Source organism: Molossus molossus, unplaced genomic scaffold, assembly GCF_014108415.1.
Source record: "Molossus molossus isolate mMolMol1 unplaced genomic scaffold, mMolMol1.p scaffold_m16_p_42, whole genome shotgun sequence".
NCBI classification, from domain to species: domain Eukaryota; kingdom Metazoa; phylum Chordata; class Mammalia; order Chiroptera; family Molossidae; genus Molossus; species Molossus molossus.
The window spans coordinates 369,856-437,452 of NW_023425380.1; the positions used below are offsets into that span (position 1 = coordinate 369,856).

Below are 67,597 nucleotides of genomic sequence, written 5' to 3' on the forward strand. Positions count from 1 at the left end.
CACACACATCCCCTCACATGGCCAGTCAGACACACACACACACACACACACACACACACCTCTGTCTACAAGTACTTTACTCCTAAGTCAGGGTGCAGACAGCCCGGAGAGGTGAGCAGTGAGACTGTGGGGGGACATTTTCCCAATGAGGCCATCGGAATGTTGGGCACCTGACGGCCCCCCTCCCTCCCCACCAGGAGGGCAGTGCTCAGTTCTGGCAGCCCCGCCTCTCAGCAGAATGGTCCAGGACTCGGACTTCTCCGTGGAATCGGAACACCTTTCATCCCCATGGGTGCGGAGGTGGTGACACAATACCACGTGCTCACTTACACACGAACACCCTTTCCCAACTATCCCGAGTCAATGTGGGTAAAACGCACAGCAAGGGGTGGGGGTGGACCCTTGGCTTCAGCACAGATTTGGTGGGTGCTGGTCACCCCTGCTGTTCTGAGACCGGGCGGGGTTCATTTATTCCTTGATGACGACGACTCATGCTTCCCTGAACTGCCAACCTCTGTGATGGCCGGGGTGGGGGGTGGGGGGGACTGATTCAAGGTCGAAGGGAGGAGGAGTGAAGGCCCCTACTCTCAGCAGTTCTATGAATTCCCATTTTGCAGGAAAAAAGAGCGTGCTCCCAACAGCCTGTGTGCACGAGGGACACAGGTACCATGTTCCTGCTTGAACAGTTTTCCGGGCTCTGAGGTCACAGCTCCTTCGTGTCTGAGGTTCCGGTGGGACCTCAGGGGTGCTGCAAGGGGGCCACCGTGAGAACCGTGGCGCAGATGTGGCGATCTCTACGGAATGGTTGGCCTTCACCAGCCGCTCTGAGTTGTTAACCTGGCCGACGGGCCTGGGTCAGGACGCCCTGCAGAGCCAAAGGCCCAGCTACGGGGACACGTCACTATGAACATTGTGTCGGGTGGCCCAGAACGGATCCAATATTGGAGGCTCCCCCCATGGGAGCTGGCACACCAGCAAAAGTGTGGGGCCCAGCCCCCTCAAGGCACAGCAGGAAGACACGACTAGCCCTTTGCAATGAAGAGGAAAAATCTGATCTTCTTCCAACTAGAAAAAGCATCACCTTTGCAGAAAGCCAGTCTGGCTGAGATTCCCCGCTGACTCTCAAACCCTGAAATCAGAGGCTCCCTACGCTGAGCACAGGGAGTCTGACAGATGAAACTGTGGACAGTCGGAATCTGCCAGCATCTCCACCCAAAGAGCCAAACCGCCCAGTTCCTCCTTCCGCCAGCTGCCGGCCCAGAATAGAGCATCTCGAGAGAGATTACGTGGCGGCCAGAGGTGTGTCCGACAAATGCCGGGGGCGCGCTCTGTGGGGAGTATTTAGGGTGTTGAAATCTGGTCCGTTGGTGCTGTGACCACAAATAACTCTCCTGCTCAGATCCCAGGCCTCCAGGAGGCGGGGCCTTGGCAGCTCCGGCAGAGCTCGGAGTCACCTTGTGCCGTGAGGGCCTGACCGAGCTCATCCTGAGGACCACGTCAAAGATCTGTAAAAATATAAAACCAAACCCCCAAACCACTCTCCTCTCCATCACTCCCCATGGGGTAATTCATCTCTGTCTGCTCCACAACCTTTCTAAAAACTTAAATATAACCTGGCCAGTATGGATCAGTGGTTGAGCGTCACCCCTGCACCAAGAAGTCGCCGGTTCGATTCCCGGCCAGGGCACATGCCCAGGTTGTGGGCCCAACCCCCAGTGGGGGGGCGTGCAGGAGGTGGCCAGTCGATGTTCTCTCATTGATGCTTATATCTCTCTCTCTCCTTCTCCCTTCCTCTCTCTCTAAATTCAATAAATAAAAAAAATTTTAATAAAAATAAATTTATTGCAGTAACTGGTTAGTGACATTATAGAAATGTCAGGCGAGCATCCCTATAATTTGATGTCTGTGTGCTCACCCCACAAATTTAGTTTCCATATACTTGACCCTCTTTACCTAGTTTGCCCCTTTTGTGCCCCCACCCCATGCTTTGCTTGGGTCTGCGAGTCTGTTTTCATTGATACTTCTGGCTTTTTACTTTCTTGTTTTATGCTGTCCGGTCATTGCAGCGTCATTTGCAAGAAGCAGGACGTAGAAACCATGTTTTCTCCGGGAGTTAAAGCTGCAGCCCAGGAGTCCTGTTGGCCTGGGGCACCCGTGGTGGCCAGTCCTTGAGCTGCAAGGTGGAAGTGAGTTCTTCTTGGTGCCATGACTGCGTTTGCAGGCCCATCGTCCGCTGAACGGGCATCAGACTGCAGCTGCAGCTGGGGCGTGCTCTAGTTCCGGCACCATAACCACCCAGCAGACACGCCTGCACCCCACCGGGTGAAGGGACTGTCCTGTGCATTCAGAACATAGGACACGGTCGTCCTCAAATGCTTGTGGGCCCAGCCGGCTGAATGCATGAGACAAACGTCTCTGCTCAAAAAAGGATTTCAACTTTCCGTGAAAAAGCCTAAATCTAGTAACAGATGAACATGTTTCCCAGGAGTCTGGTGAGGCCCTGGGGACACCCCATGGGCACACGGCCTCTCCAGACCAGTGAGCCCTGGCCCCTCCCAGCAGCCTCCTGTGAACTGAGGTCCCCCCTGCTAAAGGTAGTGACGTGGCCTGGCTGGCACCTTAACCCTGCGATTGCAGGGGTCAGGAGAGACGGGAAGCCTGTCCCAGGCATGGGTTCTGAGGAAAGCAAACCGCTCGCCACTTAAGGACTCACCCACATGGAGCTCTCAGCATCACAGGCGGCTCTGCCACACTGGGCCATCGACGTGTGACCCACACACAGCTGGGGACCCTCGGCCTCCGGGCCCAGGCCCCTCACGCAAGGCCAGGGAAATCTCTGACAGGCCCACGCCCAATGGGAGGCACAGTCCTGCCTACCCCCCCACCCCGGAGCTGCTGGGAAGGGTCAGGGCAGGAAGGCAGCCTTGAAATTCACACACGACACTGCAAAGCCACCTTCTTAATTTGTGGGACCATAAAAATGGCCAAAATAGCCCGGCCGCTGTGGCTCAGGGGTTGAGCATCGACCCTGCACGAAGAGGTCACCAGTTCGATTCCCGGTCAGGGCACATGCCCAGGTTGTGGGCCTGATCCCCAGTGGGGGGACACGCAGGAGGCGGCCCTTCAACGCTCTCTCTCATCGATGTTTCTCTCTCTCCCTCTTTCTTCCTCTCTCTCTGAAATCAGTAAAAAAAAAAAAAGTTTTTTTAATAGTAAAAATAAATGGAAATACAATGTAGCACACTATTGTATTATAATATATGCACATCCATGGGAAATACATTATATTTATTATATTGTGCTAAATGTACAGTATATACATATGTGCACTATATAGAGAGTACGCAAGAATATACACTGGCAGACCATACTGTTACATTAAGCAAATAATGTTATAGTTACTTGATAGGTATACACATGTAATACGCAATTTTGTTACATAAGATATATGCATATACAATGTATGGATGTGGTAATATGGTATATAATCACGATTCCACTTATCGATCATTCATCTGTGTCATCTACCATCCACGTATCATCTATCATCTGTGATCTATAATCTGTCCATGTATCTACCTATTATGTATTTATGCTCTGTCCATGGACCTATGTATTATTTGTCATCTTGATTATCAATCAAGCCTTCCTCCCTCTATGTATCACGTATCTGCCTGTCTACCATCCATCGATCTATTGGTTAATCTGTCTGTCTGTCAACCTGTCTGTCTAGCACCTGTATCTCTTTCATCCCCGTGTCTGGAAGGAAACCCATCCTCGGTGTCTGAGTCACTTCTCAAGGACTTGGGTGGCACCCACCCCAGTGGCTTTGCAGACCCAACTTAAATTGATTGGGCATCGTGATCAGGTTTGGGTTTAAAGTGGGTCAGAAAGGAACCTGATGTTAACAACATCCTCTTCCCGTGACCCAGTGCTGGTTCTGCCACACTCCCCGTCCTCAGAAAAATAGCGACTCACAGAAACGCTCAGCACCTGTGGAGGGACAAGTGTGTGTCCGAAGCGTGTGCATCACTGAAGGGGTTAGGAGTTTGCGTGTACGTGAACGCGTACACAGGCCACCGACGCCTGGAGCGGAGGCATCCTGTCACCAGAGGAGAATGTGCACAGAAGGGCCGCTCACTGGCTCGCAGCACCCAAGCCCGTCTGGTCCCACACGGGAGCCTCTGCCTGGTGCAGTGTGGACGATGCCACACACCTCGTCTGCAGGACCCAGAAGAGGTCTGTGTTCTGCCAACAAGACAGCATGTCTCTGCCCCAGGAGTGCCTGGCGGGGCTCCACGCTGGGGACTCAGGCTTAACGACATCCTTGGGATTCTGGAGCCAGACGGCAAGGCGCCCTTCATGCCTTGCGTGGCCGTCACTTCCTGAGACCTGCTGCTGCAGCTCGGGGGCACCCACTGGAGCCTTGGAAATTTCCCGGGGGCGGCTGTCACAGCCAGACCTCCATCCAGCTGCCCCTGCACGGCGACCCGTCCACCAGCTCCCCCAGAGACGCAGCACACAGGATCGGGTGTCCTCGAGCCTTGGGGACTGTGGTGACGAGAGCACCAGTGTCCAGGGCAGCCTTGTCTGACCACCTTGTCAGCAGACACTTCACTGTGCAGTTGAAGAGCGTCACCCTGGAGTTCTGCTCACACACAGCAGCCGGGAGGACACATCCCCACGTTCCCACTGCCACTGCCCCAAATCCCGTGACAAAGGAGCCTACAGCGGGGGCTTGGACAACAGAAATTCACCCTCCCCGTCCTGGAGACCAGACGTCGGAGACGGGGTGTCCAGGACCGCGCTCCCTCCGAGGCTTCAGAGAGGGCCCTTCCGGCCTCTTCCGGCTCCTGGGCTCCAGGCGTCCCTGGGCGGGGGGCCCGTCCCTCCCGTCTCTCCTCTGTCCCCACGGGGCTTCTCCCCTGTGTCTGTGTCTCCTCTTCTGTCTCTTCCAAGGACCTGTCATGGGACGGAGGCCCCCCTGACCCAGGACAGCCTCCGCTCAGGCCCTTCACTCACCCTGTCTGCAAAGCCCTGTATGTGCCTTTCTGTCCTCTGCCTGCTCACCTAACAGTAACAGGCTTTCCAAGTGAGAGGCCACAGATATGTATTTGAGATCAGTGAGAGCAGGCACTGGGGAAGCACGACTTCAGGCAGAAGCAGTCGCGATGAGTGAAGGGCGCAGGGAAAGCACCATGGGAGGCCACGCCAGGCTTCCCCAGGGACCTCAGGAAGCTCCTGCAGACCCAGGACCCATGTTCGCAACCCGAGGGTTTGAGCTCCTAACGCTAACCCGCCCCCACTGGCCCTGCGTGGTGTCTGCGGGACAGATGGACTCCATCACCTCAGCAGGGCTCATCTGCACCTCTCCCTAAATCCTTCCTAGGAAACGCAGGGCTGTCTCCCAGGACCCCAGCCTCTCCTCACGTCTAACCAGGAGCTCAGCTCCCCTGCAACCACATTCGTCCGCGTGCACCGTGGCATCAGCCCCCACCTCTGCTCTGTGTTGCTGTTGCATTTTACATGCTCACCTACATTAATCTGTAATTTGTGACACCCCCCCCCCCTTTTTGTGGCGATGGAGCTGTTATGGGGAAGGTAATAAGAACATGGGTCTCCTGCTGTAATGTGCATTTCTGCACTTTATGGGAATATTGAATAGACTTCATTATTCCTTCCAATACCTGAGTGCATCCTGCCATTTGATTGCGTGGACTAGAAGCATTTCCATACGCCATCCATCACCCTGACCAGTGCAGAGTGCTGAATATTCAGATTCAATTGGAGCTTTTTCCCTATGAATAAGGAATCTGATTCTATCCTATAATATACACTGTCTCCGGGGACAGGAAATTGAGTTGAAGGTGGCTGAAGGCACGTGAGGGAGTTTTATTATCCAAATACGGAATTCTTTTCCTCATCATCAAAGCCCGAGACACCGCTGTGGGGAACCGAGAGGTCAGGACAAAATTCAATTAGAGATGAAAATGGAAAACGGGCATTTTCAACTTACCTTTTATTTCCCCAAACAAGTGGCAGCAAGGAGCAGGGGGGACAAAGAGGTTATTTGTCAAGGTGTCTGACTCGCTCCCTACGGCTCAGGGAGCAGTCTCGACGAGTCAGGCACAGAGAAAGCACCCAGGGGAGGCCACAGAGCCTTCCTCCAGGGACCTCGCCCTCTGGGGACCAACCCTAACCCTAACCCTAACCCTAACCCTCCACCTGCCCTGTGCTGTCTGCAGGAGGCAGGTGGGCTCCCCATTCCTCCGGCAGCCAGTGCCCTCAGGGTCCCAGCATCTCGGCAGGGTGGGGGTGACGGCCCTTTTTCCATTCCCTCCAACCCAAATATTCACTCCCGACGCCAGTAGAAGCTCGAAAACACGAGGCACCCAGTTTGCGCCGGAGCCTGCAGAAGCCTCCAGCCTCAAGTCCCAGACTCCAACCCAGAGGGTCGGACTTGGGGCTCCCGGCACCCAGAACTGCGACAGAACATCGCTGTGTTAAGCCACTGCGCTTGTGGCAATCTGCTACAGCACCCCAGGGCCACTAATACACCTCTAAAATGGCCCCTCACAGGTAGGTATCTAGAATCTCATGCCTGTAACAAACCCTGTCCCCGCCGCCAGGTGTGAATGACCCTCTCCCGTCCCAGTCTCAGCGCCCAGAGAAGCCTCACTGCCTGTTTCGTGTGCCAGCAGCCAGCAGGGGTGACCGCCACCCCAACCTCGGTAGTGAGAACAACAGTCATTCTCACTAGAGCGTCTCTGCCACGGCTGGGACTTGGCTGCACCGGCCAGTGTTGCTCTGATATCACTGACGGGGATCTGGGCTCCTCGGGCTTCTTACCTTGCTGGGAGCCCAGATACCCACCTTCCTTCTCTCCAACGTCTTCACAAAGGGTGTTAACCGTCATTGGGTCTTATCCCCAAGGCTGTCGTAATGGACACACTTAAAAAAAACAACAAAAAACAAAAAAACACCTCACCTGAGGATATGTTTACTGATTTTGAGAGAAAGAGAAACATCCACGTGAAAGACAAATGTAGACCGGCTCCCTCCTGGATGCATCCTGACTGGGGATCCAACCTGCAACCCTTTGGTGTACAGGACCCTCCAAACAAGCCACCAGCCATGCTGAACACTCAGAGCCCACGAAACCGGCGGCACTTTCAGCCTCTCTGCATGATCTGACCTCTGCTTGCAGACAAACCCACTCGTTATGAACCTGTCTCACGTGCTCACCCCTCCCAGGTGGCTCGTGAAACCAGCCCAAGTTGTGGTTCCGAACGCTTTTCAGGCCACAGGTGTACTAGGCACACTGTCCGCCTCCCTGATTATCACAAGCAACAGGTTTCCTAACGTTTCAGCACATGACACGGGTAACTGTCTCCAGCTTCCTTATTTAATTGATTGTATGTAAGAATCCAAACGTTTCTGCCAGGCACACATGTCTCTCACAAGAGCACCTCAAATACTATTTCTAGGTTTGTCTCAGTGCATTCTGTGTTCCAGTATTAACCACCCTAAAAACTCCTCGGAAGGAGCACACCCTCTGCCAGGCTTCTCTCCCCACCCATAGCCAGTCATTACATCCTGTTTGTTTTCTATCTTAATCCATGCTGCACTGTACAACTGCACACTGAATTACCTAATTATCTAATTCTCCTCTCCCTGTCCGTTAGGCTACGAAATCCGTGAGACCATGAACTGTTTTATTCATCTCTGTCCTCAGGCTTCAGCCCACGCTCACAAGGCCCAATTCTAACCCATTTAATTAGGCTGTGTTCTAGTATAATAAATACATTGTGAGTAAATTAAAAGAGAAAAGACTGGTAGAGGCCGGCCAGCTGATGGGAAGAACTACAAGCATTCAGACGGTAGCTGGATAGAAACAAAAATAAAAAGGTGTGGTTGTCGATGGTTCCTTAGAGTCCACAGAGCCCGTGACCTCTGACCGTCTCAGCCCCCGCCAGGCCGTTTAAAGCTGGAGACCTGAATACAGAGTGTTAGTGAACCTCTAAAAAGATTCATCACAAATAGTAAAAAGACACATGCAAACATGATCTCTGTGAAAGTCTTTCCCGTGGATAAAGGGACACATTTGAGCAGCACTCCTCAACCTTTTTTTTTTTTTTTTTTTTTTGGTGGGGGTGGGGATTCTTTTTTAGTTCTTTTTAGTTTGGCTAAAAGTGCTATAAATGAAATCACTAATTTCTTTTTTGTCATTTTTCCTGATTTGTTCCAAACTCTAGTTCTAAAGCGTGTCAAAGCAGACTGTTTTTCAAATGACCAGGTCCACCTGGCATTTACCTGAAATGCTACTGCTTAGGGAGAACATTTTAATGGGCTCCCCCACCTATTTTTTTTGTTGTTGCTCTGGCTGCAGCTAAACGAGAGCCCATAAGGAAGGGCCATAAAACCGTCTCAGCTAAAAGAACCTTAAAAGGCCATGTGATTCATGGTTCTGTCTCTCAAAGCCTATCGTGAAAAACCACTCTGTTTTCAATCAGGAAAGCAGGGCACTGGGTCCCGGGCTGAGTGCCGCCAGGAAGGGGTGCGGGGGTCCTGGGTTCACTGGAAGGAAACGTTCAGGCAACAATAAAGGAATAAGCAATATTCAAATAATGGACTGGGTCTGCCGGTCAGCTGCAACGAGCCATCAGGAACGGCCCAGGAAAGGGCAAATTCCTCAGCTTTAAGACTGCAGGAAAGGCAAGCTGATTGAGCCTCAAACGAAACCAAATGTTGAAAAAGGAATCAGTGAGCAATAAAGCAAGCAGAAACCGGGAAGGGGGAAGACCAAGACGGAATTCGTCAATGGTACCAAGACTCGCCCATCAGAGAAGGACCTGGACACAGACTTGACTGAACGCCTCGCTAGCTACTGGGGAGGAAATAACTGGAGTCAGACGTGCACCTTGGTGGTGACTCGACAAAGATTTAAACAAAAGAAAGGCGTTTAAGTTCACACACATGGCAGATGTAAACTTGATCCCTTTGATATCTGGGTGTACGGCCATGACCACTGAGCTCCACCTCCTAGACAGTCTCTGGGCGTCCTCATCGCCCCCGCCGGAGTGTGAAACCACCCACCCGGGGCCCTGGCAGAAACAGACTTCATATGACTCAGAGGGAAGGGATGCACTGACACCCAGGTGGGACTGAAGTTGCGGGTGTGTCAGCAGCTTTGAGGGGCCACAGGAGGACCCTCGGCTCAGGCCAGCCAAGGAAAAAGCAGCCCACCCTCCCACCTCCCGGAGACCACACACAAGGGAAGCGCACTCAGCGGTGGCTCAGCCCTCCTCCCACACAGTCCTCCAGAATTCAGTCCTCCACTTGCACCCTCCCCACCTCCACTGTTCGGTCCCCAGGACACCGGCCACCCTGACAGGAGGAGCTACGCTTCCATCTGTGCAATGGGCACGCTCCTGCTCCTGCGGGGTGGGCCCTGCACATCCCAGGCCCACAGCACCCCTTTGCCGTCCTGCAGGGGCACCCGAGCCAGCACAGACTGAAGGTGCATTCTGTTTCCATCCTCGTTTATTTCTGTCCGGCTGGCAGCCACACAGCCTCTCCCTCGGCCTCCCCACTGCGCTGGGCGGATAAAGCCGTCTTGTGCAGGAGCCCAAAAAACCCTCTTCCCCTCCAAACCACTGATGAATGGAACACTGACAGGCAGCTCATTAAAGCCCCAGAGTGAAAGGGACATTTGTTCTTTGACAAGAGGTCTGTATGCGATAAAGTCAGACAGACATCTGCACGGTGTTTACCTCTCGCCAGAGTGACAACGTCGCGCACACAGGCATCTGCTTCCCGATGCAGGGACGTAACTTCACAGAATTCCTGCCCACGCTGCTGTCATCACCCAGGACACACGGATTTCCACCTCCCGCGGTGAAAGACAGCCTGAGCTTGGAACCGTTCTACACGCAAAATAAAACCACATTCAAGTTATGCTGTGAGTCTGGCTGTGTTTCTCTGCTGAGTAGCAGAACCCAGATCATTGCACCTCGAAATTACCTCCTAAAACGGACCCAACCAAGCAAAAACGTTAGCAAGATTTTGTTTTTTTAAAAAATCTTACAAAACAGAGAGACTGGGAATAAAGAAAAGAGGTGCCTATGTGCAATGTGGCTGGATCACCGACCCTGTTGCAGGTATCATCGGAAATAAGCTAGTCGTAGGGCAAAAAGGTCATATAATTAACTTCACCTCCATCGAACAGATTATGTTGCAATTATAAGAGCGGTTTATTTTCATCCTAAAAAGCCGCCGTTTGAAGCCGCTGCACGCCCCCAAGCCATCATTATTGCTGATAAACAAAATAAACGTAACCGGGCTCCCGCGGCCCTAAGTTGCCACCGGATCTAAAAACTCCAGCCCCCGGCTCGTGCTCGCTCCCGGCCCCCGCAGCGCGCACGCTCGACCCCCGTTCTCAGCGGGCGCGCAGTGCGCATGCCCGCTCGCTCCCGGTGGGCGCGCACGGCGCATGCCCATCCTCCCCGCCCTTCCTCGCCCACCGCCGGGTCCGCCGCTCACGCTCGGTGGCACGCACGGCGCATGCTCGATCCCCCGACCTCCTCCTCTCCCACCCCAGGCCCCGGCGAGCAAACAGCGCGCATGCTCGCAGCTCCTAGGCCCTAGGGCTGCCTCCTCTACGTGGGCCGCACCCCTAAAAAGCCAAAGAACAGGAAAATCTGGAGCGGGGCGGCCGCCGTTCCCCACCCGCCCCTACCCCAGCTCTCAAACGCCCCTGGCCCCACCGAAGCGCCCGACAAAACGCCGACAGCAGGCAGGCTCTGCAGTCAGGGAGCCGGCGGGTGGCGACGTGATGACGACACCACGCGCCGCGGTGACGCAGGACGCAGGCGACCTTGTTTGGGAGCGCGGCCGGCGCGGCCGTTTTGAAGCTGCCCTGAGCCGCGGCCCGCCTCTTCCGCCTGCGCCCGGCCCCCGAGAGAGCGCGGGCCCCGCCTCCTGCCCGGCCCGGACCCCCGCCCGGCGGCCGCCGCGCGTCCCCCGACCCCGGGCCCAGACCCCCGCCCGGCGCTGCCTTCGCCGCGGACCCTGGCCCCGGGCCTGCGACCCCGGCCCGGCCGGGCGCCGCCCGCACCTCGGAGCCCGGTGCCCGCCCCGCTGGGCTCGCCGCCTCGGCCGCTGCGGCCCGCGCCCCCGGGCCCCTGAGGCCGCACTGCGCCCCTGCACGAGGAAGGGGGCCCCGGGAGGCCGGGCCGAGCCCGGAGATGCCGCCCGGCAAAGTGCTGCAGCCCGTGCTGAAGATGAAGGTGGACGAGCTGTTCCTGTGCTGGCTCAGCGAGGCCAGCACGCAGGCGATGCTGCGGGACTGTCTGCACAGGGTGCGGGCGCCGGGCCGCGCCGACGCGGGCGCTGGGGACGCGGCGCCCCCGGCCCCCGCCTGCAAGCCCGGCGTGCCCGACGGCCTGGGGGCGCCCGGCCCGGGCCCCGCGTCCACCGCGCTGCCGCTGGGAGCCGCCTCCAGCCCCCGGAATGGGCCGCACGTCCGAGGGACTCGTCGATCCGCAGGGACGCGAGTAGTAAGTTCCTCTTCCTTCTGCTACCGCGGCTAGGGAACTCTGGCCGCCGAGCGAGGTGCTGCAGGTGCTGCCGGAGGGCTTGGAAGAGGGGCTGGAGCAGGTGCTGCAGGAGGGGTGCTGGAGGGCCTGCAGGAGGACCTGGGGCAGAAGGAGGGGCTGCAGGAGCTGGAGGAGTGGCTGCAGGAGGACCTGGAGGTGCAGGAGGGCCTGGAGCAGGGGCTGCAGCAGGGGCTACAGAAGCTGGAGAAGAGGCTGGAGCAGATAGTGCTGAAGGGCTGCTGCAGGAGCTGGAGGAGGAGCTGGAGGAGGGCCTAGAGGCGGTAGAGGAGGGGCCAGGAGAGGCTCTGGAGGAGGACCTGGAGGGGTGCTGCAGGTGCTGGAGGAGGGCCTAGAGGCGGTAGAGGAGGGGCCAGGAGAGGCTCTGGAGGAGGACCTGGAGGGGTGCTGCAGGAGGAGCTGGAGGAGGGCCCAGGAGAGGCCCTGGAGGAGGAGCTGCAACAGGGGCCCGAGGCAGGTTGACACTCTGTTTGTTGGGTGGTATCAGAGTCCTGAGTTGAGGGACATGTGCTCCATTCTCATTTTCCCGCTGGCTGCAGGAGTGGCTGCTGGGACGTCTGCGGGGTGGGTTATGCAAGGGTGTGGTGTTTCGTGGAGATTCATACTGCCCACAGTGGGCAGCCCAAACAGACCCACTTGTCCCTAGGGTGCTGAGACGAGCTGGCTGAGCTGAGAAGGTGGAACGGTCTGTGACAGGAGCCATGACAGGGCCAGCAGGGTGACATTGAAAACTCCTCTAGGCTGGCAGTTTGCACAATGACAGCCAGGTTGGAGGGAGACAAGAGCGGTTTTCTCCTAACCATTCCAGGAGTTTTCATTAAGGGATGATTCACTGATCTTGTCTGGGACCTGAAGTTGACTTTAAGCATGCCTTAATGTATCTGGAATCTGGGCCATTCCAGTTGAATTTCGAAGCGTGCTGTCATGAGGAGGGAGGGAGAGCTGGTTCCCGCTCTCCCAGTCAAGGCAGTGTGGGGGCGGTGTGACAGGCCGATTGCCGGCTGCACACTGGCAGGGGAGGAGGCTCGGGCTGGGGCAGGGATTTTCATAAATAAAACCACTTTCTCAAGCACATACACTTTGCAAGACTGACAGCCTCCCGGCAGTTTCTTGTCATCCGTGGCCCATTTAGTTCCCCAGGTAATAGTAAGAGGAGACAGATGCCCCATGAAAACAGTACATGGCATATCAAAATACAGGTTGTGATTAGTACCGGGACTGCTAGGTTGTGTTAGTCTGAGGACGTCATGAGAAATATTGTGAACGTGTGTGGCAGACTTGGGACCTGAAGGGCCCTTGCAGTGTGTGTCCCCTTCCGTCTTTGGAGGGAAAGAACATGTGGGGGCAGAGAGTGAGCACCGAGTCCTCTGAGCGTTCATGTGTGTCTGTCTGTCGGTCCCATGGTAGCGGCCTGGATGGTACTGCCAGGTAGAACCTGGCAGTGTTCTTACATTAAGTTCTCGGAAGGGGAAACGGGACCTTCATGTAAGTGAGCTGGGGCTTCTCTTGTTGACCCTGTGCTGACCCCGGGAGAAAGGCCCAGTCTGACCCAGTGTGCCTGAGCTGACCAGCCACTTCTTTCCTTGTCGTGACCTCAGCTCAGGACTCAGACCCTGGTTTCACAGGGGCCTGATGGATCAACTCTCACAGGCAACGAACCAAAGAGAGGCTTCATGACAATCAGGTTCCTAACAAGCTGAGAGCAGATTCCACACTGCGTACCCCCACCATGTGTCCCAGCGATTCCCTGTCTCCTGTCCCTCCGTACTTCCCAGCAATTCCCTGCCCCCTGCACCTCCATATGCCCCAGCGATTCCCGGTCCCCCATCCCTCTGTGCGTCCAGTGATTCCCTGTCCCCCGTCCCTCCGTACGTCCCAGCGATTCCCTGCCCCCTGCACCTCCATATGCCCCAGCGATTCCTGGTCCCCCATCCCTCTGTGCGTCCAGTGATTCCCTGTCCCCCGTCCCTCCGTACGTCCCAGCGATTCCCTGTCCCCTGCACCTCCATATGCCCCAGTGATTCCCTGCCCCCTGCACCTCTGTACGTCCCAGCAGCCAATGCCACGCTCACTGGGACCTCAGAAACACGAGTGCCACACAATTCAATAGTCGCTTCTGTGTCCCTGGGGCCCTGCGATTTCTTGGTAGGATGATGCGATATCCCTGGGGTACTGCAGCTTCCGGGGGCTGAAGAAGGGCCCATGGGTCCTGTGATTTGGATATGGGGGGATGCAGCGCTCCAGCGTCTGGGAGGGAAATTCCCACCTGCCCACTGGGAACCTCTTTCAGGAAGGGTGAGTGAGGAGTGCGGGGCCTGAGTCTGCTTTGCACTGCTCAGGGTCCTGCGTGTGCCTGGGACACCTGTGTTCTTGGCTTTTTAAACAAGCCCTAACCACAGGCTGTGCGTGGGCGGAACTCGCAGGACATGGGGCTGGCCTTCCCTCTACCTGTGGCTGGGTGCCCCTGAACACAGGAGGACAGCGGGAGGGAGCAGAGGGGCGGACACAAGGAAGGGCTCCTCCTCTTAGGGGCGTTACTAAGGCCAGGGCCTGTGGTCCAGATGGGAAGACAGTTCTTGGTGGCGGGAGGCAGTTAGTGCCGAGGACCATGGGGTGAGCAGACCCCCTGGTGCTGTCTCATAGTGTCAGGGTGTGGGGCGCAGGTGTAGTCTTGAGACTGCAGTTATCAGGACCACCCAGAGAGGTGCTGCCTGGGGGGCACCGGCCGTACTTCCTTCCAGAAATGGGGCCAGCGCAGGGCCTCCTCTCCCTGGGGGGCAGCACGTCCTGGGAGAGCCCTCTGTTCGGCCCGATGCCCCAGACGTCATCTCCACTAATACCCGGTGTCACTGTGCCAACACAGGGCGGTCCTGGTGTCCCCTGCCCACAGCGGAGCCCACACTCAGAGTACACAGCCACCCGCAAGCTCTGGGCAGGCGTGGAGACTCCTTCCCTGCGCTCCCATTTCTGTTCCAGCTCCTTCGGGTGCAGGCTGGTGCCCAAGGCTGTGCCCCGGGGCCGTGTCGGCATGAACCCCGTCACTATTGAGAGGTGTCTGCATCCATGCACGAGGCGGGACCTCTCTGGGCTGCGTGCCAGTGTGTGGGTGCCCATTTCCTTCCTGGTGGGGACGGGTGGGGTCACCTGGGCTGTGAGCTCAGGCATCTCCGGTCCTGAGCCCGTGTTTCACCCCTGCCCTCACCCCCCAGTCTGCATGACAGGCGGGTCACATTCCACACTGTCCTCCCCTCTCCACAGCACCTGTGCCCCAGTGCTACCAAATCCGGAGGACTGCCCCCCCCCCCCCCGTGCTGGGCAGGAGAGTGTCAGGGTGTCAGGGTGCCCTTGGTGGTGCACATATATCTTCCCAAGGCTGCAGGGCAGGGAGGGCACTGCACTTGCACCCCACGTTCTGGGCTCTGGGGAAGGGACCCTGGTGCGGGGCCAGCACAAAACCGCAGGCTGCGTGCCCTGTGACAGGCTCGCTGTGCGGGACACCTTCACTTCTCTGGAGCTCTTGTCCCTCCCTCCTCAGAGCCAGCAGGCCTGTCCCCAGCCCCTCTCCCACCAACCTGCTCACTTCCTCTGACCATCCGCCAGCCCCCACAGTCCCTGTGCCCAGAGCGCCTCCGCGGCCTCCTGCAGCCAGCGCAGCACAGCACAGCGCAGGGAGACCCCTCAGGGAGCCGTGTCCTGGTGCTCCCTCCTGCCCGCCGGCCTGCCCGCCTGCCGAGTTCCCTGCCCAGCTGCTCCCTCAGCCGCCGCGCCTTCCCCCACCCTCAGCATGTGCCCTCCTCAGCCTGTGGAATGCGTGCGGCCCAGGGCCGGCCCCCAGAGCGCCTGCCTGACCGTGCATGGAGCACGCTGAGCTCGGCCAGCCTCACAGTCCCAGCCAGCGCAGCTGCCGCCCCGACCCCGCCGGCCCCGGCCAGGCCCAGCTTCGTGAGCACGGCACCCGGCCCGGGCCCTGGCGGCCCATGCGCGCCGACATGAGGCTCAGGGAGCTGTCTCTGCGCCAGGACCCCGACCTGAGGCAGGAGCTGGCCTCCCTGGCCCGCGGCTGCGACTTCGTGCTGCCCTCCCGGTTTAAGAAGAGGCTCAAGGCCTTCCAGCAGGTGCAGGGCGGGCGGGCGTGGCGGGTCTGCTTGTGTGGCTGCTCACCTTGTCCCTCACGTCCTTGGGAGGTCGGGCCTCTGGGGAGGGGGCTGCTCCTCGTCCAGGAGCCTTGCCTGCCGGTGTTTCTCCCGGAACAGCTGTCTGTGTAGAGCTGAGCCCTGTGAGTGTCTGGGGACAGTTGTTTGGAAAGAGCTCCGCCGTCTCCTCTCCTGTAGTCTAGCAGCTAACACCCACCGTGGGCTGAGAGCTGACTTCGGCGGGGGGGCTCGGCGGTCTGCAGGTGGGGCGGCCAGCAGCTTGAGCTGCCCGCCCGGAGCCCCGCTGTGCAGTGCAGAGGGCAGCCCTCCCTTGGAGACTAGAGTGGACAGATGTCTGCGACTCCGTGGCGTGGTTGGGTGGACTCGTTTCTCTGGCCGCACCGCTGTGTGGTGGCGACAGCACGTCCCGTGCACCAGCTTTGTCGGAGTGGACGCTGTCTGTGGGGTAGCGAAGCTTGTCGCAGGTACGTCCCTTCACACCAGAGCCTCATGGCAGCGTCTGGCACCCTGCTGGGCCCAGCGTGAGCTCTCACAGGCGGTCACCGAGGTGCCCACACGCTGCACAGGTCAGGGTTTCTCGTCACCAGCTGGCTTTTCTTTTCATCGATCTGTTTGTTTGTTTTTTTAGACGTATCTTTATTGTTAAGTGCATTGCGGATGTCCCCCTTTACCCCCTCCTCCCCGCTCCCGCCCCCTCCTGCCTTCCCCCCATGGTCTGTGTCCATTGGCCATGCACATGTCACAGCTGTGAGCTCCTCCGAGTGTCGTAGGTGCTCCGAGCAGTAATGCGCAGGTCCTGTCTGTACGTGGCCCGTGCTCCTGTGTTCTTGCACAGAACCACACACTGTGAAGCCCTCTGGGGAATCACTGTGACGGGAGGTTTCTGTGGTGGAGCCCCGCCCCCGTCCCCCTGCGGTGCTGGGGCAAGGGTGCTGGGCAGCTCAGCCTCTCCCCAGACTGCACTTGAATGCGTGTCGCGGCCTAAAAACATCACACCAGTGAAGCATCCTGCTCGGGTGAACAGGCCTCCTTCCTGCTGACAGGTCACTGGCGTCTCTGGGACCACATTTCAGCAAGGCTGCTCCTCCGTCCTGTGCCCTCCTTCGCGGTCTGTGAGCCGGCCAGAGCTGTCATTTCTCCTTGCGTTTAGTCAGTCTATTTAAACTCGTCTTAATTTGGAAGTGGAGTCAGCGCAGTGTGATCGAGTTGAGGACAGGAGGGCAGCCGGTGTGGCTGCAAGGGTGTCTGGGGCCCTGGCCGTCCTCTGCCTGTCTCTCCATCACGCGGCTGTTGTGGAAAGTCTGGGCTGTTCTTGGATGGCTGTTTATCCAGAAAATTCCCTCTTTGGGAAGTAAATTCCATGAAGTCCCCTAACAGGGCGCAGCTTCATGTCCCGGAAAATGGGCTCCCACAGTGTCTTCAGAGGCCTTTCTCATGGGGCAGCGGGGGGAGCAGGACCTTCCTGGTGTCTCTTCCCAGTGTGGATGCGGACACAGCGTTGGCTGGGCAGTGCCTGTGGGAGGCAGCGGGAGATGACGGGGGTGACAGGGTCGGTGTTTCAGATGTGGCAGTGATGCTGGGCCCAGCCAGGTGTGTCCTCGCTGTGTCCGAGGCCAGAGGGCCGTGGGGAGCGTGGCCATGTGGTCTGTGGGCTGTGTCCATCCACCCGCCCGCCAGGCCGGCCGGCCCAGGGATTCTCATGTCAGAATGTCATCGGCTCAGCCAGGCTCCCGCGCTGGGCAGGGAAGGTTCTGAGCACCTCCCTGGACTCAGCTTCTGGAACAGGACATCACTGTCCGCGAGGCACAGGCACCGGTGCCCTCACAGGCCCCTCCTGCCAACTGCCGGGGCAGCGCAGCCTCTCAGGCCCCAGCCTGCCGTCTCTGTGGGGAAGCCTCAGAGCCCGTCCGTGCTCTCGACATGTGCGCACCGCCGGCCGGTGGGCCCGTACTCAGGTCGTGGGCCCAGAGCAGAGCTGACCCCTCCATGGCTGGGCCACCGGGCAGCCTGGCTCCCGTCCCAGTGCTTCTTCTGCAGCCCGTTGGCGGCCGAAACCTGGGACAGTCCTCGATGCCTCCCGTGGTGGGTCTTCTGTCGCCTCCCCGAGCCAGGCCTGCACGTGTGGTAGACAGTGGGCCCTTCCAACAGACCTTGGCACGGGCCGGTTTCCTTGTCCCCGTGTCTGGCTCCTCTGTTTCGCATGTCGATGCTTTGACTCTGACGTTCGGTGTGTTGTTTGTTGCCAGTGTGGAAGGTCCGTGGGAGCCCAGAGGAAAGTCCAGGGCCTGCAGGGGCCTCCCGCTGGGGGTCAGGGAGGGAGGGTGTCCCCGTGGGTGCCACCCTTGCCTCAAATCCACGTGCTGCTGTGCCAAGCTACGTAGGTCTGGTCCTGGCGGGCATCTGCCCTGGGACACCAGGAGCTGGTCGGCCTGCGCCCTGGCACCGCTGACCAGCCTGCTGGGTCCCCTCCCGTGTGCTGCAGGGCCGTGTGGTTGGCGTGGGGCCAGGTCACGTGCTCGGTCCCAGCCCCTGCCTCAGCGCTGACGTCGGGCCCTCTGTGTGTGGCGTCTAGAAACGTGCTTGTGGGCACCACCCAGAGGGATTTCCCGGGCCCTTGCCTCCTCCTGGCACTGCCTGCCACGGACGCCGCATGTCTGCACAGACGCTTGTGTCTAGGCGGTCTGCACACGTCTGCAGCACCGGGTGTGGGTCCTGGAATGGTGAGCGGTCAGAGAGAGCTCTGTGCCCGGGTGTCGTCTTTGTCGTTGCCCTGGTGACAGCGTTGGGCCGCGTCGAGGGCACGCGGAGGAGGGCTGGAGAGCAGCGCTCGGAAACCAGCCGCTCAGCCCTGCTAGTGTTCCTCTCCGAGGCGCGAGGACTGCTGTGAACCCTGCCACATGCACAGCGCACGCGCACAGAGCACGTGTACACACACACACAGAGCACGTACACGCACACAGCGCACATACATGCACACACAGAGCGCACACACACACACAGAGCACGTACACGCACACAGCGCACATACATGCACACACATACACGTACACAGAGCATGTACACGTACACAGCACACACACACGCGCAAGGGCAGCACGCTGTCCGCCGTCCCTCGCGGTCTGCGGCCCGGGGCACCGCGGGTGGTGCCGACTCCCGGGCCCGCGCCTGGGCAGGAATGTCCACAGCTGTGCTGGGACGCGGTCTATTTCTGTCCTGGAGATTAAGCCTGTGAACCTTCTGTGTCCACGCCGGCCTGTTGTGATTCTCGTCGTCCAGTCAGCTCTGCGGTCAGTGCGGGGAGCTGGGCTCGGCCTCCTTCTCTGCTGGACTCGCCTTTCCCAGCGGCGCGTGCCCGCTGTGCGGGCGCAGGGCAGCGGGGGCGTCCCTGTCCCACATGCAGCCCTCGCGCGGGGCCAGTCGTGTGCAAAGGCACCTGCTGGGGGTGTGTGCGCACGGACGTCCTCGGCTCCCGGGGTCCCTGCTGACAGACCGTCACGCGTCGGCCATGCCGTGCGCTGGAAACGCACTTACCGTACGTGACTGCCCAGCCCCAGGCTGGCCCTGTCCACCGGAGGCGCGGCCGTCCGTGGTGAGCCCCCAGCAGGCTCCGCTCGGGGAGCTCGGACTCCGTGGTCCTGCGCTGCTCCTCCCTGCCGGCACCCGCTCCTCTCCCGGGACACTCTGTGTCCCTGGGCCAGCCACAAAGTGGCACCTTCTCCAGCGTGACCGCTGTGTTTTACACCGAATGTTGACTCCCTCTCCGTTTACCGTCACGTTGGGTCCATCCTACGTACCTTCCTCCCGGTCTTGTTTCTTTGTGTCCTGTCCCCTCGTCTCCCGCTGTCGTTGCCTCGTCCCGTTCACACTGTCCCCTTCCTCCCGGCGTACTGGTGGTCAGCCCTGGGGACGCCACCCCTGCGCGTGTGCAGGCACAGTGACCGACGGCCCTGCACCGGCTGTGCTGGTCCCTGAGAGGGCCGCCCGGAATCGAGATGACTCTGTGGCTGGGGCGGGGACGGCGTGCGCACAGCCTCCCGGAGCGGCCCCTCTGCCTCCAGACGCTCCGGGGGGCACTTGGCTCCTGCTGGGAGCCCTTCCTCCGCACAGCCTGAGCGAGTGTCTGCTCACGGATTCCGAGTGACTGAGGGGGCGCATGGCCGGGGGTGCGCAGACTGTCCCCGCGCTGTAGGGGTCCCGGCTGCGTGCTGGGGTCAAGAAGCCCCTCCCAGGTCGCAGAAGCTCCGAGCGGACCTGGTCGGCCAGTGCCTCCGGGTCGTTGGGTGGTTTGTGCCCCTGCGGCGCTGCGGGGTGTGAGCTCTGGTCCGCGCCTCCAGTACTCACTGAGCACCGTGAGAGGAGGGAGCCCTCAGTGGTAGGGGACCCGTTGCCCTCCGCTACGCTGGCCACGTGGGCGTCCTTGCCCGTGGTTCCCTGCACCCCGCATGGTTGTCACGAGGCCCTTGTGCTGAGCGTGGATCCCCGCAGGCTCCTCGTGCTGCTCTCGGGTCCCACGCCTTGTCCAGTGGCGAGCCCCTCGTGCTCCCCTGCTGCGTGTCTGCTGCCCCCCCCCCCCGCCACATTCAGCCCCCACACCGCAGGTGTCGGGCTTCCAGTCCTGGGCCAGCACTGCCCGTCGGCACACTGGCGCTGCTGCCGCATCCAGCCGCGGCCTCGTGTCCCCAGGTGACTCTGGCCCACCCTGACCTGTCCCAGTCCCGCGCAGGACACATCTGCCGTCGCCCATTCTGGCAGGAACGAGGCCCAGGGTGCAGGTCCTTTGTGGGAGGGCCCTCCGCAGGCGTGCGGGCAGCTGCTCGGTCCTCGGGGATGTGCCCTGAGAGGGGTGCAGGCGGGACCCCATCCTGACAGCGACAGCCCCTCCGGAGCCCGCCTGTGCTGACCCTGAGCCCCCAGGGACCACAAGCCGGTTCTCGGGCCGTGCTGGCTCAGGCAGCCTGGTGCGCAGCTGCCCGTCCGGGGCCTACCCCGCAGGACGGCAGGAGGCCGAGCGTGTGGGTCAGAGGTCACACGGGCCCATTACCTCGTGTGCACAGCTCAAGACTGCAGTGGCTGCAGGGACGGTCAGGTGTCCATGCAGACCCAGGTCAGGGGGGCTCCGTGCACCCACGTGCAGGTGAATTCCTCACCCGTCCGTCATGCACGTGTGAAGGTGTTTGGTGGTCCACGTTCTCACGTGGGTGTGATCTCTGTCACTTCCCAGGTGCAGACCAAGAAGGAGGAGCCCCGGCCGCCAGCCAGCAGCCAAAGCATTCCAGCCTTCTACTTCCCGCGAGGCCGGCCCCAGGACTCGGTGAACATAGACGCCGTCATCGCCAAGATCGAGAGGGCTTTCGCCCAGTTCCCGCACGAGAGGGCCACCATGGAGGACATGGGCACAGTCGCCAAGGTGGGCGTCCCGGTGCGGGCAGCCGCGTCTGCTCCTTCATCATCCGGTCAGATCTGGGCTGGCCTTCCGCTTCCGTTCTCAGTCTGACACAGGACCTGGGCGGTTTCTGTCCTACCTGTTGGAGGACAGACGCTTCCCTGTGTCAGCTGCCAGCGTAGGGCGTGGGGACACTGCATCAGTGAGGGCGTGGTCCCCCAGGTCCCGCCCCAGCTTCCGCAGGCCCCGCCCTGTCCTTCCTGAGGTCCCTCCCAGGTGGAGCTCTGCGTCCTTGGGGGTGCCCCGCGGGGTGGGCAGTGCGGACGCTCAGTGCACACGTGAGATTTCACACTGCAGGAGATCTCGCCGCCGGGTGCTTTCCCCCAATGGGTGTCTCCGCGTTGCCCATGGTGACGGGTGCGGGTGTGGCACGGTCACCAGCTGCTGTGCTGTGGCAGGAACACCCGGCTGACTTCTCCCTGCCCCGTGGTATCTGTGCCGCGAGGGACCTGTGCCTGTTTCTCTGCATCTCCCCCTGGGCCCAGGGCCGCCCGCCTGCCCTCCAGCACAGGGTTCAGGGTCTGCAGTGGGACCCCTGACACTTCTAAAGTACATGTTGTGTAACTTATACACGGGCTACCCTGAGTCTTTGTACTTTTGCTGTGACTTTTTAAAATCTTAATGAAATCGACACGGAGGACCCTCTTCCCCAGGGGTGTTTCTGCGTCCTTGTGACCAGTCAGGGCAGGGACGAGGACGTCCTTCAGGTGCGTGTCTGCCAGCCTCAGGGATCGCAGCGTGGTTTCCTCTCACGAACTCCGGTCCTCCTCTGTGTCAGCTCCTCACACACTTTCTGTTCTCGTGTTTTCTACTCCTTGAATGGGACAGTTTAGTCTCTGTGAGACCTCCCGGGGGGACAGTTCAGTCTCTGAGACCGCCCGGGGGACAGTTCAGTCTCTGAGACCGCCCGGGGGGACAGCTGTGGCAGGGACACTGCCCCTTTGAAGTGCACAGTGTGGCATGTTTTAGTGAGCGCACACCCTCGCGTGTCCACCCTGACTCCAAGAAGGGCGCCTCATCCACCACAGGCCCTGTGCCCGGCCCTCCCCTCCATCCCAGCCCAGCTCCGCCGCCATCCCCTGTCCACAGGGCCTTCCTTCCTGCCACCCCACAGGGACGGGCACGTGCAGAGCTGGCTGGCACCTGCCCCTCCTGCGGAGCCAGATCGCCACCTTCCTGCCCCTCCCCCAGGAGCTGGGGGCCCAGCCGTGGCCCACCAGCGTGCGATCCGGTGGTTTCCAGCTGTGTCTGGTGGCGAAGCTGCCGTCACCTTTTCTGGGCCGACGCCCCTGGGAGTGGACTGCTGGGTCCTCGGGCGACCGTGCGTCTCACTTCACAGGACGCTGCAGTGACAGGTCCCGGGCGGCTTCTCTGCGGGGCCGACAGCTGTGAGGAGCAGTGTGCTGGGGTCCTGCTGCCCTTGCTGTGGCCACTTCACCATCGCCCCCGGGGCGTGCGCAGAGCTGTCCCCCGCACTCCCTGTGCCCACGCGGACCTGCGCTGTGCTCCGTCAGTCTGCCCCCATCTGGCGGCTGTCCTGAGGCGCAGCCGAGGGAGATGAGCGGCACATGTAGCATGTTCAGTTACACCCATGACACGTGTCCCGTGACACAGGACGTGTCTCTTCTGACCATTCGCACTGCTCAGATCCATTTCTGGGGTTCATGAACTCTGGGGGAGGGTCATGTCCTCACACACCGACCATGAGCGGGGTCCTGTGCCCTCTGCAGGCTCGCTGGCTGGTCTGCAGGAGAAGGCGGGAGCTGGCGCCCCCTCTCCCCACTCCCCGCCCCCCCCGCCCGGCCGTGGACGCGGCTGAGCTTCTGTGCGCTGCCCCGCGAGCTGCCTCCGCTTCCAGGCCCCGGGGCCTGACATCAGGTGTGCGGGCTGGAGCCCGGCGACGGCTCGTCTGCTGGCACACAGGTGGCTGTGCGGTTCCGTCTGTCCGTCTGTCATCACGTGAAGTCAAGGCATCGGGTCCCAGGCCCGTGAATCCCAGCCCCCGCTCTCTCCTTGCGTCTGGACGCTGACGCTGGCGTCCCTGGGGTCGGCCTCAGGCACGTTGGTCTCAGCTGAGCAGGCTGAGCCTCAGGGACCCGCAGGTGTGTTCTCACCTGCCCGTTCTCCAGAACCCCGTCATGTCCTACAGCGAAGCGTTTGGGTCTCTCTGGGGAGGCCGTGCCGCTGCTTGTTTCTTGTGCTGACAGGTCCGGTGGGCCGAGGGCCCTGACCCTGTCTCAGGTCTGAGGGGGCCTGTGTCTCAGGTCCGAGGGGTCTGTCCCCTCGTGTCCTTTCCCAGAACTGCAGCCTGGGCTCTGGTGGTGACATCTGGGTCTCGTCTTTGTTTTCACTCCCTTTGTCCAGAACTGGTTTCATCTTCTGACCTTTTTCGAGAACCAGCTTTTAGTGGTCCAGTGGTTCTCTGTCGCCTCGATTTCGTCTCCTTCGCTGCAGCCTGTCTTTCTCCCCCTCCCGCCTCTCCTGAGGCCGCCGTCCTCCAGGCGCCTCTGCGGCCCTCCCGGGTCTTCCCGTGTTCCCTGGAGCCGCTGGTCCTGTCCTTCCCTCCCCGTCACTCAGACGTTGTCACCTCCGCCTGCAGCCGGGCGGCCTCCCTGGGGTTTCCTGTCGCTGACTCCGACTGCGGGGGGCAGGGAAGTGCTGTGGCCGTGGTCCTCGTGAGTGACGTGGACTAGCTCCGGGGGGGAGGGGTCCCCCATGGCCAACGCCCGTGAGCGCCATAGGCACCCTCCGCTCCCGAGTGTGAGTTCGCACAGGTGTGGGCTGGGGTTTGGGGTTGCCGGTCCATCTCCAGGGAGGGTGCTGAGCTCACGCCCGTCGCTGCAGCTCCCCGCACTCAGGCCCCTCCGTGGCCCCCGCCTGTGCTCCTGCTAGGAGCTGCCACATGGACGCCCCTCTGCTCCGCACGCCTGCGCTGAGCGCCTCCCTCCCAGGGCCTCCCCTCCGCGGTGCCAGCACGGCTGTGGTCTGAGGTCAGGTGATCCACAGTGGGAGACGCAGAGCCCAAGGAGAGGCCGGCTCCCCCCTGCTCCCTGCACACCTCAGCTGCACCCCTCAGCTCCCGCCGTTGGCTCCCCCACACCAGCTGGCTGGCCCGCAGCGCTGCTCAGGCCTCCCCACACAGCCCACCCACGAGGCTGCCCCACCTCAGGCACTGCTGTGAGTCCCCGGTTCTCACCCGTGCTTGTGATCGATCAGCTAAGGGTTCAGGGGTTCTCAGCACCTCCTCCTGCTTCCCCAGTCTGCTGGAGCGGCTCACAGAAGTCAGGGAAACACCGCCCTTGACCCGGTCATTGAAGGATGGGACAGCAGGTGAAAACACAGGGTGAGACGGGCAGGTCCCAGCACGGAGCCTGTCTCCAGGGACTTGGGTGCACCCCGTCTGGCCCATGGGTGTGTTCAGACCCAGGAGCTCCCTGTGCCTGGTGCTTTAGGGGTTGACGGAGGCTGACCGCTCCAGCCTTCTAACCATGGTTGGTCTTTCCAGGGACCAGCCGGGCAGCATCCGCTCATTAGCACAGACACCCCCGTCATCCAGGAAACGCTAAGCAAGGCGTGTAGGAGTGAGGAACTGGGCCCCAGAGCACCCCTGCTTCTCAGTTCCACACACCGCAGTGTGGCTGCCCCCGAGGGGCTGTGTGCGAAGTGAGGCCAGACCTGGAAGATCCGACGGCGCAGCTGTGTGCCTGGCCTTCGGGAAACGGTCACAGGGACAGAGGAGAGCCCTGGGTGGGCTGTGGGGACAGGACCGGGTGGGGACAGAGGAGAGCCCTGGGTGGGCTGTGGGGACAGAGGAGAGCCCTGGGTGGGCTGTGGGGACAGGACCGGGTGGGGACAGAGGAGAGTCCTGGGTGGGCTGTGGGGACAGGACCGGGTGGGGACAGAGGAGAGTCCTGGGTGGGCTGTGGGGACAGGACCGGGTGGGGACAGAGGAGAGCCCTGGGTGGGCTGTGGGGACAGAGGAGAGCCCTGGGTGGGCTGTGGGGACAGGACCGGGTGGGGACAGAGGAGAGTCCTGGGTGGGCTGTGGGGACAGGACCGGGTGGGGACAGAGGAGAGTCCTGGGTGGGCTGTGGGGACAGGACCGGGTGGGGACAGAGGAGAGTCCTGGGTGGGCTCTGGGGACAGGACCGGGTGGGGACAGAGGAGAGTCCTGGGTGGGCTGTGGGGACAGGACCGGGTGGGGACAGAGGAGAGTCCTGGTTGGGCTGTGGGGACAGGACCGGGTGGGACAGAGGAGAGCCCTGGATGGGCTGTGGGGACAGGACCGGGTGGGGACAGAGGAGAGCCCTGGGTGGCTGTGGGGACAGAGGAGAGCCCTGGGTGGGCTGTGGGGACAGGACCGGGTGGGGACAGAGGAGAGTCCTGGGTGGCTGTGGGGACAGGACCGGGTGGGGACAGAGGAGAGTCCTGGGTGGGCTGTGGGGACAGGACCGGGTGGGACAGAGGAGAGCCCTGGGTGGGCTTGGGGACAGGACCGGGTGGGGACAGAGGAGAGTCCTGGGTGGGCTGTGGGGACAGGACCGGGTGGGGGACAGAGGAGAGTCCTGGGTGGGCTGTGGGGACAGGACCGGGTGGGGGACAGAGGAGAGTCCGGTGTGGGCTGTGGGGACAGGACCGGGTGGGGACAGAGGAGAGTCCTGGTGGGCTGTGGGGACAGGGACCGGGTGGGGACAGAGGAGAGTCCTGGGTGGGCTGTGGGGACAGGACCGGGTGGGGAAGAGGAGAGTCCTGGGTGGGCTGTGGGGACAGGACCGGGTGGGACAGAGGAGAGCCCTGGATGGGCGTGGGGACAGGACCGGGTGGGGACAGAGAGAGCCCTGGGTGGGCTGTGGGGACAGGACCGGGTTGGGGACAGAGGAGAGCCCTGGGTGGGCTGTGGGGACAGGACCGGGTGGGGGACAGAGGAGAGCCCTGGGTGGGCTTGGGGACAGGACCGGGTGGGGACAGAGGAGAGCCCTGGGTGGGCTGTGGGGACAGGACCGGGTGGGGACAGAGGAGAGTCCTGGGTGGGCTGTGGGGACAGGACCGGGTGGGGACAGAGGAGAGCCCTGGGTGGGCTGTGGGGGACAGGACCGGGTGGGGACAGAGGAGAGCCCTGGGTGGGCTGTGGGGACAGGACCGGGTGGGACAGAGGAGAGCCCTGGGTGGGCTGTGGGGACAGGACCGGGTGGGGACAGAGGGAGAGTCCTGGGTGGGCTGTGGGGACAGGGACCGGGTGGGGACAGAGGAGAGTCCCTGGGTGGGCTGTGGGGACAGGACCGGGTGGGGACAGAGGAGAGTCCCTGGGTGGGCTGTGGGGACAGGACCGGTGGGGACAGAGGAGAGTCCCTGGGTGGGCTGTGGGGACAGGACCGGGTGGGGACAGCGGAGGAGTCCTGGGTGGGCTGTGGGGACAGGACCGGGTGGGGGACAGAGGAGAGCCCTGGGTGGGCTGTGGGGACAGGACGGGTGGGGACAGAGGAGAGCCCTGGGTGGGCTGTGGGGACAGGACCGGGTGGGGACAGAGGAGGTCCTGGTGGGCTGTGGGACAGGACCGGGTGGGGACAGAGGAGAGTCCTGGGTGGGCTGTGGGGACAGGACCGGGTGGGGACAGAGGAGAGCCCTGGGTGGGCTGTGGGGACAGGACCGGGTGGGGACAGAGGAGAGCCCTGGGTGGGCTGTGGGGACAGGACCGGGTGGGGACAGAGGAGAGCCCTGGGTGGGCTGTGGGGACAGGACCGGGTGGGGACAGAGGAGAGTCCTGGGTGGGCTGTGGGGACAGGACCGGGTGGGGACAGAGGAGAGCCCTGGGTGGGCTGTGGGGACAGGACCGGGTGGGGACAGAGGAGAGCCCTGGGTGGGCTGTGGGGACAGGACCGGGTGGGGACAGAGGAGAGCCCTGGGTGGGCTGTGGGGACAGGACCGGGTGGGGACAGAGGAGAGTCCTGGGTGGGCTGTGGGGACAGGACGGGTGGGGACAGAGGAGAGCCCTGGGTGGGCTGTGGGGACAGGACCGGGTGGGGACAGAGGAGAGCCCTGGGTGGGCTGTGGGGACAGGACCGGGTGGGGACAGAGGAGAGCCCTGGGTGGGCTGTGGGGACAGGACCGGGTGGGGACAGAGGAGAGCCCTGGGTGGGCTGTGGGGACAGGACCGGGTGGGGACAGAGGAGAGCCCTGGGTGGGCTGTGGGACAGGACCGGTGGGGACAGAGGAGAGCCCTGGTGGGCTGTGGGGACAGGACCGGGTGGGGACAGAGGAGAGTCCTGGGTGGGCTGTGGGGACAGGACCGGGTGGGACAGAGGAGAGCCCTGGGTGGGCTGTGGGGACAGGACCGGGTGGGGACAGAGGAGAGTCCTGGGTGGGCTGTGGGGACAGGACCGGGTGGGGACAGAGGAGAGTCCTGGGTGGGCTGTGGGGACAGGACTGGGTGGGGACAGAGGAGAGCCGTGGGTGGAGAGGGGGACTTGTGGGGTGAGAGCCCCACTTTCCTGGCTGAGGGTGGACAGGTGACCTCAGCTTCGACAGGTGCCCTGCAGAGGGAATCACCCACACGCACGTTTGAGAACATTTGACTTCTGTGAATGTCGCAGGATGCGGTTTCTCCTGCGCAGTGACAGTCTGACGTAGAATCGCGTCACATGTACATGTCAGGGTCCGTGTTCCTAGCAGTCTGAGGGCGTTGACAGCAGACCCAGAGAGGCCTGAGCTCAGGGTGGCAGCGCTAGAATGCACCCCCTGCTGGCCTGTGGGTCTGCACAGGGGACTGGGGTGGCGGGGTCACCCCCAGGAACATGCACAGATCTGTGCACACACCACTGAGTGTGGCCACCCCCCCCCCCCAGGGCAGGACAGTGCTGCTGCCCTGTCCTCGGTCCACCTGGTCCTTGGACACCTGTGACCAGCACCGTGCAGTGTGCCAGCGCCCCAGGGAATGCCGGGTGTGCACAGCTGGGTCCACAGCCAGCGCAGGGTCCATGGGGCCGTGGATGGACAGAGCGGGAGCCCGTCTCTCCAGGCCCCTCCGAGCCCTGTGCACAGCTGCCTGAGAGGAGGGTCTTCCCTCCGACCAGCAGGTCTGCACCCCCTCCTGCCCCTTCCAGTTGGCCCTGGCAGCATGGACCTGCTGCCCAGGGCTGTGCCCGCTGAGGCAGAGGGATGCATGGGGTGCGGGGCCATCCCCCACCTCGTCCAGAGCCTCACCTCTGGCTGTTCCTCAGAAGACATGCCGGGGTCTGTGGGCGTCCTCTCAGACCCTGCAAGAACGGCTCTGCGGGCAGCCGCGGGCTCCATCCCATGGCAGGGCACAGGTTCAGTGTCTCCACCTCCAGTTCCCTCCCTGAGGGCGCGGCGCCTTCCTCAGCCACCTGGGTTCCACCCTGCTCGCGGGCCCCCATCGTCTGCCCAGCGCCCCGGGCTCAGGGCTGGTAGAGGCCGGACCCGGGACTGCTGCTCCCTCTCCGTAAGGGTTTGGCCGAGTTGCAGTTAGCTGTTCACCAGCTTTCACAGTGCTGACTCAGGGCACTGGATGCTCTTGAATACTGTGGCTCGTGTGCCTTTTCCTCTGTCCCGGCTCTTCCCGCTGTCGTGAGTGGAACAGAATGTCTGAGTGGAAGCCCTCTGGCCTCGTCCCCATGTCGACTGTCCACTCACTCACCTGCGCCAGGGCAGGGGTCCGTCCCCAAGTGGGAGCTCTTCCCAGCGCCCCATCACCACCTACAAACCCGTGTCCTCCCCTGTGGGGAACGTGCTCACGGCCCTTGTGCCCTCTGCAGGCCTGCGGCTGCCCGCTGTACTGGAAGGGGCCGCTCTTCTGCAGCGCCGGGGGAGAGCGCACGGGCTCCGTCTCCGTGCACAAGTTCGTGGCCATGTGGAGAAAGTGAGTCCGGGGGGGACATGGGAAGGGGGTGCGGGGAGGGGGGACGTGGGAAGGGGGGGCGGGGGCACAGGAAGAGGAGGGGGGCCCAGGCATCCCTTCCAGTCATGCTGGGGCCTCTGGTTCATGCACTGCCTGTCGGAGCCCGGCTGGGGCAGGCGGTGTGCACGCCCAGGTGAGGACCCGTGGGCGCCCTCTGTGCCTCCAGGATCCTGCAGACCTGCCACGACGAAGCCACCAAGTTTGTGCACCTGCTCATGAGCCCCGGATGCAACTACCTGGTGCAGGAGGACTTCGTGCCCTTCCTGCAGGTGGGCCATCTGCGGCATGCCCCTCACCCCGCCTGGACCCCACACTCCTCACCCCCTCTGCCACGCACACCCCTCACCCCCTCTGCTGCGCACGCCCCTCACCCCCTCTGGACCCCACACTCCTCACCCCCTCTGCCACGCACACCCCTCACCCCCTCTGCTGCGCACGCCCCTCACCCCCTCTGGACCCCATGCCCCTCACCCCGCCTGGCCCCGCACGCCCCTCACCCCCTCTCTACACAGCACGGCCTCACCTGTCTCGGGTGCAGGTCGGCTGCACAGCACACACAGGCTGGGAGTCTGGCTCCTGCCCTCAGGCGCAGCGTCTCGCAGAGCTGGTTGGGGGACAGGCCTTTCCCTACCGCTTTGACCTGTGGGACGGAGGGAGGACCTCCCTGGGCCTGCGGCTCACTCTCTGCAGCGGGTGGGGGGTCCCAGGACGTGGTCTGCAGAGGGCGCTGACTGCTTCGGTACAGTTCAGGGCATCGTGGACACCCGCAGACAGTCCCCAGGCCCGTGTCTGTGATCCCGGGTGTTCACCAAGTCAGTTCTTGTCCCTGAAACGCCAGAGCTGTTTGGGCAGAAACAATTCCGAGCCCTGGGGTTGTTGTTTCCTGGGTGGTGAGGGTCTCAGGTTCACGTACGTCAGGCGCACGTCCCATGTCCTCGTGTCTGTGTTGAGTGAGCACTGGGAGGAGAGAAGGAGCTGCCCTGTGCCTTCCTGGCCCCCGACGATGGCTTCACATCAGGCCTGTGGGTGCAGCAGTGGCCCGTGGTGTGTGCAGCCCGCAGCCTCAAAGCCGAGGGGCGGGGTTCGGGGCGGAGGCCCTGTGCCCGCTCCTGTGTGCACAGCGGTGTCTTGTGTCCGTGCAGGACGTGGTGAACACCCACCCCGGCCTGGCCTTCCTGAAGGAGGCGTCCGAGTTCCATTCTCGCTACATCACCACCGTGAGTACGGGGCCCTGGCAGTGGGGTGCAGGTGCCCGTCCCCTCTGGCCGTCTTCTCACCTGTTTCCACTGGGGGCTCCTGCGAGCGGGACGAGGGTGGGCACCCCCACACAGCAGGCCCTGGAGAGCCGTCCACAGTCAGTAGCAGTGAGGCAGCAGCAGGGTGTGCCCAGGCCCTGCCTCGCCCTGCTGGGCAGGAACGTGGCCTCGGGCAGCTTCCCCACGGGGGGTGTGGCTGTGGAGGAGCAGACCCCGGCCGCAGTGTTGTGTCTGAGCTCCGGGTGCTGGCACTGCCCGTGCACAGGTCCCGCCGGTCCCGGAGCCCGGTCCTCGGCAGAGCTCAGCCTGGGCAGGACGGCCTCCACCCACAGCCCTCGCCGGGGAGCGCCCCTGCCACCCCAGCCCCTCTGGGCGAGCGTGGCCCCGGTCGCCCCGCGCCGGCCCCGGGCTCTGAGTGCCCACGTGCGGAGCCCAGGTGCCGGGACTGCAGACCCAGCGCTGGGGGCGAACCAGGCGGCAGCGCCACACCCACGCGCTGTGCTCGGGGGGCCCGACGGGCGGGGAGGACAGGACAGGCAGAGCTCGTGGGCGCCCGGTGGGGGTGGTGGCCCCTGGGACCCGCGCTGAGCCCCGGGCACAGGGCCTGTCGGAGGCGGTCCAGCTGCAAACGTGCTGCTCTGGCAGCGAGTCTGCGGCGTCGTTAGCGCACTGTTCTGAACCGCACGCGCTGGGAGCGCCCGCGGCCGCTCAGGACTGCGCCCCCCGGGGCGGCTCAGGTGTGTCCCCGTGGAGCGCAGGCCCCCCTGACCTGCAGGGCGGACCCCGCCCCCCGGTGCTGCCGGGGCCAGACTCCTCCCGGGGCTCCGCCTTCCTGTGGAGCCGGCGGGCGGGCGACGTGGGGTCCCTGCCGCGCCCTCTGCCGGCGAGGTGGGGCCCCCATCCCGGCCGGGCTCGCTGACCGCCGGCGCCCCCACAGGTCATCCAGAGGATCTTCTACTCGGTGAACAGGTCCTGGTCCGGGCGGATCACGTGCGCAGAGCTGCGGAGGAGCACCTTCCTGCAGGTGCCCACGGTCCCTCCTTGTCCGTCTGTCCGTCCGTGTGTCCGCCCGTCCTTCCCCGGGGCGGGAGGCCCAGCCTGCGGAAACGGGCGTGGGCCCCGCACACACTGACTGCAGCAGGGTGGATGAGGACGGGCCACCTGCCCATCGGGCCCGGCTGGGCGGCATTCCCGCCGGTGGGCGTGGGTGGTGGGCGGCGGCCCGAGCCCCTCCGAGCCCTGCGATCCCGGGGGATTCTGGGGTCCCCCGCAGGGAGGGCTGTTCCCCCGGCAACCGCAGTGGTCTCTCGGGTCTGTTTGGCAGAACGTGGCGCTGCTGGAGGAGGAGGCGGACATCAACCAGCTGACAGAGTACTTCTCCTACGAGCACTTCTACGTCATCTACTGCAAGTTCTGGGAGCTGGACACAGACCACGACCTCCTCATCGACCAGCAGGACCTGGCCCGGCACAACGACCACGGTGAGCTCGGGCCGTGCCCCGCAGGGATGGCAGCAGGCAGGTCTCGGTCAGCATCCCGTTCTCCAGGAGCCGCTGGGTCGCTTCCCCACAGGTCTCCTTGGCGGTCCCTGGGGGCTCAGGGCCCCGCCTGCCCATCACATCGATGCCCGTCTGCCCAGGAGCCCTGGCTGGCAAAGTCCCACAGGGCCCCCTGCGTCCCTGACCCCGCGAGGGCCCTGCCCCTCCTGTGCGGCCACGGACACGGCTTCTTTCCACGTTCTGCGTTTTCAGCTGGTCCCTGGCGCAGTTCTGATGGGCACAGACGGGGCCCAAACACCAGGGAACTGTGCTCTTTCTTCTGGACTCAAGTCCAAATTGAGGGGACGGTGAAGGATTGTCTGCAAGGAGGGGTGCGGAGGGGAGAGCACAGTGCTGACACAGGAGCCCACGGGGTTCAGGGTCCCCCGTCCTGGAGACCAGGCATCCGCAGCCATTGTAGATAGCAGTGATGGCTGTCTGAGGACAATAGGAACTCATCCTGTCTCCGTCCTGGACACCAGAGGTCTGAGATCAGCTGTCCAGGGCCGCACTCCCTCCGAGGCTCCAGGAGGGTCCTTCCGGCCTCTTCCGACTCCTGGGCTCCAGGCGTCCCTGGGCGGGGGGCCCGTCTCTCCTCCGTCCCCACGGGGCTTCTCCTCTGTGTCTGCGTCTCCTCTTCTGTCTCTTCCAAGGACCTGTCATTGGACGGAGGCCCCCCTGACCCAGGACGGCCTCCGCTCAGGTCCTTCACGGACCCCGTCGGCAGAGACCCCGTTTCCATATAAGGTCCCTGCACAGGTTCTGAGGCTCAGGATGCAGACACACACGTTTTTCTAAAACAGAAGCTTGTACCACCATCCAGCCATTGTCGGCAGCAGTGACTGTCACTGAGGCAGGGTGATCGGGGGCGGGGAGACTGTCTTCACTTCTGGTCTCACGGCCTCGTGCCGCTAGGGACTGACCTTGTCCTGCAGAATTCGCATGTTGCAGCGCTGACTGCAGGTCCCCAGAATGTCCCTGTAGAGTCAGGGAACAAGGTCACTGGGGTGGCCCCGATCCCATAGGACTGAGGTCCTCATAAGAAAAGATGACACAGATCACATAGAGGGACGACCTTGTGAGGACACAGAGCAGACGGCCAAGGAGAGAGGCCTCTGGAGGAACCAGCCTGCACACACCTGGGTCCTGGGCATCCAGCCTCCAGCACGGGGACACATGTCTCCTGTTGGACCCGCCCTCGGGGCCCTTGGTCTTCACAGCCCAGCAGTCCCGGGTGCTGTCCCTGCTGCTGCTGGTCAGAGGGATGTGCTGGGAGCCGGGTCCCTGAGGGCGTGACCACACACCTGCCGGCTCCGCCTGCTCTGCATGGGCCCTGGGTCCGAGCCACTCCTGCCCCAGAGCGGGCTCAGCCCCTGGCACTAGAGCGCGTGAGGCTGAGGGCGCGTGGGAGGGACGGTGGTGCATGGCTCTGCCCACCAGTCTGGGCACTTCAGACCCTGCCCAGCCCGTGAGGGAGCGGCCGGCACTCAACCCCGTCTCCCTGCAGCGATCTCCACCAAGATGATCGAGAGGATCTTCTCAGGAGCCGTGACCCGGTACGTCCCGTGAGCGCGTCTCCCCCAGTGACCGTGGCTGCATCTGTGAGAGCCCAGGTCAGCCAGTCCCCTCTGAGGGGCTGTTCTGACAGTCATGCCCATACCCAGGGACGTGCCTGTCACCTGAGGTCAGGGACACACCTGCCCTGGGAGAGCACGGGTGAGGGGGACATACCCCTGTCCCACGAGGGTGTGGGTACAGGGGGGTGTGGGTACAGGGGTGTGGGTACAGAAGGGCGTGGGTACAGACCCCTGGCAGTGCCCGTGTCAGGCCCTGGGCTCTGAGGGGCTGTCACCGAGGCCTCAGAAGTCGCTGCTCCTACCTGGTCCCAGGGTTGCCTCCTCCAGTCGCAGGATCCCGGGCCCCTCACCCCTGGGGCAGATCCAGGGCTCCGCTCGTTGGGGGCCAGGGGCCCCACCTGAGGCTGCAGCTCACAGGGTCTGGTCTCTGCCCTGAACCCAGAGGGAGAAAAGCGCAGCAGGGAGGAAAGATAAGCTACGCTGACTTCGTGTGGTTTCTGATCTCCGAGGAAGACAAGACCACCCCGACCAGGTCCGTGTGCTGCGTGCTCCTCCCGTGGTGGGTGTTGGGTGGTGGCAGCCAAGGCTGCGTCCCTGCTGGGGAAGCCAGTCCCAGGAGGGTGGGGCCCGTCCTGGGCAGGCAGGCTGACCTAGGCCCTGTGCCCGCGGTGCCGGCAGCATCGAGTACTGGTTCCGCTGCATGGACCTGGACGGGGACGGGGCGCTGTCCATGTTTGAGCTGGAGTACTTCTACGAGGAGCAGTGCCGCCGGCTGGACTGCATGGCCATCGAGGCCCTGCCCTTCGAGGACTGTCTGTGCCAGATGCTGGACCTGGTCAAGCCCCAGAGCGAAGGTGATGCGTGCAAGGGAGGCCCCGCTGGGGGAGGCGCTCCCGTGGGAGGCCGTGGAGAAGGCCCTCCACTCGAGTGGTGCCCAGGGTGAGCAGGGCCGCAGGACGGGCCCATGTCCCTGGGGACCGTGCCCAGGGCAGCACTTGTGCCCCCGGTTCTGTGGGGGCCGTCACAGCGTCCCCCACCATGGGGCTTCCCGTTCCTTCTTGCCCCCCTCCACGGAGTAGATCCTGTCCTGCAGATCAGCACAGGGTCAGGCAGCCGCTGTCCCAGCCCCTGTGGGTGATGCCCTGCGTCCCCAAGTAGCTGGAGCCCAGGCCCTGTGCCAGGACCCCCAGGTCAACCAGGGTGTTCTGACACCCCTCACCTGAGGTTCCTCCAGGAGGTGGTTGGTGGTGGGGGCAGGGCAGGAACAGAGGGACAGGGTCTCCAAACTGGACGCTTGTTCATGTGCTGTCTGGTGCTGAATCCAGGGCACTGGACCTGAAGCGTCCTGGGACCCTGCCCTGCCCCTCCCCCGCCCCCATTCCCTCCAGCTCCCCTGCAGCTCAGAGGATGTGCGCACAGTGCCCCCTGGTGGCCAGAACCTGTTCCTGTTCTTGTTCTGTCCCTGCCCTGGTCTGGTTCCCCGCTGCCCTGGCCGTTGTGTCCCGGTTGGAGGGATCGCAGGGCTCCGCTGTGTCCCCAACACTAACCCCGACCAGGTCCTGGGCAGCTCCTGCAGCGCGCCCAGCTCCCTCCGCCTGGCTGCGGGCGATGCCGGCGCACCCCTTGCAGGCCCCGCGAGCGCTGGGCCCTGACGGCCCCTCCCGCGCCCCCTCCCCCGCAGGGAAGATCACGCTTCGCGACCTCAAGAGGTGCAGGCTGGCCGGCGTCTTCTTCGACACCTTCTTCAACATCGAGAAGTACCTGGACCACGAGCAGAAGGAGCAGGCGTCCCTGCTCAGGGTAAGGGCCGGAGCTTGCGGCCCGTCCGCCGCCGGCCCGTCCGCCCTGTGACACGGTGTCCTCCGCAGGAGACGGAGACCGAAGGCCCCGAGCTGTCGGACTGGGAGAAGTACGCGGCGGAGGAGTACGACATCCTGGTGGCCGAGGAGGCTGCGGGCGAGCCCTGGGATGACGGGTGAGGGGGCTGAGAGGGCGGTCAGTGGCCTGGTGGCAGGAAGTGGGGCGTCGCACGGCGGGAGGAGGGTGCGTGGGGACGAGGCGGGCACAGGACGAGCACGCGGGGTGGCGGGAGCTCCGCCCATTCGCTGCGCGGAGGGTCCCTGGGGCAGGGAGTCCCGTTCCTCCCGGGCAGCGGCCTGTGGGCGGCCGTCCTGCTTCCAGGGGGCGGTGTCCTGAGGCCGCCGGCACAACGTCCACACGCTCTCCGTGGGTGTCGGTCTTCACGCCGGCACGGTCCCGGGACGGGCTCCCGTGGGCACGGGTCCTGGCACCGGTTCTCGGCCCAGGGCGGGCGGCCCAGGGCGCGTCCGCAGGCGCAGGTCTGGTTCCCCGCTGCCCTGGCCGTTGTGTCCCTGCGACCGTGCCCAGCGCCCCGCACGTCTGAGGTCCTCTGCCTTCCCCTCGCCATCGCGTCCTCCCTGACCGCTGAGCCTCGAGGCTTCTCTTTCTGGACACGAGACCTGGTCGGATGTGTGGCCCCCTCACCGCGCCCGTGTCCTCGTCACAGGCGCGTGTGGCCCGTGGCCTCGCGCTCACCGCGGCTCTCCTGCAGGTACGAGGCGGAGCTCAGCCCTGTGGACCAGAAGCTGGGTGCCCTGCGGACGCCCCTGGCCCAGAGGCCCTTCTTCGACACGCCGTCTGCCCTGGGCGCCGTCCACCTGTACGACTACGACTGCAGTGAGGGCGAGCTGCAGCCCTCCTGACCGCACCCGGGGCTGTCCCTGCGGCCCGAGGCGGCCGTTCTGCGCAAAACCAAACCACATGCGATGTTTGGATGGCTGGGCTTTTACGGAACAGGACCTGCGCCTGCCTGGATCACAGTCCTGTTCCTTCTCCGGGAAGCTGGTGGGAGGCCCCGGGGAGGTGGGCGGGGCTCCTGCGCACCCCCCACCCTCAGCCCTTCCGCTTCCCAGGGGAGGTGTGTGGACACACCGGGAGGGAGCCGGTTTCTGCCCCGGAAGGTCTGCGGGTCCTGGACCTGCGCTGCCTGCGTGTCCAGGCTGCCTGGGCGCCCCCGGGGCTGCACCTCCTGGCCTCACGCGCCGGGCAGGGCCGGGGCTGCCCCTGCAGGTGCCTGTGGGACCGCCGCCTCCTAGATGTAAAAAATGTGTAAAGTTAACTTTTATTTGCTGTGTAGAGCGGTTGTAAAACGTTTTAAGAAATCACATTTGTATTTTCAAATAAATAACTTGAGGGTTTTCAGCCTCTGCTCTCCCAGCCAGTAGCCCCCAGAGCAGGCTCGCGGCCCCCAGCACAGGTCCCGGCACCAGACGGTGCTTTCTGACGTCTCTGGGTCTGGGAGTGTGCGGACCGGCGCTCCTGACACGCTGGGTGTTCGGTCACAAGGCCTGGGACTGGGGACCCAGGGACAGGATGGCCCGGTGACAGCCCTGTGCCCGGTGGGGCTTTGGCTGTCGGGGTCCTTCATCCTCGAGTCCCGCCCTCGCTGGGCTCCCCTCCTCTGGGCAAACGTCGAAACCCACGCTGTCCGCCTCCTCAGTGGCCCTGAGCACGGTGCTCAGAGCCTCCCTCCCCCTTGTCCACCCTCCCTGCTTCCTGGCCTCTGTCCCCCAACACCCTGCACACCAGGTGTAGACGCCACCCCTCGGGAACAGGAGACCACCTGCAGCCCCCGGCCGGGCTCTGTCACCTGCATGGTGTCCCGCAAAGCACACGTCACGAGCTGCCCGCCCGCTTTGCTGACCTCTGTCCGGCCCCAGCAGCTCCGTGAACACACAGAGGTTTGCCCCAAACCTCTAACAGGCAGGAGATGGCACGAGGCCAGCGGGGTCCATACCCCACTGGGAAAGTTCTTCACGGACCAGCCTCCCGGGCCGCGGGGTCCATGTTTGCTGAGTGGGTGCTCAGGACACCCCACATAGTCGGTGTCTCCAAGCACCTGTCGGCCCCCAATGCCACGTCCCCTGTGGGTTCTGGACTCAGAATCAGCCATCCGGTCCTTGGGTCCCGCCTGACAGGGTGCAGGCCAGCAGCCCCCCTACAGATGCAAAGTCCCAGCAAGCGCACAGGCCCGGGGCTGGGGGAGGACAGGAGGCAGTGTGACCGGATGAGAAGGTGCCAGTGGTGCCCGAGGGTGGCCATCCCCTCGGACACACGAAGGGAACACTACACACTTGTTATTACAATTAAAAGAGAGATTTTTGCACTGGCTGGTGTAGCTCAGCAGTTAGACTGTCAGCCCTTCCCTTGGACCAGAGTCCTGGGTTCGGTTCCCGCTCAGGGCACGTACCTCGATTGCAGTTTGTCCCCAGCACCAGTTGGGATTGTGCAAGGGGCAACCACTCCATGTGTGTCTCTAACATTGATGTTTCTCTCTCTCCCTCTCTCCCTTCTTCTCTATCTGAAGATAAACGCAAAAATGTCCTCGGCTGAGAATTAAAAAAATAAGATTTTAGAAATGACGTCTCGCTCATGGAGCTTCCATTTTGACCCCCCTTTGTCACGGGTGTGCGGGCTCCTTGCACACATCCTGCAGGCAGCTGTGAGGACGGCTCCCTGTGAGGGGGGCAGGCATCCAATGTTCCATCACATGGTGCATGGGGACCACCCCTCCCATCAGGAGCAGGACACAGAACCCCCACTTCTCAGTGGTCCCCGATCCCATATCATTAGGACAAACCCTAAGGAAGGAGGAAGCACCACACTGGTGGTTCAGACCCCACATTCAGATTTTGGAGCCATCAGAAAGGAACAAGTGCGGACATGGGGTCTCTCCAGGGCATCATACAGACCCAGAGAAACTGGGTGAGACCAATACGACCCCCACAGCCAGTAACCGTCAGGTCACAAGTCCTACTTACCAGGTAACCCCCACTTCAGACCCTGCCACAGGCAAGCTCAGGCCTCTCCTGGGTGCACACTGCTGCGCGGGAGGAGGCCACAGGCCCGCCGCAGCGTCTCCTCCCGAACAGTCCTTCCCGCCCGTCCAGGCGGGAGCAGTCAGTCCATCAGGAAAACCTGCTCCACAACCTGTTTCTGCGTGAATTCGTCAGGATTGTCCAGGAGCCTCACCCGCAGTCTCCACGAGACACCGCCCCCCACGCAGCGGGACGGCGAGCCCTGCAGGGGGTGGTGGGGAAGCAGCCCAAGAATGAGGCAGGAACCCACTGAGGGGTCCAGGGCAGTCACGGTCGCAGGGAGGTGCAGTACCCAGCGGGTGCCCGTGGGGCAGGTCTCCACCTGCCCTCACATCTTATGCCACATGCCATCACCAATCCCCCCACGCCCACCACGTGACCCCCCACCCTGGCGCCTTGCTCCACACTCCCTTAAAATCCGTGTTGTGCCCCCTGCACGTGGCCCGCTATCGGGGAACACCCCCGCTGGTTTCCCTTGTGCCTTGCCCTCCCCCTGAGCTGCAGCCCACCGCCCCCACCCCTCACCCGGCCCTCCATCCCCCCGACCGCCCCCCATACAAGTGCGTGCTCCTGTGCCGCCCTGCTGCGCGCCACACCCTGGTTTCTGGCCCCATGCACCCCTCGCCCAGGGCTCCGTGGCCCCACTTACGCGCTGCCCCTAGCGAAGACCAGGTAACAACACTCAGGTGCACATTACCTTTACCCACACGTCCTCCTTCTCCTCAGGAGGCCCCAGAACTCAAAACACTCACAGTCCCGAGCCCTCTAAGGGGGCTCTCCACAGCTCCCAGGGCTGAGCTGTGCCAGGTTTCTCGGCACGTCTCCAAGGCCCGAACTGCAGTGCACGCCGTGAGGAGAATCTCCACATCGCCACTGTTCAAGTGAGCTAGTAACACCTGCCTCCATTAGACATGAGATGCTACTGCAGGAGCCCTGAGCAGCACCTGGTGAGTCTGCAGCCCTGTGAACACCTGCGGGGCGGGGGTAGCTCCGGACTCTCCCGAGTGGGCGCGTTTATGGGCAAGGAAACCACAGGCCCCAGCATCAGCATCTCCTCCGCCGGTGGGCCTCCTCGCCCGCTGCACGCACCCAGCATAATCTGCTCCTGACTCGCCCTATTCGTGCTGCGTGCATTGGTCTAAATTACCCAGTAGGCCCCGCCGGCAGTCTCCACCAGACACCAGGCCCCACCGGCAGTCTCCACCAGACCCCATCCGCACGGGAAAGGGAGCCCTGCAAGGGAGGCCCAGCAGCAGGTCCAGGACTGAGGCGGAAGGCAGCACGTGCGTCTCATTGGGCAGGCCCTCCACGGGCCACCGCGCCCCAACCCCACCTCCTTGCTGACTGACCCCCAACCCCTATGTGCCACCTAATTTTGCTGCACCTGCTCCCCACCCCGCTTAGGGCACCCCATCCTCCCCCTTCCCTCCCCCCCTAGTCCCCCACGCTCAGCGCTCTCCTAGCCAAGCTTGCCCGGGTCCCCCGCGACCCCCAACCCATGCATGCCTCCAGTGTGGCTTCAATGTTGTCTTCCACTTTAAGAGCCAAAAATAGCAACTCTTCTAATTCTAGTGATTCGTCCATTGTAACTGTGATACAAACTGTAGGCTGTTGTTTATGAAATGCATGAACAGTGACTACAAAAGAGTAACCTCACTACATTGTCACACCTCTAGGTAAACGTATACACCCATTTAATGTAAGGTATTAACTACAAAATACCTTAGTATTAATTCTTTAGTTAACTACAAAATACCGTTGGATCACATTCTGGGCAGCCAATACACACTGCTGCATAGTTATTGAAAGTGTCTTCAGAATACATGTTAAGTGTAAAAATTGTAAAGCAACATTCAGGGTGGGGTAGAACTGGATTTACAGTAGTGAGGACACAGAACTGGGTAGGCTGTATGCCGGTACTGTTCCATTTCATGTAACAGACTGGAGCATGTGTGGATATGGGTGTGTGTGGGGGGAGGTGTCCTGGAATCAATCCCTCGTGGAAACTAAGGACTGCATGCATATTGTGTGTATACACGAAGAACTGGAAGATGTATACCAAAATCTCAAGTTATGTCTGTGTGGTCACACTGTAAGCAATGTTTATTTCCTTCTGTGTTCTTTTTTGCACCTTGTAACTATCTGTCACTTTTTTCCTCAGAGTGCAAAATACAATTTAGATCCCAAGTACCGAGTCAACTCGACCATTACTTCTTTAACAACAAGCCCTCCCAAACCCTGTCAAGACTCCTGTATTTGGAGACAGACCAGGGTTTCACCCTATCTTGGCCAGACCTTCCGAGAAGACCGAAGGAAAGTCAAATTTCGACATGAGGCCCTTGTTGCTGTAAATCCTGTGTGACACAGCCAACCCTTAACTCAATCAGTAACTTCTCACGGTCCAGACCGGTCCAACCCAGGGACTTTGGATACACAGTTCTCCACTAGCATTTTGGAAGTTTTCTCAGTAGAGAGAAGAGAGTTGCCAAAGCCAGACAAGGACTTTGTGGTTTATTCATGGACCTTCACCCACATTCCTGGTGCCTCTGGAACAGCAGGGGGACCAGCCACAGGGTGTCGACCACCAGGACTGACAAATTTAAATTTAAATGTCTAATCTATGGCCTGTCCCATTTGTTCAGACCGGACCTGCTAGTACCCATGAACAAGGCTCCTTTCAATGCCCTACAACACTCCTAGGGCTGAGTGCCCAGCGCCCGTGCGCAGTCCTCCGGGCTCCCTCGTGCTGCGGGAAAAGGGGGACACCGTCTCCCGGGACACGAGACGGGCCGCGGCTCCCTGCACACCTCAAAGGGGAGGTTTGACTGAGAACTGTTCGGGTGAAAACAAGCCCAGCCGTGACAGCCGGGGTTCCTGGGGCCCCTTCAGCCCGCGCATCTGGGATTTGGGCCGCAGGACAGCAGTCGGAACCGGAAGGGCGCTGCTCGCTCCCTCGGCTGCGCGCAGCCGGCTCCGCCACCGTTGCCCGGGACACAGAGCCAACCGGACGGTTCGGGACCGACCAAGGCATCAGACGCCCAAGGCTGAGTCTGGGCCCCGGGGCGCACTTGGGTCCCACCAAGGCTGGATTGGGGACCCCAGGAATGGGATGGGACCCCCCCAAGCCTAGTCTGAAATCTCGGGGCGCACTTGGATTCCAAGCTAGATCTGGGACCCCCAGGGCACAAATGGACCCCAGGACCGACCGACGCCGCGCGGAGGCCGGAGGGGGAGGGCCTGGCCCGGAGCCTGGGTATTTCCCGCCGCGGGTCCGCCGCGAGCCGCCCGCGGAAGAGAATCGCGTCCCGGCCGCCGGCACCGCCAGCCCCGTCTCCCTCGGGAGCGGCCGCACGTCACTCAGGCGGCGGCGAGCACGTGACGCCGCGCGGCCAATGGGGAGTCGGCACGGACGCACGCGCCCCAGAGGCCCCGCGGAGCGCGTTCGGCCGAGCGCGGGATGTGGACCCTGCGGGCCGCCGTCCGCCCGGGGGCCTGGCTCTCTCGCGTGGTTCGCGGCCGCCCGGCTCTGAGGGCCGCGCCGCCGCCGCCCTGCCCCGAGCGCGTGCTCTCCGCCTTCGGCCCCGGGGGTCCGGGGGGCCTGCGGGGGCGAGGGGGCGGGGGCCGGGGGCCGCGAGCCGACGGCCGGGGAAGCGGGGCGGGAGCGGAGGAGGAGGAGGGGCCGGAAGATGCGGAGGCGGAGGCGGAGGAGGAGGAGCTGCTGCGCAGGGAGCCTCTGCTGCCGGCGGGGGCCCAGCGCGTGTGCCTGGTTCACCCTGAGGTCAAGTGGGGACCGGGGAGGCCGCAGCTGACTCGAGGTGACCGGGGTGGGGCGGAGGTGGGGGTGCGAGGGGCGGGGAGCCGAGGGGGCGGGGTTAGAATGGCTTGACTGTGTGGGGCGGGGCCGCCGAGGGCTGATTCTCATAGGCCGTGGAGCCGAGGGGGCGGGGCCTCTGGAGGCTGGACCTCATAGGGCGGGGAGCCATGGGGGCGGGGTTAGAATGGTTTGACTGTGTGGGGCGGGACCTCGGGGGCGGGGCCGCCGAGGGCTGATTTTCATAGGCCGGGGAGCCGAGGGGGCGGGGCCTCTGGAGGCTGGACCTCATAGGGCGGGGAGCCATGGGGGCGGGGTTAGAATGGTTTGACTGTGTGGGGCGGGGCCTCGGGGGGCGGGGCCGCCGAGGGCTGATTCTCATAGGCCGGGGAGTCGAGGGGGCGGGGCCTATGGAGACGACCTCATAGGGCGGGGAGCCGAGGGGGCGGGGTTAGAATGGCTTGACTTGTGGGGCGGGGCTGCCGAGGGCTGATTCTCATAGGCCGGAGAGCTGAGGGGGCGGGGCCTCTGGAGGCTGGACCTCATAGGGCGGGGAGCCATGGGGGCGGGGTTAGAATGGTTTGACCCTGTGGGGCGGCGCCTCTGGAGACTGGACTCCAGGTACCAAAACTGGGTGGATGGTTGAGCTCGGGCTCCCAGCAGGATGCCCGGGGGCTGCCCTAGGAGGCTGGAACTCGTGAGGCTGGGCTCCCAAGAGGGGCTCCCTGTGGGGGCAGGGCTCCGGGGGGCAGGGGCTGGGAGCCTTAACTGAGCCCCCTGCCCACCTGCCCCTGAGGCGGCGGGAAGCGGCGTCACCCAGGCCCCGTGTCTCCCCAAAGCCGAGTGGCAGGTGGCGGAGGCCAGAGCGCTGGTGCACACGCTGGACAGCTGGTCGGTGGTGGAGACGATGGTGGTCCCGACCAAAACGCCTGACAGGAAGCTCGTCTTCGGCAAGGGGACCCTGGAGCAGCTGACCGGTGGGTCCAGGGCGCTGTCCCTTCCCCGCCCTCCCCGGCGGAGCAGTGCGCACAGGTCGGTCCCGGGCGGCCTCACCTGGATCTGAGCCCGGAACCTCCACGCCGGCCTCAGCACCCTCGGGCCCCGGGACACTTGGAGTGGGCGGCCCCCAGCCCTGCACTGCCTCCCGGCTGCCCCCTCTCAACACTGGACGTGGGTCCTGCCAGCGACCCCGCTCTCCTGGGACCCCTGCAGTCCCCACCCCACACTTTATGGGTGCAGGGCTCAGAGCAGCCAGCCGGCACGGGTGCTCACTGCCTGTCTGTCTGCCCCAGGCTTAGGTGCATTCAGTCCCCGTGGGGTCATGTCATGGGGTCAAGTTCCCTCTGCGCGCGTCTGTGAGACCCGCACACCTGAGCACAGACCTCGTCTTCCCCTCGACCCCAGTCCACACCCCAGCTATCCCAAGCACCTCGCTCAGAGTGCGGTGACGGCGCCATGCAAACTGACAGACATCCGTGCAGCGTGGACCCTGACGCGATCTTCTCTCCTTTAGAGAAAATCAGAGGATTGTCGGGAATCACAGCTGTCTTCCTGAATGTGGAGAGGATGTCTGTGCCCACCAAGGTATCGGGGTGCGCTGTGTGATATCCGCCCTCACCGTTGGGGCCTTGGGCTGGCCTCCCAAGGAGGGACAGAGTCCACAGGGTTTCGGGATAGGGTCGGGTGCTCTTCGCCTGAGGTGCAGGGATGGGGCTGGGGTCCCAGCTGGTTTCTCACACGCTGTCCTCTTAGAAAGAACTGGAGGCCGCCTGGGGTGTGCAGGTGTTCGACCGAGTCACTGTGGTCCTGCACATCTTCCGCCGCAACGCCCGGACCAAGGAAGCGCGGCTGCAGGTGGCCCTGGCCGAGCTCCCCCTCCTCAGGTACGGCACAGCGTCTGGTCACGGCGGCCCAGAGCTCCTTTCTCCCTCCTCTGTGCGACTGCCGCTCGGGTGCAGTGACAACCAGCGAGGCTGGCTGTGCCCTCCTTGTAAGTGGAGCCTGTCAGAGCCCTGCTGGGGCTTCTGCCTCTGTGAGGAACGTCACCCAGTGTGGGGCCCGGGTCCCCAACACGGAAGGCCCGTGCAGAAGAGGACCCCTCGCAGGAGGGGACCCCAGTGCATGCATTCTCTCTGTCAGAGGCCCCACCCAGGGTTCTCTCCTCACCCTCATCTAGGACATGTTGAGCCCGCTCCATGCTCCCTGGACAGGCTGGTGCATCTTTTCCCATCCACTGAGCTGTCCTGTTTCCACGACAGGTCCCACATGAAAAACAGCATTGCCCACCCGGATGGACGTGGAGGCAGCTCTCGCTACATCATGGGGTCAGGTAACATGCCCAGGGTCTTGTCACCAGGTACAGGGAAGGGGGGACGTCACAGCAGCCACCTCTGGGAAGGGGACCACATCCCTGAACAGTCCTGGTGGAGCAGGGGCTGTGCATGGGCCTCGTCTCTGGTCACATCAGACAACCTTGGTATCCAGGTGGTCTTGGGTTAGTTGTGAAAGGACCACAGACTCACGGTTAAAACAACAGAAATTCATTCTTTCTCTGTCCTGAACACCAGACATCTGAGACGGGGTGTCCCAGGGCTGTGCTCCCCCTGAGGCTCCAGGGAGGGCCCTTCCGGCCTCTTCCGGCTCCTGGGCTCCAGGTGTCCCTGGGCAGGGGGCCCATCCCTCCTGTCTCTCCTCCGTCCCCACGGGGCTTCTCCTCTGCGTCTGTGTCTCCTCTTCTGTCTCTTCTAAGAACCCCCTCATTGGATGGAGGGCACCCTGACCCAGGACGGCCTCATCTCATATCCTTCATCACACCTGCAAAGACCCTGTTTCCAAAAAAGGTCCCATTAGCAGGTTCTAGGGGTCAGGATAGGAAACATCTTGGGGTTACCACTCAGCCAAGTGGATATCGGGGGTCCTTCCGAGGCTCTTACTTCCTGCCAAGTGAAGGGGAGCTCAGGGGGCCTCAGAGACAGAAGTCGGAGACGAGGCCACCTTTCACTGGGCAGAGCTATGTCAGAACAAGGTGTTGGGGTGGCAGCTGCCTGGGGCCTTGAGCACACCTGTCTGCGTCCCTGCAGGGGCCCCTGTGGCAGCTGGCTTTGCCGGTGCCCTGCCTGCGGCTCACTGACTCCACCCTTGGCTGTTCCAGGAGAATCCTTCAGGCAGATGCAGCAGCGTCTCATGAAAGAAAGGGAGCTGAAGATCCACAGGGCCCTGGAGAGACTGCGGAGGAAGAGGCAGCTCCTGGGGACGCAGCGGAGGCGGCGGGAGGTCCCGGTGGTCTCCATGGTGGGGTACACCAACTGTGGTGAGCGGGGGGTCCTGTGAGGAGTTGGGCCCTGCCCTGTGCGGCACCGGTGTCTTTTAGGGGAACCGGCCTTCAGAAATGACAGGGGTGTGGTGGTCACAGGCGCTGTGTGACGGGGAGCAGACTGCAATGGTGACCCCAGTGTCCCGGGCTTCTCAGGCCCACAGCGGTGCTCACGTTAGTAGTGTGTGCAACACTGGACACTGGGCTGGTCGCCCTCGTTACGGATGTTTCCAAACTCTGGACAACAAAAGACACGTGAAAGCGGACAGGCTTTCAGAGGGCAGAGGGGCGCCCAGGCGGTGCGCAGGGGGGCGTCGTGCGCGCTGGGGCATCGGTGCGCAGTGAAGGTCCTGTGAGCGCGCTGGGGAGACCTGTCAGAGCCGCGCTCCGGCTTCCTGTGCGGCCCGAGCTCTGCAGTCACAGGCACCTGAGGTAGATGAGACGCGCCCCAGCTCACGTCTTCACCTCCGCTGTTCCCTCGACAAGCATGTGCAGAGGCCTGGGAGGGCAGCCCTCTCCCTGTGACGCGACCAGCGCCCTGTTCACGGGGAGCCCTGGTCTGGGACCAGGAGAGGGTAACTCTTCTAAAAACCTGCCCCAGAATGCTATGGTTGCCCCGCCGGTGAGGCTCAGTGGTTGAGCATCGACCCATGGATTAGGAGGTCACCAGTTCGATTCCCGGTCAGGGCACATGCCCAGTTGTGGGCCTGATCGTGAGTGGGGGGCGTGCAGGAAGGAGGCAGCGATTGATGTTCTCTCTTGTCCATGTTTCCATCTCCCTCTCCTCCCTTCCCCTCTCTCTAACATCAATAAAGAAAAAAAAATGATTTTTTAAAAAAAACTGAAAGAAAAAAAAAGGTATGGGTATGTCCAGGCTTAAAAACTCATAAGTATATCACCTTGGCTGGCTTGGCTCAGTGGTCAGAGTTTCCCCGGTTTGATTCTTGGTCAAGGGCAGGTACCTGGGTTGCAGGTTAGATCGCTGGCCCTGGCTGGGGTCATGCAGGAGGCAACCAGTCAATGGGTCTGTCTCACATCGATGTTTCTCTCTCCCCGTGTCCCTCCCTTCCACTCTAAAAACCAGTGTGAAAATACCTTTGAGTGAGGATTTAAAAAGGAATTATAAGTATACATGTCTGAGTGTCCACCTTCCAGGACGTGCAAATGCTCGTGAGCAGCTGGGCCCTTCTTCCAGAGGAGGTGCGGGGACCTTCCTGAGTGGGTGTCCTTGTTCCCAACACGCAGGGAAAACCACGCTGATCAAGGCTCTCACGGGAGACGCCGCCATGCAGCCCCGGGACCAGCTGTTTGCAACGCTGGACATCACAGCCCACGCGGGGCCACTGCCGTCCGGCATGACTGTCGTGTACATGGACACCATTGGCTTCCTGTCCCAGCTGCCCCACAGCCTGATCGAGTCCTTCTCCGCCACCCTGGTGGACGTGGCCCACTCAGTGAGCTTGGGGCGATTGGGTCCAGGTCCCCTGAAACACAGCACAGTGGAAACCGGGTACCCCACATAGGACTGCACGTCCGGCTTGGTGTTCCAGGACAGTAAGGCTCGAGAGGGGAGGATCCGCGCAATGTGAACCATGTCGGGGCTTAGTGTCCACAGCGTCCCGAGGGGCCCAGGCTGTGACCACCCCAACACCGCAGGTCAGCAGGACAGTGGGCTTAGTGTCCACAGCGTCCCGAGGGGCCCAGGCTGTGACCACCCCAACACCACAGGTCAGCAGGACAGTGGGCTTAGTGTCCACAGCGTCCCGAGGGGCCCAGGCTGTGACCACCCCAACACCGCAGGTCAGCAAGACTGGCTCAGGCCACGTGCGACTGCCGTGCTTTCGCAAGTTCTCTCAAAATCCAAACTGTTTGGAAAGAAAACTCTGAATATAAGTCCCCTGCCCCTGTAAAGAGCCCAGAAGTGAATACCCCAAATAGCAATGGTACCTTTTACATTGGGGTTTTTTTCCTCCTTTTCTGCATTTTCCAAATTTCACATAATGAACCAGCCCGTGCAATCTTTAAAATTAGGCAAAAAGCAATCTTTAAAATGTAAAAGTGGACGCTGTAAAGGTCTCAGCACAAGACAAAACAGCCCGAGGTGACTGAGGCCCCTGCTGGGTGCTCGGCCAGCATCTGTGGGCCGGCGATGGGGACAGGCCGAGCAGCCCCCAGTCCCACGACCAGGAGCGGCCGGGACAGGACCCGAGTGACGGGCCATGTCCACTGGGACCAGCTCTGGTCTCGTGAGGTCCCGCCCCCGGGTCCCACCTGGCCTGGGGACAGCGTGGGGCAGCTCCCACCGTCGCCCATCCTGGCCCCGGGCGGGTCGTCATGGGGGTGGAGACTGGTGTCCCCGCATCCTGGTCACGTCGCCCTCTGGCCCTCAGGACTTGATCGTCCACGTGCGGGACCTCAGCCACCCTGAGACGGAGCTGCAGAAGGCCAGCGTGCTGTCCGCCCTGCAGAGCCTGCGCCTTCCCACCCCGCTCCTGGACTCCATGCTGGAGGTGCACAACAAGGTGGACCTGGTACCTGGGTAAGCCTGATCCCGGGCCCCACCCCACCATGCCCCGGGGCATTCCTGTGGGGGCTCAGGGCCGTCTAGTGGTCAGTGTGCTGCCCCTGGTGCCGACCAGGCCATGTCCCACAGCAGCCCCGCCTGCTCGGGAGGGAGGGGTCAGAGCACCCTGCACAGGAGGGAGGGGGTCGGAGCTGCCTTCTGTCAGCAACCACCAGTAGGCCCCGAGCAGCAAGCCTGGGGTGATGTGTTCTGCCCCCTGCAGGCCCATGTTTCACCCCAGCCTCTCTGGTCTAACCCTGTCCCTTCATCTACCCGTGTGGTGGGGCCCTGTCCTCTCTGGGGACGGACTGAAGTGCTCACAGTGGGGCCCGTGGGCAGGGGATGCACTGGGAGCCTGGCTCGGTCTCCTTGACTGGGCCAGGTCTGCGCCCCACACAGGTACAGCCCCTCGGAGCCACGCGCCCTCGCCGTGTCCGCCCTGCTGGGCCTGGGCCTGGACGAGCTGAAAGCTGAGCTGGAAGATGCAGTTTTGAGAGCGACGGGGCGACAGGTCCTGACCCTGCGGGTCCGGCTGGCAGGGCCGCAGCTGAGGTGCGCCAGGCAGGTGGGCGGGGGAGGCCCAGTGTCTGTGGCCCAGGTGCAGGCAGCTTGTCCGACGGCTGTGTTGTGAGCAGGGGTACACACCAAGTTAGTCCCTCCAGGTGTTTGTGGCCGCCAAGGGCCCCTCTGGGTGGCCCCCCATGAAAGCAAAGGTCTGAGCACGGGCGGGCCGGCTGGGAAAAGTTACCCTGGGCGTGCGGTGTGGTCCGGCCTGTGTCCCTGAGACGCCCCTCCCCCCAGCTGGCTACACAAGGAGGCCACAGTGCAGGACGTCCACGTGGTCCCTGAGGACAGCGTGGCCCACGTCACCGTCATCATCAGTGACTCCGCCTACGGCAAGTTCCGGAAGCTCTTCCCAGAATGAAGAGAGGCCCGTGGCCCCGGACAGTCCTCAGCCTGAGAGTGAGGCAGGTCCCGCCTTGGGCTCGGCAGGTGGTGCGGCTCTGAGCTCACGGGTCTGTGGCTCCGGCATCTGGGAACTGGTTCCCCTCCTGGATGGTTCCGCCCCAGGACGTCACACCCCAGTTATGCCCGTGGCACAGCGTGTGTCCAAACGAACTGGAACTTCTGGTGTTTCCACGAGCACAAAGTCACATCTTGGAGCCAGACTAAGGGACGTGGCCGCACCAAATGCTGAGAGGCCCCGAGACGGCGTCCTTGCCACAGAACGGCCGAGGTCCTCAGCTTCCGGACTCGCCTCCTTCCCAGGGAAACCAGAGCTGAGCACGTCTAACAATGTGCTGGGGGTGGGGACTCTCCTTTTTGTCACCCAGACAGTCCTTCGTGACTTTCTTCCTGACACTCACATTCAACGCCGTAGTAGTGTTTCTCAGGTTGCCTGAGAGCCGCACGTCCTGGGATAATAAAGGAGCAATGTCTGCGCCTCTAGTGAGCGTGCAGGAGGCGTGTGCGTGAACTTTCCCCAAAACGGCGGCACACGGGCCTTGTGGGACAGAACAGTCTCCCCAGAGGTGCCCGTGTCCTCACCCGCACAACCTGTACATGTCATCCTAACGGGCAACGGACTTTGCTGACATGATCGAGGCAAGGAGCCCGAGGGGGGCGTGAACTGCATCACCAGCTGTCCCCAAACGTCCTCACAGCTCCTCGCAAAGGGAGGCAGCAAGGTCAGGGTCGGACAGGATGTGAGGACAGAGCCAGGAGTTGAGTCCCAGAAGCTGGGAGCCTGGCTCCTGGCTCCGCGGTGGCAGGAGGGGCCTTACGACACACAGGGGCCCACAGCCTCCAGGGAGCCAGCCCAGGGCCCCGGGCTTCGGCTCGTGCAACCCCCCTCTGAGCCCTGACTGCTCTGAGACAGAGAGTCTGTTGTTTGAAGCCACTGGGGTCATCTGTGCCCCCAGCCCCCGGACAGCTGCAGAGGGGATCCGGGATGGGCAGGAGAGCAGACAGTCCTGAGAGCCGCCGTGTGGCACGGGCCCTGGCTGCTCCCACTGGCCAGTGGTGGAGGGGCCACTGCAGGACAGCCGCCTGCTGTAGGACGATGACCAGGCCAGACCTGCGAGCCTGGGCCACGGCCTGTCTGCCCTTCGCTCGGCCCTGGCGGTAGCTCCTCCGGGGCCTGTGAGCTCCAGGGGCTTGGAGGAGAGCCCCGTGGGCGACGGGCATCGCGCTGGGGCCGTTCCCTCCAGGCTCAGGCTCGGGCCCAGCCCAGTGTGCTTGCAGCCAGCGGCCAGCCAGGGTCACTACTGCTCCCTTGCAGGGATTTCAGCATCCTCAGTCCACCTGCAGGAACCTCCGCTCCGGCCCGGGCTCCGGCTGGGACCTGCGAGGCAGGCCTGGCAGGTCTGATCTGTCCGCCCTTCTCCTTGTACCCTCACTGCCGCGTCCCCGCCCGCTGCCCGCGTCCCCGCCCACTCCCATGTCCCCGCCCACTGCCCGCGTCCCCGCCCACTGCCGCGTCCCCGCCCACTGCCCGCTCCCCACCGTAGGATCAGAAGAGCAGAGCTCAGCCCAGGGTGCCTCAGGCACAGCCGGCCGACTGCGGGGTGCAGACACTACTGCGTGAGCCCAGCAGAGTGGGGCTTCGATGGAGAGGACAAGGAGGGGGTCTCAGGTACCCCAGAGTAAGGGCTGGGTCTCAGAGCCCTGGAGAGAAAGCTGGGGTCTCAGGGTCCCCCAGTGTCAGGGTTCCCACTGGGGACAGGCACAAGGCCACTCCTCACCCCAGATGGGCTTATCCCCTCCTAGTGATGGGGTCCACTGTGCTGGGAGGAGCCCGGGCCCTGAGAACAACCGAGCGGGTGGGAGGGAGCCAGTCGTCGGCTGGGCAGACCAGGGTGCCCCCCAGGGATCCGGCTATTTCGAGAGAGGGAGCCGAGATCTGCAGTGGCCAGGGCTTCATCCCGACTTTTATTCAGTGGTTGCGCAGCGGCAGGAAGATCCTTCTGGAGCAAGGAGTCTCTAACACAAAAGTCTGAAATCTAATGTGTACAGTTAAACACAGAACCTTTGAAGGAAAAAGTGCTGCAACTCTCAAAACGTTGACACCCCCCCCCCCCATAAAAAGAGCAAAGCCCCGGCCAGTTTGGCTCAGCGGTTGCAGCGTCAGCCTGCAGACCAGAGTCCTGGGTTCGGTTCCTGCTAAGGGCCCGTACCAAACAAACAAACAAGGTCACCCAGCCCTTGGGTTGGTAAAGCCCAGAGGACCAGGAGGAAGGAGGCACAATCGGCTTGTTTGAAGCGAGTGCCCAGGTGCAGAAAGAGGTTTCAGTGAAGTGAACCTTTCGAGACCTCCCGCCGACGTCTGGATTGTCAGCAAGGGAGACGCAGGATCAGTCTGAACGAGTGTGCTCCTGTGTCCGCAGTCAAGGGTCCCCGCCAGCCCCAGGAAGCCTGCTGGCCGGGGCGGGGCCGTGGGGAGAAGGGAGCAGATCCTGCTTCCCCGGAATGAGAAGCAGTTGCTTCCTGGCATTTGACAGGATTCGCTCAGTGGTCACCTGCTCAGTCGTCCAGGTGCTGTGACTGGACGGAGGCCTCCGGCAGACCCTGGGAGCCGTCAGGATGTCAGTCTGCACCCCCCAAACCCCCAGGTGAGCACATGCCTCTGCCCATCTGTCGTGGGCAACCCCATACGGCGGCCTCAACCTGGAGGACAGAACCCCAAGTTCCAGGTCACTCGTTCCTTGAAGAGGGACCCCATAAGCACTGTAATCACCAGCATAGTCCCTGAGTTGACCCAGAGGCAGAGAGCAGGGAAGCCAGGTGCTGGGCAGGGAGCTCCCAGGAGGCTGGGGACCTGGCCTGGACGGCCTGAGCCCAGTGTTCTCGCCTGCATGTGCCCAGAGCACATGGGCCAAGAGGGATAAAGGATGAGTCTTGGCACCGCCATGTGCTGAGCTTGAGGCAGGACCTGGTCAGCACCCAAGCAGCTTCTCGTTGAGTCTGATGACGTCGCTGACGAAGGTGTTCACGCCGATGAAGTCCCCGGCGATGATGTTGGTGCAGCAGGGGCCTGGCCCCGGGCACTGGTCCCGAACCCAGGCTGTCAGGTGCGGCAGGCTGGGGAGCGTCATCTTCTTCAGGGACCCGGCCGGGTGCACGAGGATGTACTCCAGGTTCTCCGTCAGGTTGATGCCGGCCACAAACAGTCCGCCTGGAACAGCAGAGAGGCTGGTGTTTCCGCACCCCAGCCCCACCTCAGCCACCAGCTCTGCTCCCCCTGCGGTCAGGGCCTGAGCTTCGGCTCCCCCCTAACATGAGCTCTGACAGCTCAGACTCAAAAAGTGTCAGACTCGTGTGCTCCTGCTGTGGACAGTGCTGGGCTAGCGACCCCAAAGATGTCCAGTGTCCTCACCCCTGTGTGGTGCTCAGAACAGTCTCAGCAATTTGGACCCAAACTGCTCCACCAAAGCATTTCTTCCCACAAAATCAAACCGTCAACCAAGATGGGGGCAAAGGTCAGTATGTCGACCCGGATAAGGGTGGGCTTGCCGCTTATGTGGGAACCAGGGGCTCAGGAGAGCCAGAGGGGAAGCGCACCCAAGTTGGGCACAATGCCTGGCACCCACAAACCTGTCAGCAGTGACAGGTCGGCGCCTGTGGCTGTGTTTTCAAACATACAGGTCACATCGGCTCAGAGGACACGCCGCGTGAATCTACATATGGGCAGCAAGTGTGCACCCAACATGTTCATCATCAGGGTTGATTGTGGCAGGAAGTGGGACCCCAGAAGTATGACAGGAAGTGGAAGACCCAAAGTGGCCACAGGTACAGCCACAGGCCCCTGGCCACGGGTGTAGAACAGTTAAAACCGTGGGCCCCATTAGAAGAGTTTCCTTCCTTCCAGCCAGAGGCTGCGCCTGAGCGAAAACAGCCCTGTCCGTGGGTAAGCTGGGCTGTGCAGCACATGCTCCCGGAAAGTGCTGATTTCCTTGAAGAAAAACAGGCCACTGAGATGAGAGGAGGACCCCGAGGGGAAACGCGGAGGGCTGTGGGCGAGGCCAGCAGGGCAGGGGAACAGGAACCCCACGCCGCTCCTCGCCCAGAGGTACTGCTGACATGCCTGCAGCCACATCCTGTGCACCTCGCCCCGAAACACATGTGTGCACACGGCGTCATGTGCATGTGTGTGCACATAGTGCGCATGTGGACACTCCTGCAGGCTCATCTCTGCACACACACCTGCGTGTTCATCTCTGTGCACACATATGTTTACACATGTCGATGCACTCACACCACCTGCTGCTCTTAAATCCCTTCACATCGATCCCAAGGCACCTGAGCGGCCTGCCTTCCCGTACGGGGTGCGCACCCACCTGGGCGGCCGCAGCTCTTCATGTGCTCCAGGTACTGGATCAGCTTCTCGGGCTTCACCTGGTTCCCCCACCAGTAGGGGACCGCAGGCCACAGCTGCTGGTGCCGGCTCACGGCGCCCTCGTCCTCGTAGGACAGGAGGACCTGCTGGCCCCGCGCCCACAGCTGGCGCATCGTCGGCACTTCCTGCAGGGAAGGGTTATTGGTGACCTGACAGAGCTGGGAGGGGTATCGGGGTGTCTGAGAGGACGGGGGGAGGCATCCGTGTTCATGTTGTGCCATCCGTATTGTCACGAGGACACGGACACCCTCCTGTCACTGCAGCCTGGCCCCACATGGTCAGTGGTCAAGACGAGGGTCAGCAGGAGTCAGCATTTCACGTGACGGGACTGCAGCTGTCCCTCCAGCGGGAAGAGTCCGCACCTCCCTGCTCCTCCCCACTGTGCCGTCCCCACTGTGACTGGGGACGGCTGCGCACCCCAGGGCAGCCTCTCCCCCAGGGGCCCTCGGGGGCCTGAGTGGCTGGGGTCCCCAGGCTCATAGCAGCACCATCTCGGTTCAGCCCAAACCTGCCAGGGCTGTGCTCTCTGCGTCCCTACCGGCTGTCACTGGAGAAATGCCAAACAGAAGACTTGAATCGATGCAGGACAACCTAAAAACAGTCCTGGATTTAACTCTTTAGGCTCCCTAGACATGAAGGCCTGGCACCGGCCAGCCACCACCAGCAAACAGACAAAGTTACCTACTTAACTAAACCAAAAAGTGGGGTTACGGACTGAACTGTGCCCTCAAAACTCACGTGTTCAAGTCCTAACCCCAGGTACCTCAGAATGGTGTTTATCTGGTGATGTATTTGGGGCTGTAAAGAGGTGATTAAGGTAAAATGTGGTCAGTAGTGTGGGTCCTGATCCAGTAGGGCTGGGGTCCATATAAGAGACTAGGATGCAGACGGGGGTGACCATGTGAGGACACAGAAAGAAGACAGCTGTCTACACACCAAGGAGAAAGGCCTCAAGAGGGCCCAGCCTGCGACACCTGGGTCCAGCCTCCAGGCCTGGGAGAGAAGAAGTCTTGGTGTGTCCGAGCCCCCCAGAGTGTGTCGCTGCTTTGGCAGCCCGGGAGACAGAGAGACATCGCCGTATTCATAGGGTGTCACATGCTGGGCGTCTTGTGAACAGGCGCTAAGTTTGACTCGAGCTCGAGAGAAGCATCGGCGCCTGTGTTAGTGGCTTCGCCAGCACCAGGATCGTCTCAGCATCACCGCTGGGATCCTTGCCAAGCAGATGGAGCCTGTGCTCTGACCCCCACCCCCCCCCCTCCCAGGAGACATGTAGACAGGCCCTGCCCGTCTCACCCCTCGGGGACACAGCATGTCCCCAAAGATGTTCTTGATGCAGGTGACCAGGTACTCGTGCAGCGCGTCTGTCATCCCCTCGAAGTTCCTGCAGGCCAGGATGACCACCTCCCGGGGGTGGTTCTCCAGCCACTCTGAGATTTCCGTGAGTGTGTCCTGGTCCGGGGAGAGGGGGAGGATTGCAGAGTCAGACCCGGCCCAGGGAGACCAGGATGCTCCCGCCGTCAAAGGGGCTTCCCAGTCCCACTCACTCGACAAATGGGTCATGTCACAAACAAACACATACGGAAACCACCCTGACCCAGCTCCCAAAGTGACAGCTGGGCCCACATGCCATTGCTCTGGGAGAAGCATGTGCATGTGTGTGCATGTGTGCACGTGCGTGTAGAGTGCATGTGTCCGTGCACAGGTGTGTGCAGTGTGCACATGTGTATGCAGTGTGCCTCTGTGTGTATGCAATGTGCCCGTGTACATGTGTGTGCACAGTGTAACAATGTATGTGTGTGTGCTCTCCAGACACAGGACACTGTGTGTGCAAATGTTCGCTCTGGAAGCTCCAGGGAGAGTACAGTGGCCCTCAGGTGACCTGCAAAGTGAGGTCACCGGGATGGCACCACCAAACCCCGAGGGGCTGCAGTGGTCACAGGGTGCAGAGGGGAGCTGGGAAACAGACGGGCACCGTCCTAGTCTGACTTTAGGAACGAGTGTCTAGCCGCTGAGAGGAGAATGGACTGAAAACTTCAGAAGTGGAGGCAGGAAGACAGCAGGGACCCAGCTTTGTCCAACCCTGAACAGCCCCCGAGGCCCCAGGCATGGTGGGAGATGAGCTCAGAAACAGGATGGTCAGCAAGTCCACAGTTGCTGGAGGTCGGCCGTATCCTGCCCAGACAGCCGAGAACGTGCCCCCCGAGGTCAGCCGTCCCACCTGGAATGGCCGTGGTGCCATTACTGCTGGAGGCCTCACCAGCCGCCGGCGCCTCCCCCGCCTACCTCCACCAGCAGGGCCGTGCACAGCATGTGGACGAAGTGCAGGTTCCTCTCGGAGCCCTCCTGCATGTGGGCGATCCGCAGGTCCAGGTACCGCACCCCGGCGTCCAGCTGCTCCGTGACGCTCAGCACCTGCAGATGCAGGGGTCGCCTCTGCTTCGGCACAGGTGTCTCCCGTCTCGGCTCAGACGCCCGAGTCAGCAGCGCATCATCCCGTGTCAGACCCTAGCAGTTGGGACCCGCCAGGCTGGGGCAGCCACATGGACCTGGCGTGTGGGACCCACACACTGGCCAGTGGAGCCACAGATCATATCAGAGGTGGGGACCCCCTGGGAAGCCGCTAGGCTGGCACCCGCACTGCGTTGACTTGGCTGTGACTGTGGACCTGGATACCTGGTCCTGCCGCCTTCCCAGGCAGTCATTGGAAGGACCCCCACCCTCCTGGACACCCCCCTGGACCCTTGGAGGTCAGAGCTGCCCAGCAAGGTCAATGCAAGGGCACTGTCCACCCACACATCGCTCTAGGAAAGGAAACAGAGAGGAAAGTTCCAACAGGGCTCTGAGCCTGCACAGGAACGGGGAGAAGAAGGGGTTCAGGAGGAAGACAGAGCTGTGCCGAGCCCAGAGCAGTGACAGGAGTCTCAGAAAGACGGGAGGTGGGGATCTCAGTGGTGCCTTGTCTCTTCTCCAAGGAGTAACAGGAAAAGTGGACCAGCCGCTGTGGCTCAGTGGACCGAGCATCGTCCTACAAACTGAGCGGTCCGGGTTCGAATCCTGGCCAGGACACAGGCCCAGCTTGTGGGCTCGATCCCCGGGGGGATGGGGGGCTGCAGGAGGCGGACAATACATGTTTGCCTGTCACACCGATGTTTCTATCTGTCTCTCCCTTCTCCCTAAAAAGCCAGTACAAGCACTTGAAAAGTGAGAAGTAATAACATACAAAATGAAAGAACATGGTATGATGCTCCCTGTAGAAAATAATGGGAAAAGCAAAAAATGAAATAAAATAAAAATAAAGGAAAGGAACCAGGGACTGTGGTCCCTATACAAAATGAAACACAGTAGACAATGCGAACAATGACAAGTTAAAGCGCGCTGTGCTCTCCACACCAAGTGACGACGGAACCGGAGGATGAGCGGAAATGGTCTGCGCCCCGGGGGCCCTGCGGGGGCGGGGCTCGTCCTGCAGGCCGCCAGCAGGTGGGCAGAGGTGCTCAGGGCAGGTGTCACCACGGTCTCTGACCCTCAGCCCCACAGCCGCTCACACCCTGGGAGGGCAAGTCAGCAACCCCAGGGGCACCGAGGGGCCGAGTGCCGTGCGTGTAAAGAGGACACGGAAATGTTCTCGGACCCCTGGCCGGGCTGACCCTGCTGGGCCCTCCAGGAGCACCGCTGCGGCCGCTGCCGGCTGCGCACAGACGCAGAGACCCTCCCTCCCCTGCGCGTGTGCGGGCGGCAGTACGCGCAGCAACGTCTCGCGACGCAGGTATTTCCCAGAAAACTCGCCTTCGGGGTCTCGTCCCCCAGCCGGACGCACCTGCGCTACAGCCCTGAGGACCACCCCACAGCCCGTGGTCACTTCTGCCGCCTCCCCGGAGGCTTCCAGCCCTGTCGGCAGCTCCCCCACCCCCGAGGCTGCGGCCCCGGTGACTGTTTGGAGGCTCCGTCGGTAAGTAGGAATGTGGGATCCCAGCATTCCGCTCAGGCACTGTGCCCCCGCAGGTGTGACAGACTTGGAGCAGAGCCTTTGCCAGGGACGGAGTCGGAGTCGGGGCGGGGTGTCGGTTGCCCGGCAACCAATCGAGCGTGTAGGGAGGGAGCCCCAAAGCAGGCCGGCCCGGCCCTCAGCGGAGCAGAGCGCTGGGCGCCGTCACGTGCGCCCCAGGCCGGGGCCACCGCAGCTGGACGCCCCCAGCGCAGCTTGCACCACCGGACACTCCGGGGCCCTTCCTCCGCGCCGCCCACAGGGACCGCCAGTCCCTCCGCCTCCAGGTCCTACACGGGGGAGGGGCTGCGGGAGACGCACGGACCGCGGCGACAACAAAGGCCACAATTAATTGTTTCTGCGGAAAATACGCAGGAGACACCCTCTCGCCGCCTCCCTCGAGCGCGGACTCGAGAAAACCTGCGAGAGGGGTGCTTCCGTTTTCCGCGTGTGCATCTGCTGAGCAAGCTGCTGGGCGGTCCCCCAGCCCCGAGGGCTTCCTGAACGTGGGACGGAACCCGCCTGGCCCCGTCCGGGCACCTCCCAGGGAACGCGACTCCCTGCAGGTCCCGGGAGGCCGGAGTCTCCGCTCAGCTGCGGGGAGGTCCCGCGCCTCTGGGCTCTGACGCCCCGAGTGGCTCCTGCACGCGACCCCCACTCTGGGTGGGAGCCGATTCTGTGACAAACCGTCTTCTTTGCCCCCTACCTCTGTGGGGAGGGCTCTGGGTTGGTGGGAGCTTTGTTTTCAGTTATTTTCCCGAAGGCTGAGGGCGCCGGCCCAGGTAGGGTGCTGGTGCTCAGCATCCAGCCCGGAGCCCGAGGACGCTCACCTGGGTGACGGACCACTTGAGCACGGCGGGCACCGTGACACACGGCAGGACCTTGGCCAGAAGCTGCAGCAGCCGCGACTCGGTGTTGCAAATGGGGGATTTCTTGTTCAGGCCGTAGGTCATCGTGTCGTGGCTGCCTGGAATCAAACCCCGGACAAAGCCACCGTGAGTCCCCCCTCCGCGGTGTGCTCGGAGCTCTGTACGGAGCTCCGACAGGGAGCAGGTGGAAGACCGAGAAGAGCAGGCCCAGAACACACGCCCAGGCCAGGCAGGCAGTGGCCCCAAATCCATGTCCCAAAGCCTGCTGATGGGACCTGTGTGGCAATAGGTCTTTGCAGACGGGGTCCGTGAAGGACCTGAGCGGAGGCCGTCCTGGGTCAGGGGGGCCTCCGTCCAATGACAGGTCCTTGTAGGAGACAGAAGAGGAGACACAGACAGAGTGGAGAAGCCCCGTGGAGACAGAGGAGAGACGGGAGGGACGGGCCCCCTCGCCCAGGGATGCCTGGAGCCCAGGAGCCGGAAGAGGCCGGAAGGAACCTCGGAGGGAGCATGGCCCTGGGACACCCCACCTCAGACCTCTGGTCTCCAGGAAGGAGTGGGGGTAGGAAATGAATTCCTGTGGTTTAAGAATTCTGATTTGTGGTATTTTGTTATAGTGGCCACTGGAAACTCATATAACTGATGCATCTTACTAACAGACAAATGGAAACATATAGGTACAGCCCTGGCTGGTTGTCTCAGTGGTTAGAACATTGGCCCGCAGACCAAAGGGCAGCAGGTCCGATTTCCAGTCAAGGGCACGGACCTGCATTTTCCACACCAGTGAATGGGGCCCTGGCACTGTCAGTGACTCCCTGCGGTGATGTTTGCATGTGAGCCCCAGGTGTGCCCACAACCCCTATCCTGGTGTGTCTGTGTGTGTTTCTGTGTGTCTATATATGTATCTGTGTGTGCATGTCTGTGTGCATGTGTGTGCGTGCATGCGTGTGTGTGCAAGCATGTCCACGTGTGTGTGATTCTTGGGGTTTCCCCATCCCCAGGATCCATCCTGCACCCACTTCAGGCCCTCACCTGGGATGGAGAGGTGGTGCAGGGGCACATCCCAGAGCTGGGGGCACAGTGCGGACATCCAGTCCGAGTTTTCATTTGTGTTCCTGGGGCAAGACAGGCTTGGGAAGCTGCCTGACGCGCTCACCTGCCCGCCCATCAGACGTGAGCCCAGCAACCTGAGGAAGGGCATGAGGTCGTGCACAGTTAACTCTGTGCACAGATGCCGCAAGGGGCAGTGGTTTTCAGGAAAAAAACAAAACAAAAAACAAACCACACTTCTTTCCAGGGGTAGTTTTCAAGGCTGAGAGTGTAGGGGAAAATGAGGAAGAGTGTGGGCGGGAGGGAAGGAGAGAGGGGGGCAGAGAGGTTGAGGAACAAACGGGGAGGCAGACATACAAAGAGACAGACAGATGGAAGAAAGATACAGAAACGGAAATAGAGACACACAGTGATGCACAGAGGCAGAGAGGAGAGAGAGGGAGAGAGAGACAGACAGACACACACAGGCAGAGAGGCAAGGACAGAAAGAGCCACCCAGGAGCCCCCAAGTTTCTTTCCCAGGTGGCTGGGTCACATGTCCACCCTCCAGGGGACCCCTCACCCTGGGGTCACATCAACCCCCCCCCACATGGGAAGGGGCTCAGAGGTGAGCCTGGGTGTCTGAGTCGTGGGGTCTTCAATCCTGGGGGTGGCGTAGCTGTGGGACCTCAGGTCAGCACTGCGGCCTCTGCAGAGCTGAGGCCCCGTGTTGGGTGCTGGGCTGAGGCAGGAGAACTTTCTGTGCAAGGCTGCCAGACTGACCTGAGTCCCCAAGAAGTGGTGTCTGCAGGGCACGACGGATGGAGACCCCGCGGTCCTTAGGGTTCACCTGCAGCCTGTGAGCGTGTGGGCCTGCGGGTCCAAGGTAATGTCGTGTCAGGATGCGCAGAAGAGGTCAGCTGTGACTGCCCAGGCCGCACCGGTAAGGAGGGGCCCTTTGGGGTCAGCATCCGCGAGGGGCTGGGGGGGGGGGCTGGATTCCACAGGACGCTGCCGGCGAGGGAGGGTGCCCAGGCCCCTGAGCCGCCCTGGCCGAGGGACACTGTGATCTGGCCGTGACTGGACCCACAGACTCTCAGGAAATAGCTCTCAGGTGAATGAAGGGAGGATGAGCCCGCAGCTGCCGGAACCTGGCATTCCTGCCCCCTTCCTCACCCGGCTCCCCGGACACTCCCGCCCCGAGGGGCCCGCCAGGCAGCGCGGGGATGGGGACCCGGGCCGTCCCGCCCCTCCCCTCCCGGCGCTGAGGTCCCCGAGGCCAGCAGGGCTGGTCCCAGCCTGCGGTCCGGCCCGGGAGCCCTGAGCCCTCCCGGGGGCCGGTCCCTCTTCTCCCTGTGTGTCTGGCCCGAGCGGGGCCGAGCCGAAGGGCAGGAGGCGGGGACCTCGCGGCCCCGCGGTGCCTGCCCGCCCCGGGCCGTCCCGCAGACCGGGCACTCACCTCCTCGCTCCGTCCTTCCAGGACAGTTCCCGCTCGCCCCCGGTCCTCCGGCTCCAGACCCCGCTCTCCCCAAGCACGCCCCCCGCTCCCATTGGACGCCGGACGCCCAGTCGGGGGAGGGGGCGGGGCGGGAGGCGGGGTCACCTCCCTGAGGCGCCCTTCTGGGCGGAGCCGAGTCCCCAGCGGGACCGCCGTGCGGACGGGGCCTGGGGCAGGGGTCCCGGCCGCGGTCTGTGCCGACCAGACCCTCGCTGGGGGTCAGCAGGACAAGACCATCCTGAGGCCCGGCCGTGAGCACACAGCAGGGGGGGGTGCTGAGCGCCACCCAGGGCCAGTGGTCCGAGGTCAGGGCCTGACACCCCGACTCCGTGACCGCTGTGCACCCTCGGGCCACTCGGGGCCAGGCCAGAGCAAACACGACCCCCCCCCCTCGGTTGCATCAGCCGCGCCCGCAGTTCCGAAAGTGCTTCAGCAAGTGGCCGCATCCCGTCCTCAAGTGTCCGGCCCTCTGAGCCCGGAGTGGCCCTTGTCCTGGACCCAACTAGGGTGGGGAGTGGATTTCCAGGGCGTGTCCTGCTGTAGACTTGCTCAACCCTGTCCCCTGTCACTGACCTCAGGTGACCAGGCGCCCAGCAGGGTGAGTCCCTCGCCCTCCCCGTCTCCTCGTCTGTGGCTCCGGCTTGTCCAGTCAGCAGGGCACCTTGGCCCACGCTTCCCCGTGCTGCCGAGAGTGGACAGGACCCAGGGGTGGACAGTGCTGGGGGGACCTTCCAGCAGCGCAGAGGGCTGGGGCATGTGGGGTCCTCTCCCCTCTGTTCCAGGCACTCCTACTCTGAGCTGTGGCTGCAGGTGGCCTTGGGGTCAGCTGTCGTCTTATGGGGACAGAACTCAGCTGCCCACCCACATGCCACCTGCTTCCTTTCCCTCTGTCCATCCCGCTCAGGCCCCATCTGTCCTTCCTCCTTCCCTCCCCCTCCCTTCCCCACCCCCCTCCTCCTCCTCTCTGCCTCTCTGCTCCCCCTCCCTCCCTCCCTCCAGACCCTCCACCTGCGGACCCAGGAGAAGACTGTGAACTGGGAACACAGCCCCCTCCCCTGACAGCCCTGGGCGCCCCCTGCCCCTAGAAGAGACCCTCCCTCCTACCTCTCTGGGCAGCGCTCCCCTTCCCACAGGTAAGGCTGGTCCTGCCCCACCTCCCTGCCTGTGGTGGAAGAGTAGCCCCCTAAGCTGCGGAGAAATCTGCATACATTTCTAAGCCATGCATTTCTTTTTCTTTTTCTTTTTTCCCCTTTTACCGATTTTAGAGAGAAAGGAAGTGAGAGAGAGGGAAACATGGATGAGAGAGAACAGGGACTGGCCGCCTCCTGCACGCCCCCCACTGGGCATCAGCCCACACCCTGGGCGTGTGCCCTGACCGGGAATCCAGCCCCTCTTGGTGCAGGGTCGACGCTCAACCACGGAGCCTCACTGGCCGGGCTTGAAGTCATGCATTTCATTGAAGTAGTTTCTGTTAAAACAGAAATGATTTTTTGATGAGTCTGCTAAACTAGTCTCAGGATAATGTTTGACTTTCCAAGCTTGCCACCCCCCTTGACAAGCGCTGTGTGTCCAGGCCGCGGGCAGGGGTGACAACCCCTCCCCACATCTCACAGCTGGGAATTCCCTGGCAGAAGAGAGAAGTGTAGGGACGTTTGTCTCCTTTTCTTCATCCCGAGTTCCCAACAGCCTGCAGTAGGTGTAACGTACAGAGAATGCGCATTTCGGAATGTTTGTGCAGGTCATTCAGGCTCTGGAATGTCTCCCAGGCTCTGGAATGTCTCCCAATCGCATCCCAGTGTCCTTACTTACCTGGCTGCATTTGTCAATACTTTCCCCAAGGTCATATGCGCTTACTGTGCCCGAGTCACTAACTAAGGCACTGAGCGTCAGAGACCTTTGAGGATGAGTACTTCATTCCACCTGAACTGTGTCTTCAGGGCCTGTGGTTTGCAAACCGACTGTGTAGTAAACTGTAAGTAATAGTCGTTATTATTAGTATGTGTAAGGTTGTTGCTTACCGTGGCTTAGAAATAGAGCCAAGAGCTGCAATCTCTTAAGGATATTTGTATTTTATCCTTTCGTACTTTACCATGAATTTTTTTTATTTTACCATGAATTTTATTTGAAAGACTCCACGTTGGGATAAAAAGTAAACTGTGAAGTAAGATACAAAGAAGACCCGAGAACATGTGAGAAGCACAGTGAGACTGGAAGATGGGAAGGGGGGGGGGGCGGTTCACAGCGGAGCCTGAGGCTCTCACGTGTCCAAGGCGGTGTCACAGGTTCCCGAGAAAATGTCCCACCCAGATCCTGTGAACACAGCAGTGAATGGCTCTGAAACCACCTGCACTCCTTGAGCCAAAGAAGCAGAGACAAGGTTGAGTCGCATGTGAGTGTTTGTTCCAATATTACTGTCAGTGTGGGGAGCAGGGGTCTCCCTGGAAAATCCACTCTCCCCTCCCGTGACAGCCGGTTCGAAGGGCAGAGAATGACCAGCAAGCAGAGGAGGGCTGGTCGCCAGCAAGTCACGGTCCAGCTTCTTGGTTCCCACAGATCATCAGGTGGTTACTCTCCCCGTGAGGTCAGGTGGCCCCCTGGTCCTCAGGCTGGGAGAGTGGACAGCGTTCCTGAGGTCAGCCCCCAGGCTTCCTTCAATCCGGACCAAGCGATGAACGTAGCAAAGGATGACGAGCATTTCTCACCCTGTGGCTAGTGCGCCCCTGTGACCAGCTGTCTTTCTGTTATTCTCTCCTCTCCGCTCAGTTTCTGTAACCCAGGTCTGGACTTAAACGTTTATCTGAAGCAAAGGAAGCTCCTGTGAGCTCGCCCCTGCCTACGCCCTGTGAGGAAACACCAAAGACCACAGCGCAGGGTGCGGAGGAGCCGGAGGAGGGTGTCCTTGGGGAAAGGGGGGGACATCTGCAGTACTTCCAACAATAAAGATAATTTTAAAATAAATTAATAAAATAATGGAAAAAATGCAAGGACCACGGCGAACTGTTAGGCCCTACACCCGGTCCCGCACCTGCCCGCAGGTGCGCTGAGGGTTGGACCGTCACAGCTGCAGGGCGTTGCTGGTGCACGCAGCACGGACTCAGAGGGCAGGTTTCCTCTTTACCTTAACGTTTAAGCCTTTGTAGCCTCGGATCCTCGGTTCAACTGGGGAGATTTCTCTTTACTTTCGTATTAAGGCCTCTTACAGATGTTCACAGGTTTGTGTCTGTACTAACCAGAAACACAAATATTCCAAAAATAGAGGGGAAAATTTGAGAGTTCTCTCGGAAACTTCATCCATGTCACTGCAGGATGCGTTTCATTCATCAGACGCGACGTCACTTCTCTGTAAAATGCTCTGGTTTATGTCAGTTTTTCTCTCCAACTGTGAATCTAGTTTCTCTAAGAAGAACGCACAGCGTGCGTGTCCAGGTGGAGTGACACTCATTTTATGTATTTATCTGATGCAAGTTCTAGCCTGAAGTCCTGTTTTCTTCTCGTCATATAGCAAACGTCTTGTTGAACAGCTGTGACCACTCAGGTGGTCCTGTGAAATGTCATCTGAAAGCTTCACACTTGAACACAGTCCCAAGCAGAGGATGACAGTCTCCTTGAGTCTGAGAGGCAGAAGGGGGGTTCAGTAATGGTGAGAAGCTGGCGTTTGTGGGGTGAGCACCAGAGAGGAGCCTCCAAGCAGAAAAAGAGTCTGGAGAATGTCACTAAGGTTCTTCTTGACTCGGGTTCAGCGCCAAGCTACACCCCCGTCGGAGGAGATCCCGAGAGGCTGGAAGGGACAGTGAAGCTGTAAACGGACCACCCAGGGAAGCTGTGAGGGCTTGGAAGTAGGTGACCGTCGACCATTCAGGACGGAGAGACCTCATGAATGTCTGGGTCACTCCGGACAGAAACCAGGAAGGATGCACCTGAGCAGGGACAAAGTGCTTCTCTGGTCATGGCTGCTCTGGGCCGACCCTAGATTCACGTCAGAGACAGGTTAGCCTGACACAGACCAAGGTCTGGAATTTAATACGTTGTTGTCAAACAACAGAAATGATCAGCATCTGGATTCCTCACAATGAACGGCCGTGGTGTCCAGGATCCAAACAAAGTACAAGACATGGAGAGAAATAATCTGTGACTGATAATCAACAGGAAAACATCAGTCAGTAGAAACCAACACAGACATGGCAGGGCGGATGCTAAACCACCCAGACTGTAAAAGTATATTCAAGTATTTGTAACAAATATAAAAATAAACCAGAATAAAGTATGTGGAAGAATACATGCAGTGGGAAATACACACATGGATGTCATGTGGGTGAAAATTATAACATTTAAATCCTATGTGTGTTGGTAGGTTCCACAGCCAATTCAGTGTGGTAGAAACAACACACTTGTGGAAAAGACCTGGAAATAGTAATTATTGAGACTATAGCACAGAGATTAAAGAAAAAGGTGCCTCCTCTGCCCTTCAAAGCAATCTGTGTGAGAAAACAGTCTGCCCGGCCCGGTGGCTCAGTGGGGTGAGGTCTTGGCCTGATTCCCGGTCAGGGCGATCGATGCATTTTTCTCACATCGATGTTTCTATCCCTGTCTCCCTTCCTCTCTCTCTAAAAAAAAAAAAAAACAATAGATAAAAACATATTTTTAGAAAAGAAAGCAATCTATCCAACAGTTCAATGCATTTACATCAGAGACTCAGAAGGAAAAGAGAGGCAGGAAAAAGCCAACACCAGCAAGTTTTTCTGAACTGCATGATGTTAAAGAAACTTATTCATGTTAAAGAAAATTATTCCATTTAGAAAGATGAATCTAGACAAAGAAACTAAAAGTGCTGGACCTGACTTCCCAGCTGGACTCTCTCACAACAGGCATCTGACAGGCCGTCTGAGCAGCTGCAGGACCTGCAGCCACGCGGCAGGAGGCACCATCTCCTTTCTCCTTGCAGGGTGCACCAAGGGGAGCGTGGGGTGCACTGAGGGGAGTGCGTGGTGCACCGAGGGGAGCGTGGGGTGCACCGAGGGGAGTGCAGGGTGCACTGTGGGGAGTGCGTGGTGCACCGAGGGGAGTGCAGGGTGCACCGAGGGGAGCGGGGGGTGCACCGAGGGGAGTGCGGGGTGCACCGTGGGGAGTGCGGGGTGCACCGAGGGGAGTGCGGGGTGCACCGTGGGGAGTGCGGGGTGCACCGAGGGGAGTGCGGGGTGCACCGAGGGGAGTGCGTGGGGTGCACCGAGGGGAGTGCAGGGTGCACCGAGGGGAGCGTGGGGTGCACCAAGGGGAGTGCGGGGTGCACCATGGGGAGCGCGGGGTGCACCAAGAGGAGCCTGAGCAGAAGTGGCTGCCAGGCCCTTGAAAACCATGATGAACGGAGCCCATTCCACCAGAGGACCTGCTCAGTGAGCATCTTCCTTCTGAGGATCCACATGTCTGGTGTCTGGCATGTGAGGGGCCCAGTGTACTGGGGTAAGAAGTGAGGGGAGACTTGGAGGTGAATTTTTATTTATTGCTTGATTTTAGAGACTGAGAATATTTGTTGATGGCGGCCATTCTGGCAGGTGTGAGGTGACACCTCATTGTTGTTTTAATTTGCATCTCTCTGCTGATGAGTGATGATGAGCATTTCTTCATATGTCTCTTGGCCATTTGTATGTCCTGTTTGGAGAGGTGTCTATTTAGTTCCTCTGCCCATTTTTTAATTGGGTTCTTTGTCTTCCTTTTGTGGAGTTGTATGAGCACTCTATATGTATTGGAAATTAACCCCTTATCTGACATATCATTGGCAATCATGCTCTCCCATACAGTGGGTTGCCATTTCATTTTGATGATTGTATCTTTTCCTGTGAAGAAGCTTTTAGTTTGATGTAGTCCAATGTGCTCATTTTCTCCTTTGTTTCTGTTGCCTTAGGTGATGTACCAGTGAAAATTCTGCTGCGTATGATGTCTGGAATTTTGTTGCCTACATTTTCTTCTAGGATTTTTATGGATTTATGAGTCATATTTAAGTTTTCTATCCATTTTGAGTTTATTCTTGTGTATGATGTAAGTTGCTGTTCTAGGTTCATTAAATGCATGTAGCTGTCCAATGTTCCCAACACCATTTATTGAAGAGGCTGTCTTTACTCCATTGTATGCTCTTGCCACCTTTGTCAAATATTAATCGAGCATATTGCCTTGGGTCCATTTCCGGATTGTCGGTTCTGTTCCATTGATCTGTCTGCCTGTTCTTGTGCCAGTACCAGGTTGTTTTAATTATAATGGCTTTGTAGTATAACCTGATATCCAGTAGTGTAATCCCTCCTACTTTGTTCTTTTTCCAGATTGCTGTGGCTATTCAAGGTCTTTTTTACTCCATATAAACTTTTGGAGTGTTTGTTCTAGTTCTGTGAAATATGCTGTTGGTATTTTGATGGGGATTGCATTGAATCTATAGATTGCTTTGGGTAGTATGGACATTTTAATGATGTTAATTCTTCCAACCCATGAACAAGGGATGTGCTTCCACCTTTTTATATCTTCCTCTATTTTTTTTCAATGCCCTATAGTTTTCTGCAAACAGGTCCTTTACTTCTTTGGTTAAGTTTGTTCCTAGGTATCGTTATTTTTTTTCTGCAACGAATAAAAGGGATTGTTTTTCTTAGTTTCTCTTTTGGTGAGTTCATTATTGTTGTATAAGAATGCCATCAATTTCTTGATGTTAACTTTGTATCCTGCTACCTTACCAAATTCATTTATTTAGGTGTTAGT

At 61.3% G+C, this 67,597-nt stretch overlaps 3 protein-coding genes and 1 long non-coding RNA gene across 5 annotated transcripts; 2 read left to right on the forward strand and 2 right to left on the reverse strand.

Annotated features, from left to right (window-relative positions):
* Nucleotides 1-3,351: 3,351 nt before the first annotated feature.
* Nucleotides 3,352-10,826, reverse strand: LOC118616793. Its single transcript, XR_004956710.1, has 3 exons — nucleotides 10,767-10,826; nucleotides 9,774-9,926; nucleotides 3,352-6,951 (listed from the first exon to the last, which is right to left on the reverse strand). It is a non-coding gene; the product is annotated as an uncharacterized LOC118616793 (long non-coding RNA).
* A 401-nt stretch (nucleotides 10,827-11,227) lies between these two features.
* PPP2R3B (protein phosphatase 2 regulatory subunit B''beta) lies at nucleotides 11,228-36,956 on the forward strand. 2 transcript variants are annotated; one of them, XM_036242235.1, is made up of 13 exons: nucleotides 11,228-11,558; nucleotides 20,991-21,176; nucleotides 28,985-29,088; nucleotides 29,294-29,396; nucleotides 30,270-30,344; nucleotides 31,321-31,407; nucleotides 31,708-31,864; nucleotides 33,429-33,477; nucleotides 33,941-34,030; nucleotides 34,177-34,352; nucleotides 35,180-35,298; nucleotides 35,367-35,473; nucleotides 36,071-36,956. In XM_036242235.1, the coding sequence occupies exons 1-13, from the start codon at nucleotides 11,247-11,249 to the stop codon at nucleotides 36,219-36,221; spliced, it is 1,716 nt and encodes a 571-aa protein (XP_036098128.1). In that variant the 5' UTR covers nucleotides 11,228-11,246; the 3' UTR covers nucleotides 36,222-36,956. The 2 variants fall into 2 exon arrangements, with proteins under 2 accessions (XP_036098128.1, XP_036098129.1); XM_036242236.1 differs by lacking the exon at nucleotides 11,228-11,558 and adding an exon at nucleotides 15,564-15,730.
* Nucleotides 36,957-41,853: 4,897 nt separating this feature from the next.
* On the forward strand, nucleotides 41,854-49,531 carry GTPBP6 (GTP binding protein 6 (putative)). The gene is made up of 10 exons (XM_036242232.1): nucleotides 41,854-42,211; nucleotides 43,047-43,184; nucleotides 43,721-43,791; nucleotides 43,960-44,090; nucleotides 44,466-44,536; nucleotides 45,359-45,517; nucleotides 46,766-46,974; nucleotides 47,911-48,059; nucleotides 48,483-48,635; nucleotides 48,885-49,531. Exons 1-10 carry the CDS (start codon nucleotides 41,854-41,856, stop codon nucleotides 49,006-49,008), a joined length of 1,563 nt encoding a protein of 520 aa, XP_036098125.1. The 3' UTR covers nucleotides 49,009-49,531.
* A 2,487-nt stretch (nucleotides 49,532-52,018) lies between these two features.
* PLCXD1 (phosphatidylinositol specific phospholipase C X domain containing 1) lies at nucleotides 52,019-60,183 on the reverse strand. Its single transcript, XM_036242234.1, has 7 exons — nucleotides 60,145-60,183; nucleotides 59,365-59,519; nucleotides 58,294-58,430; nucleotides 55,762-55,890; nucleotides 54,772-54,927; nucleotides 53,420-53,603; nucleotides 52,019-52,257 (listed from the first exon to the last, which is right to left on the reverse strand). The coding sequence occupies exons 2-7, from the start codon at nucleotides 59,498-59,500 to the stop codon at nucleotides 52,019-52,021; spliced, it is 981 nt and encodes a 326-aa protein (XP_036098127.1). The 5' UTR covers nucleotides 59,501-59,519; nucleotides 60,145-60,183.
* Nucleotides 60,184-67,597: the final 7,414 nt, after the last annotated feature.

Bases quoted from the DNA above. Each gene is read 5' to 3' on its own strand.
- PPP2R3B (XM_036242235.1), top strand. From the start codon at position 11,247: ATGCCGCCCGGCAAAGTGCTGCAGCCCGTGCTGAAGATGAAGGTGGAC. The intron at 31,408-31,707 runs GTGCCCACGGTC...TCTGTTTGGCAG, and splicing joins GGAGGAGCACCTTCCTGCAG to AACGTGGCGCTGCTGGAGGA. The intron at 33,478-33,940 runs GTACGTCCCGTG...CCCTGAACCCAG, and splicing joins TTCTCAGGAGCCGTGACCCG to AGGGAGAAAAGCGCAGCAGG.
- GTPBP6 (XM_036242232.1), top strand. From the start codon at position 41,854: ATGTGGACCCTGCGGGCCGCCGTCCGCCCGGGGGCCTGGCTCTCTCGC. The intron at 44,091-44,465 runs GTACGGCACAGC...TTTCCACGACAG, and splicing joins GCCGAGCTCCCCCTCCTCAG to GTCCCACATGAAAAACAGCA. The intron at 48,060-48,482 runs GTAAGCCTGATC...CGCCCCACACAG, and splicing joins AAGGTGGACCTGGTACCTGG to GTACAGCCCCTCGGAGCCAC.
- PLCXD1 (XM_036242234.1), bottom strand. From the start codon at position 59,500: ATGGGCGGGCAGGTGAGCGCGTCAGGCAGCTTCCCAAGCCTGTCTTGC. The intron at 54,928-55,761 runs GTAGGCGGGGGA...TCCCCGGACCAG, and splicing joins GCACGGCCCTGCTGGTGGAG to GACACACTCACGGAAATCTC. The intron at 53,604-54,771 runs GTGAGACGGGCA...CCTTCCCTGCAG, and splicing joins ACATGCTGTGTCCCCGAGGG to GAAGTGCCGACGATGCGCCA.